General features: G+C 44.9%; 1 protein-coding gene across 1 annotated transcript; it reads left to right on the top strand.

Annotated features, from left to right (window-relative positions):
- Window positions 1-9,125: 9,125 nt before the first annotated feature.
- Window positions 9,126-62,174, top strand: CERS2 (ceramide synthase 2). The gene is made up of 11 exons (XM_088453773.1): window positions 9,126-9,256; window positions 33,873-34,046; window positions 42,182-42,299; window positions 44,137-44,255; window positions 47,099-47,156; window positions 49,681-49,731; window positions 51,543-51,635; window positions 52,568-52,696; window positions 54,988-55,094; window positions 57,225-57,378; window positions 59,347-62,174. Exons 2-11 carry the CDS (start codon window positions 33,874-33,876, stop codon window positions 59,470-59,472), a joined length of 1,128 nt encoding a protein of 375 aa, XP_088309899.1. The 5' UTR covers window positions 9,126-9,256; window position 33,873; the 3' UTR covers window positions 59,473-62,174.
- Window positions 62,175-68,625: the final 6,451 nt, after the last annotated feature.

The following is a 68,625-nucleotide window of genomic DNA, read 5'->3' as shown; positions in this document are numbered from 1 at the left end:
CTCACCCCTTTTGCGCTGCTTATTCTGTCACATGTGCTACTCTCCTCCATTTTCTATATTTAAGGTGTTGTAATTATAGACTACTAGCTGAATTACCAGGCGTTGGCCGGGTTTAAATCTTCAAGTTATATTATGTGATGTTGGCCAAATCCATACAGTGGAAGACCCAGAACAGGCTCCCTGGGTCAAAGTTTTGTCTGGCGTACACCAGTGAGGGGTCCGACTGGGATCCCAACCACTCCGTTAGGCATCCCAGACCAATTGCCACCGCTCTGTAAAGTTTTCATCTAAATCCATACAGTGGAAGGCCCAGAACAGGCTCCCTCGCAGGGGTGTATCTATAATGGGTGCAGGGTGTGTGGTGTAATCACCAGTCCTAACTATTGTGCATTAGGGAAAAAATTTACTGGAAAAGAAAAGAAAACCGAAACTTGCACATGCACAGAAATAAGGGATCAGCTGCAGCCCTGGAAGCCCCGTAAAGGCCCCCATGCATCTACGGTGGATTGGGGCAATTCCCCGATCCCCTGATTGGCCATTTCCGACCTGTCACCTTTGTGTTTGTTTGTGGATTTGGATTCGAGTCCCGGATTGGATTGTTTTCTGAGAGTACTGATTGGAGGCTGGATTGGCCTGATGTAATTCCTGCTCATGGGCTGGAGTTAAAGAGAGTGTGTACTGTAAGAGGTGCACTGTGTGATCAATATTAGTGTGGAAGGGTTGCTGGCAGATGAAGGGCGGGTTAAGGTTAGACTAGGGGAAAGGGGGGTTAGGCATCAGCAGGGGGAGGTTAGGGTTAGGCACCCCCCCCGAGAGGGTTAGGTGTAGGGTGCGGGAAGGGGGATGAATGACTAAATACAGTATATGTATATATATATATATATATATATATATAGCTCAGCCGTCATTGATAGATAATGTTGATCTACCGTTATTCTTGACATTGTACAAATCTCTGCACATTGATGAATGAAGTCACCACATTACGTGGTCTATTTACTAAGCAGTGTTAGGAGACAGAGCGAAAAATTATAATGTGCCAGCCAATCAGCTCCCAACTATCATTTTTAAACACAGCCTGTGAGATGACAGTTAGGAGCTGATTGGCTGGCACCTTATCACTTTTCACTCTGTCTCCTAACACTGCTTAGTAAATAGAAACTATTTTGGTCCACAACCAGTTGATTGTATAAATTTACTGTAGGATGCAACTAAAAGCTGGTCCAGCTGGCTGTCAGCCGTTTCATTGCTCTGAGATCGTCGGATCCACTTCCTTTAAGGTGATTAGTGTGAATATCGCTTTCTGCAGATGGACCAGCTCAAATTTGCATCCTACTGTAAATGTATAAAATTGGCTAATCATGGACTAAAATAGTTTTCGCAATTTAAGATTGTCTGGTGTGGTCTGCATGGAGTTTCATTCCTTATAATACACATTGGACTTAGAAAGTGCATGAGTAAGAATCATCTGTGCCTTGTTTACGCATGTATAACATATGACATCTGTCTGCAATTACTATTCATTTATCATGTGATGTGTACTTATTCTAATATAAATATAATTTATATTCCATAAGCTGATGCCTATGCTTAAAATAAATTTGCCTTCATACACCTAGAATACAAATAACTGAGTTTACCCAACACGATCTCCAAACACTTTTAAATACACATGATCACTCTGTTTTGCGACTTTTGGAGAATTATTGTTTACAGACTAATTATAGTAGGATGGGAATTCTCTTACATTATATCCCATAGCAGCAATGCCCCCTGCCCACTCAGTGCTCTTTCTGGATACTCTCCATGTCATCAGCCAATTCCAGGCATCCCACAAGCTGGGCACAGGTGCTGTTGGGGAAGTAGATGTCCCAAACCCCTCAGCCTTGCTCCCTGGCCTCCAGCACTAGTGCCCTAGGCTACATTTTAGCTGGTGCCCCTTAAATGACATGGGGAGGAAGCTGTGACTGCTGGGCGCCTATCTACAGCAATGCTGCCCTAAGCTTTCACCAATAGTATATGGCCTAAGCTCAGGGCCTGCTCCTCTTTGTATAAAGGACATAAATGTGTATGCTTAAACAAGGGAGGAACACTGGATTATTTTGGGGGGTAATTTTCTGGGGTTACACTAATTTTACTGTTTTCGTGGAGACCTGCTGGGTACACACTTAAATGATGAATAGGTCAGCTATACACACTTACCAATCGGCTGCTCGATGTATATAAGCTGTGCTGTAGAGCTGACCAAATGGGTGTACACACCGGCCGATGCACTCGCAGTATATCGTTCGTCGAGTGAACAAACGATATATCGACAAGTGTGTAAACAGCTTAAGAAAACTTGAAACCTGGCAACTAAAATCTATTCAGTTAGTCAAGAAAATGTATTTCTTTAATGACATCATTATCAATGGCTAACATCGGACACACAGGAAAGTAAAATGTGGACACTACAACATTGGACAGTGACAGAGAAACAAAATTTACTGTATGCTATGATTGTCTGTGCTGGAAACGTCAGTGTGTCTTGTGAATCATGATGGAAGATGATTCATTGACTTGGGGAAAGATAAAAGATGAGAACTGCGCAACAATTAGAGCGACGTGATATTTCAGTGGTTTGAAACAATTGTTCACCCATTGCTGTAGCAGGTTACCCATGTCTGTTACAATATATCTGGTTCTTATTATATAATGAACACAGGGCCTGATTCAGACCTGCTCACGAGCGGGTCGATGGTGGCCCAGTGCGCATCCGTACGACAGAGCCGTCTCTGTCGTGCGCATGCGCGAGACCCGGATAGCGACGGGCAAGCCGTCGCTTTGGTTCTCGTACCAAAGGGGGCATGCTGTCGATGTTGAGTGACAGCATGCCTTTGGTGGGCGGGCCTGGGGCGTGGCTGCCCAGACAGAGGCGTTCCCATGGGAACGCCTACCATCTGGGGCCGGCCCCACTGACATCACAAGTGAAGTCAGTGGGAGAGCTTTCGGCTCTGTTAGAGCAAGAAGTCCACTGGGGCTTGCGGCAACAAGACTCTACCACAAGGGTCTCGTCGCAAGCCCGATGGTCGCGATGGTCTTGACCATCGCGACCATCATCATGGCCGCTCGCTATAGCTGTGGGTGGTCACCCACAGCTATGCGAGCAGCCAGGAGGCCGTTCAGAAAAACCAGAGGGCCGGCCCTGATTCAGGCCCACAGAGCAGTTAGAAACCAGTCAGTGCTAGTTAGTTCAGAGGGAACTGAAGAGTGAGAATATTGAGGTTGATTAAGCAGCTGTTCCTGAGGAACTCTGTAGTTCCTCAATAGAAATAAGCAACAAATAAAATATATGAACCAGGAACTGCGCTATATGAATCACAACAATAATATAAAAATGATGTAAATATAGAAATATTTATTCAACCTGTATCTGTATAAAATAATTTTATGACATAAAATAAATAAATAAAATATTAATATAAAAAAACAGGATAGGTGTAATTCAGCCTATACAGACAATGGGCCAAATGTAATAGGTAGTCTGTTTTGGTAAATTGCGAGTTTGGTGCTAAACTCGCAATTTTTCACAACTCTCCAATGTAATAGGGTGTCTGTTCACTAAAACTCGCATTTTTCAGAGTTACTAAAACTCTCCATTCTCAAACTCGCATCCAGATGTTTTCACACTGAAAACAATCAACTCGCCCAATGTAATAGGGTGTCTGTTTCAGACTCGCAAAATAAAGATTACCAAAAGTCCCCAAATAATAGACCTGCTTCAGGCTAGCGAGTACATCCTGAGCAGGTCAGATTAACACAGAAACATGCACATATCCATGAGATATGTACATGTTTCTGTGTGTACTTATGTTAAATGTTATAAAATAAAAAAAAATGACGTGCACCCCCTCCCCAAAAGCATAACCAGCCCCGGGTTTTATAAAGCCTGTTCTGGTTCTAAAAATACAGGGGCCAAAATGCGTAGGGGGCCCCTGTATATTAAGAACCAGCACAGGGCTTTGTTGAGCTGGTCCTGGTTCTGGAAAATCAGGGGACAAAACGAGTAGGGGTCCCTTCAAAATTCCAGAACCAGCACCGAACTCTGTCTAGCGGGGGGATAATGCCACAGCCAGGGAAAACCTTTCACCGGTTCCCCCAGCCAAAGCATTATCCCTGACCGCTAGTCAGTCCAGGCCGGGGATCCCTGGGGAGTTGAGGACCCCCCCAATAAAGGGGTCCCCCTCTCCAGGGCACCCCAGGCCTACACTGATTGGCTGGCGGCCCCTTCACTGACGGGGCACACGTGTGCCCTGGTCATTTACGCGGAGCAAAGGTATGTGTACACACATACCTTTGCTCGGTCCGTATGGTTCGTTTTTTTTGCGTTTTTTTATTTTAACCCCTGGATTGCCTACTTGCAGAAGAGGACGTGATCGACGCATAGGAGAGGTGAGTATGGATTTTTTTTTTCAGGTACACCCCTATGGATTACTTCGGATACTAGGTGAGTATGTGTGAGTGTGAGTGTGAGTGTGCATGTATGTTTTATTAAAATTATACTTTCACAGTGTCAGTTTGTTTATTTACGTATTTCTTTAGTTGTGGAACTACAAGTGCCAGCGGGCCCGTAATGCCCCGCATGCTGGTATTTGTGGTTCTCCAAATAAAGACAATATGGAAAATTAAATTTTACACTTTACACTTTACACTATCAACCCGGCACCCACCGCCCTAGGGTGTCGGGGATAGCCCCGGGCTATCAGTCTAGGCATGGGGTGCCCTGGAGAGGGGGACCCCTTTATTGGGGGGGTACCCAACTCCCCAGGGATCCCCGGCCTGGACTGACTAGCAGTCAGGTATAATGCTTTGGCCGGGGGAACCGGTGAAAGGTTTTCCCTGGCTGTGGCATTATCCCCCTGCTAGAAAGAGTTTGGTGCTGGTTCTGGAATTTTCAGGGGACCCCTACTCTTTTTGTCCCCTGATTTTCCAGAACCAGGACCAGCTCAACAAAGCCCTGTGCTGGTTCTTAATATACAGGGGCCCCCTACGCATTTTGGCCCCTGTATTTTTAGAACCAGAACAGGCTTTATAAAGCCCGGGGCTGGTTATGCTTTTGGGGAGGGGGTGCACGGTTTTTTTTTTAACACACACAGAAGCCATCACGGATCTCACTGATCTGTGATGGCTTCTCTAAAACTCGCACCTTTTAATGCTACTCGCATTAAAAGGTGTCAGTTTACATAGTCCTAAACTCGCCTGCACTCGCAAATGCAGTAGCCTCGAGCTGAAAAGTTCGCAGGCTATTGAATTTGCGAGTTTCAGTACAAACTCGCACTTTTTAAAAGTGCGAGAAAGTGCGAGTTTGTACTGTTACTAGAACTGACACCCTATTACATTTGGCACAATAATTCTTATATAAAAATTGTAAGATTATTCCCAATGACATGTAGAGCGATCCAAAAATAAATAAAAATAGATAAAGAGTCCTCCATAAATTAATTAGTATCAATATTCCAAATGTGAAATCTGATGAAATTACCGGGAGTAAAGAAATGCATTAGGAGACTGCCTGTTCCTCCATCGTTTCTATTGATCACGCCAAAGGTTGCACGGACCTGCTCGGAGAAGCATGTGGTATTCAATTCCGGCTTATTTATCTTCACGGACAACACCCGGCAATTGCAGTGGTACATCAGTGGTGGGTTTGCTATTTACCAGCGTGTAATGGTGCATACACACGGTCAGATTTTTCTTCAGTTCTGAACGATACGATTTAAAAAATCGTTCAATTGTTCATATCTGAAGAAAAATCAGACATATCTGACGTATCTATCAGATATGTCAGATGAACGATTTGAACGATGCGCGTTCCCGATGGTCAGATAGCGATATCTGACATCTGATGTGTTTGCAGTCAGACTTGGACAATTCCATTCATTTTAATGCAGTCAAAAATCGTTCACTCGTTCAAATCTTTGGTAAAATCGTTGCAATCGTTCATCTGACAGATCTGACAAATCTGACCATGTGTATGCTCCATTAGCCATTTGCATACAGTTCAGCTCTTTGAGAACACTGCAGGAGCACCTATCCTGTTTTTTTATATTAATACTTTATTTATTTATTTTATGTCATAAAATTATTTTATACAGGTTGAAAAAATATTTCTATATTTACATTTTTATATTATTGTTGTGATTGATATAGCGCAGTTCCTGGTTCAAATATTTTTTTGTTTCTTATTATATAGCCTGCATGCATGGCTGCCGACCAGGGACAAATCTTTACAGGCATCATAGAGACTTGGAAACTACTGTACATAGGTGAGTGTCTGCTTTCTGTAGAGGTGTTAGCCATATGATATACATAGACAGCCAATGAGAAAGCTGATCCCTGTTTATAGCTGCCTCACCCTCACTTATTATAGATACAATAGAATTTATTCATTTTATTATGTCACATTGGGCTTGAATCGAGGTGCACGTTACAGTTATATTGATGCCACACGCAATCGGATAGTGACTTCAGCCTGCGCACGAGTCTCGGTTACCGCCGAAAGCCGCAGAACGAATTTGGATGCAGAGAGAGGGAATTTCCATGGGTGTTAATAGGGAGATGGCTAGCCATACGTGGAGGGGTGGCGGTCAGCGACTGCGGATTTTGCACTGATTTTAGTGGACATGGTCAGCCGGACATTCTGTGCCTCTACAGGTCTGGTGCACTGGCTGATACTGCGTCTTAATACGCAAAGTGGCGGATTAGCGCTGCAGCCAGTGGCTAAATTGCCAGATATTGGTCCCTGCAGCTTGCAGGCTATTATATAAGGGTCAAAGACGGAAAGAGGCATTTAGCAACTTTAAACCATGTACTAAGCCTTGGAGATAAAGTGAAAAGAGATAAAGTACCAACCAATCAGCTCCTACCTGTAATTTTTCAAACACAGCCTGTGACAGGACAGGAGCTGATTGGCTGGTACTTTATCTCCAACCACTTTATCTCGCTCCAAGGCTTAGTACATAGGGCCTGCTGCACTACGGATTGCTATTGCGATCGCAGCTGCGATTACGCACGCAGACCAGCTGCGAAAATAAATGTCTGCATTCGCAATGCCTTCGCAGCCCAACATACAGACGCCCACTTCCCCTTACTCACGTCCATAATACTTTCCAAACCGGCGAAACCATCGGTACCATCAAGTGAGATTGGAGCCTCATGCACAATTGCACAAGGTCAGACCTTACTCAGAAATTGCTAACCTCGTTGCACACAGAGAGCTTAATTTGCATATGCCATTGCAGTAGATAATTTATGCATGCCCCTGTAACGGCGTTCAAACTGATAGGCACGCCTGCGCTTCACTGACCACCCCCTCGTCACCACCCCCAAACGCTCTCTTCCTGTCAATCACTCTGCATAGTCTCTGCGATCGCAGCACGATCGCAGTGGAGCCTTCGTGTTGCGAATGATGCATACACATGCGCAGTACTCAACAATCGGCTGTCTGCGTGCGTAATCGCAATAGCGATCCGTAATTAATCAGGCCCATAGACCCCTTAAAGCTGATAGTATAGAGGTAGATTAGTAATACCCCTTTTACACCTAAATTCCGGGTCTGACCCGGAGTTGGAACAAAGTTCCTATCCGGATCAGACCCGGAATTTTGTCGGCGCTGACTCGGGATATTCCCGAGTCAGCGCCGCTCACACCGCAGTCGGGTCTGCATAGACCCAGCTTTTGCGGAGTGAAAGTGGACGCTTGGAGATGACGTCATCTCCAAGCGCCACTGAAGCCGGGCCAATCGGCCGGCTAGCAGCGCACTCCTGGTCTTCGTGACCCGGAGTGCGCTGTTCCCATAGCAGGGTTTCACGGGCTACGCCTGTGTTAAACCCTGCTAGTTACCTGGGTTGGATTGCCGGGTCACTCGACCCGGCGATCCAACCCTCTCCCCTTTTACACCAGGGAGCTGCCCGGGTTAACCCTTCAAAAACCTGGGTTTTAGCTCCGGTGTAAAAGGGGTATTACAATATTATACTTATGCATAAGGAAAATTGATGAATGTCATTCTCCCTAATGAAATTGAAATAAAGAGACTTTTGGAAAAGCTCCAGGTATGCACCGGCACATTGGAATAAGATTTGTTTTTGTTCCAGTGTTTCGGTATATACCTAGACCTTTTTCAAGGACATACTTTATCCATGTAAAAAACCTGTGTAGACTGAAACATTAGAATAACGAGACCCTTGTTCTAATGTGGAGGGAGACATACTGTACACCAGTTGATCCTGAATTCATTGAGAACCTGAAAGCAGCTGACTGTTGGAAGCAGTATGCAACAATTGTTTGTAGGTGTAGAGATATATTTATATGGGATGTAGTCGGCATCCTGGCGGTTGGGATGTCGGCGGTCAGAATTCCGGCTCCAGAATGCCGACCGCCTGGGATGGACAGACCTGGTTACAGCTGGGAAGCTGCACATCTATCGTGCGCCTCCCTCTCCCCTTACTTGGAGCCAGAGGTAAGGCGGGTGAGTGGGGTTTTATACTCTGTGCCGTGCAGGGTGTCTGGTGCCCTACACGCCAGTGTACCTTACTTAATGGTCGGGCCGGTGCCGCCGATCACTGACATCCCGGGGGGGTTAGGTTTAGGCTGCAGGAAAGGTGGGTTAGGGTACTTACCTACAGGCGTCGGGATGCCGCTGTTGGTATTCTGACCGTTGGCATCCCCTACCCAACCCATTTATATATGTACACTGTATATAGATGTTATACGCACGCATAAAAGTTGTTCCCTCTACTGCCTTAGGGCAACATTTTATTATAAGCAAGTATTTATATGGCAATTAGGAACAAACACAATCATAAAAGGAGACAATCTGTAGGACAAGCGAGTATGAGGGAAGAAAGTTACAATGTAACTATATTTCACCTTCATAGAGAGTGGTGATGTACAGACATGAAGCTGGTCTGTGACTGTGACCCTCACACACTTGGATCAGAGAGGGGCAGGGGACGTGTAAATGAAGGAGTGGATGTGTAGATTACAGCACCAGCACGGTGGCTGTGGGGTGAGTGTGAGGCCCGGGGGAGGAGGGGGAGTGACCGGCTGGGAGGAAGAGAAACAGCCGCCTCCCCGTGATAGGACTTGCAGGCAGGGGTGGGGTGAGACTGGAGCAGCGTCAGACAATCCTTGCTCCCGGGGAGAGCAGCCACCGGCCGCCAGTCCTCCTCCAGAGACCGGACCCCCGCCACAGTCTGGGACCCTGACCCGCAGAGAGGTAGGTGGTGCTGTTCCTGTCTGTGAATTAACTTATACTACTCACTCTCAGTGCTCCAATCCCCCCCAGCTAGCAGTAATGACATATTACCAAACTTATGTCAGCTACAACTCTACAGCAGTGAGTGATCTGTGACCCACTGCAGACAGGGACATCACCTGGCACGATATATTTATATATTTATATATATTTGTACAGAGCTTAATAGCCACCAGTGGATTATTACTAACCTGTTGCAATCACTCTTCAGCACCCTGGTATTTATCCTGTGGCTCAGTGCAAGGCTATACCTAGAGAGCAAGGCTGATTACAGATCACCTGCTGTGTGTGGGGTTATGGGCTCTAGCCACTAGTTATGTATAGAGAAGATGGGCTTTATGGGTGGGCTACCTCCAGTCTGTTAATGGGAGAGAAGAGAATTATAGGTGGGCTTCCACCAGTCTGTTACTGGGAGAGAAGAGAATTATGGGTGGGCTTCCACCAGTCTGTTACTGGGAGAGAAGAGAATTATAGGTGGGCTTCCACCAGTCTGTTACTGGGAGAGAAGAGAATTATGGGTGGGCTTCCACCAGTCTGTTACTGGGAGAGAAGAGAATTATAGGTGGGCTTCCACCAGTCTGTTACTGGGAGAGAAGAGAATTATAGGTGGGCTTCCACCAGTCTGTTACTGGGAGAGAAGAGAATTATAGGTGGGCTTCCACCAGTCTGTTACTGGGAGAGAAGAGAATTATGGGTGGGCTTCCACCAGTCTGTTACTGGGAGAGAAGAGAATTATGGGTGGGCTTCCACCAGTCTGTTACTGGGAGAGAAGAGAATTATAGGTGGGCTTCCACCAGTCTGTTACTGGGAGAGAAGAGAATTATAGGTGGGCTTCCACCAGTCTGTTAATGGGAGAGAAGAGAATTATGGGTGGGCTTACACCAGTCTGTTAGTGGGAGAGAAGAGAATTATGGGTGGGCTTCCTCCTTTCTCTTAATTGTGAGTGGCACAGTAATCGCTTCAGCCTGGTAGAGCTTTTTATTTTTTTTGTAAAGGGGAAGACCAGGCATGCTTGTATTTAATTGATCTTATTAATTACTTAAATGTATTCGCGTTTCCATTATCATAATATATTTGCTCTTACCTGTGACTGATTGGCTTTCTCAGGAGCATATGTCATCTGTACAGCCTATGTCAGAGCTCCTATTGCATCAATCTGGAAGTAAGTGGCAAAAGCCAGCAAATCTGCCTGAGCGCATTTATGCGTCACTTTTCTGCACAAGGGGCCTGATACAGATGTGGTCACACTGCTGATAATAACGCAGATTCTGCGATTGTTAATCATTGCGCATGCGTGTAAGTCGCACCGCCCACATGCAGCGATCTAATTTTGATTAAGCTCACAGAGGATTCGCTTGCAAAGTGAGTGACGGGTAGTGTTTTCTGGGCGTGCATAAAGTAGCCACTGCATCCTTGTTCGCAGCAGGAGAGCCCTCTGCATCTCTGGAGACGCGCTATGTCTGGCACAGCTTCAACTTACTTAGAAGGCTGATGGCCGCCTGATCTCCGTTCCATGTTTCCGGCTTTGTGCGTGAGCGGCGGATGTGTGATGCTTTCAGTGGGTGTCGCTATCCAGGGGTTGACAATAAGCGGCCTTCCAGCTGTTGCTGAACTACAAATCCCAGCATGCCTTGCAACAGTTTTAACATAGCTAAACTGTTTCCAGGCATGCTGGGATGTGTAGTTCTACAACATCTGGGGGGCCGCTTATCTCCCACACCTACTCTAAGCACTGGTTGGCGAGTGAGTCGTTCACCTATTTTCGCAGTTGCGATCTTTGAAAGATCGTAACTGCGATGGCGTTTGCGTTGATCTTTGAATAAGACCTAGGGAACGCAATACCAACCAACGTAGTTACTTAAATCATAAAGCGGTTTATTCATATTATAACTTTTGACACTTAGCGGAGAATAGTGGAGGCTGTAATGGATCTAACTGTACATGAACACTATCAGATCCAGTGTTATGTGTTTTTTAGCAGCTGTAGTGCAGGCCTGGCCAACCTGTGCCTCAACACAGCTACAGAGCCGCAGATTGGTCAGGCCTGCTGTAGTGCTAGCAGAGATCTGATGTAGCCTTCCCTATACTGCTATCAAGACCCCCACCACACAGAAAACTCCTGGGTCACAACATCATGGTGTCGCCAGGTTAGATGGAATAAAGGGACACTGAATGCGTAATGCATTATACTTTCACACTCTGCGTACAATTCCCTGACTCCAGGGACGTTTCAAGAGAGGAGGGGGCCCGTGTGCAGTCTCCGTCAAGGGCCCCCACCTCTCAGTCCGATGGCCGGTAGCACGCTGAGGGCAGTGCGACCAGTGCCGAACTGATGGACTCTTGGCACTAGAGTGTGCCCAGAGTCTATAGCTCATGCGCAGGTCATCGGGAAAATGGCCGTGGTGGGCATTTTCCCTGTGCTGTGCATGCGAAAAACAATGGGAAAATGGCCGTTGCAGCATATTCCAGGCATTTTACTATGCTGGCGCCGATGTGGGACTCCGGAGAGGTAAGTATAATATGGGTGCAAGGTGTGCGGTGCGTGCGCCCCCTGAACCCAGGGGACCATGTGCCCTGCATCCATTATAAATATGCCCCTGACTCCACCCCCCTATAAAGTACAACAATGGCAGCACAAATGTACTGTGGCCGGTCCGGAGCAGATTAAGGCCATGTACTGAGGACCTTACTGTATTCAGTCTGTAACTCCCACTCACGCTCTTTATGACCGGTACACACTAGACGATATGTCATCCGATCCGTCCAGATCCGACGCCACGTGTACACTTGCCGATTCCGTAACCCCCGCCGGTCCTGACGCATGACACGTAGGCTGGATACACATCGTTAAATGTGTACCCAGCTGAAGTTTTGAGTGGAGATGGCACAACCTGTAGCCAATAGAATCATCAGAATGGCCACAGCAGCAGGAGACCAGTAGACTGACGTTGTAGGAGGCAGTGACATGTCCACTCAATGGGGGAGATGTACTTAGCTCTGAAGCAGTGGCATAACTAGGGTATTTGGAGCCAAGGGCAAATTTGAAAAGGGAGCCCCCCCCCCACCTGATGTGCGCGCGCGGCGAAAAAATGGGCGTGGTCACTTAAAAATGGGGCGTGTCAACATGACACACCCCTTTATTTTCACACTGAACATTCCTATCCATATGCACCTTAACCCCAGTAGTACCCCTTATACAGTACCCCCAGTAGTGGTCCACCCAAATGCAGTGCCCCATGTAGTAGCAGTCCCCACAATGCAGTTTGCCCAGTAGCGGTATACCCTTATGCAGTGCCCTTTATATGGTTCCCCCAGTAGTAGCCCCCCCCCCCTATGCAGTGCCCTTTATATAGTGCCCCCAGCAGTATTCCCCCCCCCCATGCAGTTTTCCCAGTAGTGGCCCCCTTATGCAGGCACCCAGTAGTGATCCCCCCTATCCAGTGCCCCCTGTAGTGGCCCTTCCTATTATTGCCCCCAGTAGTGGTCCCCCAAGTGCAGTGCCTCTACTAGTAGGCCCCTTTTATAATGCCAGTGGTAGTTCCCCCCCCCCCCCAAGTAGTAGTCCCCAGTAGAGGTTCGCCCTCCCGATTAAGTGCCCCCAGTAGTAGCCCCCCCCCCAGTAGAGGTCCTCCCAATAATGGTGCCCCCACCCCCAGTAGAGGTCCTCCCATTAGTAGCCACCCCCCTCCCCCGTTCTGCAGATAGGTTAAAAAAAATATATATGTATATATATGTATATATGTGTATGTGTGTATATATATATATATATATATATATATATATATATATATATATATATATATATATATATACATACACACACACACACACTTACCTGCTGCTCCGGTCCGCGCTGGCGCGCTCAGCATTATGGGACAGACATCATGACGTCAGTCCCATTACCCACTGCAGGATCCGGACGGAAGTCCGGCTCTTGCAGTGGGTGCTGCTGCAGTCAATGAGAGTCTATCTGACTCTCATTGGCTGCTGTTTAACACACGCACCGCCGCCAGCGCTGGCGGCGATGTGTGTGTTATGCACAGCCTGAGCCCGCCTCCTGGCGCTATTGGGCAAGCGCTCAGTGGGAGGGAATGGGCTCAGGCATGCAGCACAGGGCCGGCTCTGGAAGCCTAGCGCTGGTCCTGTGTAAATGTTTAGCACCGACCGCAATCACTGCGGTCGGCGCTACACTTGTGGCTAACTAGGGCGGGCCGGACCATGGCCGGCGGCGCCGGTCCCACGGCGCCCAGGGCACGCACCCTGCCCGACCCCCCCCTAGTTACGCCACTCCTCTGAAGAGTGATAAACTACCAGCCACTCTGCTCCTAACTGTCATGTTTGATTGGTAGTTTATCACTCTCCAATTTATCACTTTCCAGAGCTTAGTACATCTGCCCTATTGTAAGCTCTGACGAGCAGGGACCTTTTCCCTCATGTGCTTCTCTTTACATTTTCTTCTACTCTTTAATCCCCATAAGGGCACCTAACACGTGACTGCCAACTCCCGGCTGCTTATTGGGAGTGTTTAATGGCTATTACAGCAATGTATATAAATCGTGTCCTTGTCCTGCACTATATTGTACTGTAAGTTACTTGTTTCTTGTTCACTTATTATTTCTATGTACTATATAAGGCACTGCGGAACATGTCATGTAAGTCAGGACAGGCCTACATGTGATCTGTTTCTTATGGCGGTGTCTCACGAGTACTGGGAATATTGACATTAGTACAGTACATGGCTCTCAGGTATGTACCTTCTATCAGCCTAACTGAGCTGTCTCAGGCAGCAGGTTTATTGCTTTAGGGAATAAAAAAAAAATGCTAACTTTTTGATTTAAAAAAAACACCTAAGCTCCTAATTCAGTGATGGTCGCTATTACAAAGCCGCTGTGACTTGGTACGCAGTGGCTGTGCTATCATTTGCTAATGCCGCAGGAGGCGTCTTGTGTAAATAGATGCAGCATCGGATCACCTGCTTGAACATCGGCCATGTGAGGAACCCTTCGGTTACCTAGGATGGCCGGTGTTATCATGCTGCCGGGGCCAGTGAAGATGGCTGTTGCCCACCTGTCCTCTCCTCCAAACGGCACTGCGTGTGATCGCTCAGAATGAGATCTGGACATGTGCAGTAGTGTTCATTCTAGGTCCGGCGCCGCACCCTGAAAGGGGCACTGCTGCGAGAGGCAAAGGTGCGGCCACAAGAAAAGGGGGCATGTCTTTAAGATGCGCCCTCTTTTCATCACTCTTGGGGGCGTGCCCGGCATCCCTGGCTGCCCACAAGAGCTCCTATCTCAGTGAATAGATGCCGGACGCATGCGCAAGTGATCACTACACCGATATTTTACACACCCACGGGACACTGCGGTCCGTGAGTGGGGACGGCACCCGCAGGCTCTTTTCTGCTCTTTTGGATTCGGGCAGGGTGCGGCACCCCGCTATAACAGCCTAGCGGGAACGCTATGCAGTGCGGCATCGGAGCAAGCGCAGGTCTTGGACTATCGGAGATGTTTGCACCATAGGGTTTGCGCACATCTCTCAATTCGGCCCTAAATTAGCAGGTTCCTTCTTTTTGCTATTTAATGTTTTTAGATTGTAAATATAATAGACATAGTTGCCTACAGTTCTGGAATAGTCGAGAGACTCCTCCACTCCCCCTCACACACTGAATACCCATTCATTTCTGCGCACGCCGGTAACAGCTGCTGATGGCGCCCTCACAACACATCTGTCAGTGGGACAGAGCCCTCGAATCATGACTGTTCCACCTAAATCAGGACAGTTGGGATGTATGCATGTATTAGTAGTCCTGGTGCGATAGATCTTACACCTACAGTACGCAGATTTTGGCACTGCCACGTGTAAATGGATTGAAGACCAATTTAAATGATAGTTTGGATAAATGGACATTGATAAAACGCCACAATATAACTGCAGAAATGGGACTACGGGCCTGACTCAGCTTGGATCGCGATTGCATTTGCGAATCCTGACGGAACGCAGCTGCTAATATTTGCTGATGCAGCCACAACCTTATCCGTGCATAGAGACGCCCACTGCTGCCTTCTCTTCTATGCGCGCACACGCAGACCAGCATACACATCGGGAACGTCAGCCACCATCGACTACTAGTCTGACCTGTCTCTAATTCTGCGAGTCTCTGCACACGTAGAGAGCTATTGTGCAGCAGATGTGGTCGCACTGGCTAAATTATGGACGCCCCTTAAACGGCGTCCAAATTGTAAGACACGCCTACGTTTCTAAAACCACTTCCCCCAAATGCTTGCTAGCTGTCAATCATTTCTGCTTGTTCATTACATTGCGAGTGCCATCGCAATGCGATCGCACGCATTTGCACCTGATAAAAATTGCTCAGCTGCATTGATGTTTGCAATTGCGATCCAAACTGAGTCCGGCCCTAAGCTCCATATATTTCTGTTGAGCATTACTGAAAGCTTGCTATTCCAGCATCCCTCTGTGCACCTGTCAGTTACTTGAGGAATGTTGATCACTAAATACCTGTTTGCAGGTGAAATTCTGCATTTCTGCCTCCTGGGAGAATGTCACTGGCCTGAGCTGTAATTACTAGGACGTGTGTAGCACAGTCACGTGCCCTTCCCTATTCACCCCCTAAACGGCCTTTCCTGCACCCTAATACTAACCGGGGAAGCCGTCACTCAGGGTCTCGCACCAAAGGGGGCGTGCTGTCGATGGTGATTGACAGCACGCCCCTTTGGTGGACGTGCTGGGGGCGTGGCTGCCCAGACAGAGGCGTTCCCATGGGAACGCCTACCGTCTGGGTTCGGCCCCACTGACATCACTAGTGATGTCAGTGGGAGTGATTTTGGCTCTGATAGAGCCAAAATCACTCCAGGGCTTGCGGCAACAAGACCCTACCGCAAGGGTCTCGTCGCAAGCCCGATGGTCGCGATGGTCTTGACCATTGCGACCATCATCATAGACGCTCGCATAAGCTGTGGGTGGTAACCCACAGCTATGCGAGCGTCCAAGAGGCCGCTCCAATTTTGGGGTGTTTGGGGTCCTGAGGACAGGGGCCCTGATTCAAAGCCGGACGCTCTGACAGAGCGCTCGCTCTGAATCAGGGCCGTCCCTCTGAATTTTTAGAGCGGCCTCCTGGCCGCTCGTATAGCTGTGGGTAACCACCCACAGCTATAGCGAGTGGCCAGGAAGATGGTCACGACCATCGCGACCATCGGGCTTGCGACGAGACCCTTGTGGTAGGGTCTCGTTGCCGCAAGCCCTGGAGTGCTTTTGGCTCTATCAGAGCCGAAAGCACTCCCACTGACATCACTTGTGATGTCAGTGGGGCCAGCCCCAGACAGTAGGCGTTCCCATGGGAACGCCTCCGTCTTTCCAGCCACGCCCCTGGCACGCCCACCAAAGGGGGCGTGCTGTCACTCACCATCGACCTCACGACCCCTTTGTAGTGAGACGCATAGCGACGGCTTGCCCGCCGCTATCCGGGTCTCGCGCACGACGGAGCTGGGTCCGCTTGCGAGCGGGCCTGAATTAGGCCCAGAGTTTGAGAACCTGTGGCCTAATATATATATATATATATATATATATATATATAACATTTTCATTGTATCATTTGAGTTGCAATACTCTCTCATTCAAATGTCACAATTCCTTTTTGTTGTAGGTAGTCATTTGTGATTGTTAGTATAGCCTATTTATTGGTTGGAGTGTTGTAGCAATAATGTTTCTGAGAGTATGTATCAAACCACTGTATAAATAAACATCCCTTTTGGCAGCAATGTATTCTTCGGCAAACCTTTGTGTTAGTAACAATTAGACGGGCCATTTATTTTTGGACAGACACATCTCTTTGCACTGCTCCCGGCCATGTTTAGAGCTTCCCGTGTGCCTTCCTACCACTGACCTACTTGCAACCACAGGTGACAGGCGGCAAAGCCATTAGGTTTGATCATACTAATCCCATTCTTGCAATTCCGCTTGCGAGGACCATAGGTGTGTAGTGGGTGTGGCTCCTAGTTGGATCAGTGTCTCCATCGTCCACTCAGATGTCTTTACACTTGTCAAGCTCAAGGGGGAGATGTATCAAACCTGTGAGAGAAAATGTAGTAGTTGAACATGGCAACCAATCGGCTTCGAACTGTCATTTGTTTAGCACAGTCTATAAAATGACAGAAGCTGATTGGTTGCTATGTTCAACCTCTCCTCTTTATCTCTCTCAACTGTTGGAGACATCTCCCCCCAAGTGAGCTTGAATTGCCTGTACAGGTTTGGACAGAACTGTCAAATCTCTCTGTGTCGCCTCTTGGTATTGGCGACTAGTATCAGGTAGAAGTCGTACAATGAGGTGCAAGATGTGACACCTGCACCGAAGAGGTGTAATGTTGGCTCGGTGTAATCAGTACAGGTGGTTCATAAATGGACACCCCCCTTTAATATAATGTTTTATGTGCTGTCATCTATGACAAAATATTGCAGACTGCTGTGTTTTTTTTTAGTTGGGGCTATGTTAGAATTTATTTCATGTTTTTGGTGCATGTACTGTACACCACTATTCTCTGAAGTAAAGCTTTATTATGTGTCCTGTGTAAACCTGCTCCTTTATGTACCAACCTGCCCCTTCTGATGAAGTCCTCTGACAAAACGCGTTGGGAGTGTGGCTTGGAGCAAGTTTTTCCTGTATTGTGGGGGTGTGCTGTTCCCTGAAGGGTCTGTACAGCCTGTGATGCTTTGATATACCTGATTGTAGTCTTTTCTGCTGTGTGTGCATTTTTTTCAAATCAGTAAAGAGCCCAGTACAATCTCTGCTTCACTGTAATTCTTACTAAAGCTGTAGTTCATGCTCAGACAGTAGCAAGATTTTAAGATTGCTTCCTAAACACACGAAATGTCGTTGGGAGACTGTCGAGGTCTTTTTCTGCCCATAGTCTAGATCAGGCCTGGCCAAGCTGCGGTTCTCCAGCTGTTGCGAAACTACAAGGCCCAGCAACTGTTTTACCATTCCCTAATAACAAAACTGTAGCAGGGCATGCTGTGACTTGTAGTCTCACAGCCTCTGGAGAGCCACAGTTTGGCCTGGTCTAGATGGATCAGTTGTCTATTTACTAAGTTTTGGATGGAGATAGTCCAGCTAATTGGCTACTAACTGTCACGTTACAGGCTGTGTTTGAAAAATGACAGGAACTGTTTGGCTGGTACTTTATCTCCATTCCCTTTATCTCCTAACACAGCTTAGTAAATAGACCCCTCAGAATCTTGCAGCACTTTCTAGATAACATAGTGGCCCTCATTCAGAGTCGATCGCAAGAAGCGATCGCTCACTCTGAATGAGGGCGGGCACTTGTTGTTTAGATGTGCTGCCTCCAGGTCGCAAGCGATCAGGGTGATGGTCGCGATGGTCAACACCATCGCGACCATCGGGGCTTACGACCAGACCCTAAGGTTCGGTCTGGGCTCTTGTAAGCCCCAGGGAACTTCCAATCAATGATGTCAGTGGGGCCGCCTCCAAACTGCAACTTTCCGACTGGAATGCCTCTGTTTGGCTGGGCACGCCCCCGGCCTGCACAGCAAACGGGGTGAGCTGTCACTCAACATCGACAGCTCGCCCCGTCTGCTACGAGACCCCTAGCGACGGAGCGCCCGTCGCTAGCTGGGTCTCGCGCATGCGCACGACGGAGCCGGCTCCGTCGTGCGCATGCTCTCTGGGGACCATCAACCCGGTTGCGAGCGCATCGGCGCTTGCGACCGGGTCTGAATGAGACCCTATGTCCATTAGTGAAAGCTTAGTCTGTGCAGTTATCTCTCTTCTCTGCACTGTCAGTAGACTGACCTTACTGATGGCTTCCATAGACTCTGTTGTATGATACATTGTTTAACAATATTTGGGCTACATTCATGGGTAATACATGTACAGTATGCTGCGCTCCTCTTAAAAATATTTGTGTACCACTATTTCAATAGATGGCTATGTTTTTAGGATGAAGCACTCCTGTGTTTCTATATGTATGTTTTTTTTGTTTTATATTTTCTTAACAACCTACCCCACTTATAAGAGCAGACGCCCCTCACAATAACCAAACAATTAGCTATTTCACAGATTCATGGCCCAATAACACAGGGCCTAGGATGCTATGTTCCCCACCTGTCCACATGACGCTCAGTCCCCATGGTAACCGCACAAGGGGATAAAATCACACTGGTAGGAGTACCCTTTAGGGACACATGACCAGGTCGTAATACCCCTCCCCCCAAAAAAATAACTGACCGCGTTCAGTTACTGACCTTGCAAGCGCAGAAGTCAGTCACCGAGGGCTTCCTGTCAGCTACATCACAGGCTGTGATATAAACAATTACATGTTATAAAACATACTACTTTTTTTTTTTTTTTTTAATTATTTTATACTATCTTATATTTATTTTTAGATCTGAAACGTATTTAGTACTTAATGTTTTTAGTAGAAAATTAATACTGGGGGGAGATGTACTAAGCTCTGGAGAGTGCCAAGCAATCAGCTCCTAACTGTCACTCTACAGGCTGTGTTTGAAAAATGACAGTTAGGAGCTGATTTGGTTGGTAGTTTATCACTCTCTCCAATGTATCACTTTCCAGAGCTTAGTACATCTGCCCCTTAGGGAGGAATTTTAATTAGCCGTGGTAATTTACCGAAGGCTATTTGGACCCCCGGGGCTATACAAAGTGAGGCTGCCGTAAGTGCTTATTGGGGATTTTTTTTTTGCCACTGCAGAGGCAGTGGTTAACTGGTGCCGTGAGCCTGTTAACGCAAGGATCTGTTAACTTTTTCAACGAGTGATAAAACTGGCTGCGTATGATTAATGGTGCTCCAGCCAATCAGCCTGTTAACATGTCAATTTAACAAGCGTTAACAAAGGTATCCAGTGAAAAAGGGAGCCTAATTGAATAGCTTCGGCTGATAAAGGCTGAAGCTACCTCCCTTTTTCACTCTCGATAAGTTATCGGGGCTGATTGAATAGCGCCGTCAAGTTGAGTACACACTATCGATGTATGGTGCGATGGTACTGTTGTCAGTATGCCCTGGCAGGATACAAAGCAGGATTACTCTCCGTGGGTTACAGCAGGAGTATTTCTCATACAGGAATATTGGTAACCAGGAGTTACAGCTACAGTGTTAGTGTTCTTGTATAATAGCAGTGAGACAATTTGCACTGGTCTCTTTCTCTCTTCTATCAGCTCAATGTCAGTAGAGGGGACATACAGCCGCAGAGTTAATATTCAGGCACTATAGCACTGATTCCCAAAATATTTTGTGCCATTTGTTCCAGAAACTCATTCTCAGTGCCTCAAGCCCAATTAGGATGATTGGGGGAGATTTATCAAACCTTCTGAAAAGGAAAAGAGGAGGTGTTGTCCATAGCAACCAATCAGATTATAGCTATCTCAGAATGTCGACACATGTTTTAATGTCGACATGTGAAATATAGACCTATGCAAATGTTGACAGTACATTTTAGTGTTATTTAGGGTTCGGTATAAATATATTTTTTAAATGGTATGTCGACACTTGTGTATGTCAACACCTTGGCTGTCTGATCCATCACACCACACTCTACCCATCGCCATCCAAGGGGCAGTACTGCCTGCATTGGACACCACTGCACTGAAGCTTTAAGACATGTTGTTCTCTTTACAGTTGTATTGCAAGTCACCCCTGTTACTGCTAACAGGACTTACATGATGAGTACATGACACAATGGGAATATATTGTTCTGTGTAGCGACATAGTTTGTGTGCTAACCTTGTCTGTAGCACTGGTGATTTTGCTGTTGTCACTCATTCACAGCACTCATAAACTTGTAGTCCTGTGGTAACTTCTAAATGAATACTTTTGAAAATATAGCACACTATTGTTAACCCAGCAATTAGTTCTCATTTGTACTTCCTAATGAACCTGACCATGCCATACTGCTTCTTCATTCAGTTGCGGTACCACTGGCTTTAGTTAGAACATGGTTAAACCCACAGAACACTGAAAACATTTCCACTGTAGGGATTAATGACGTCTGTTCTGCAAACATGAATAAGAGATTAATCTTAGGAAGCACAGCGTCTGTATACATATCAGTATTTACATGTTGTGCACTCGTAGGGGAGAGAGTCCAAAACAAACCTCAGTGTATCGCTTTTCTCAAGTGCGCACTGCGCTGGCGGAGGCGTTTGTGTGTGTGTAAATGTACCAGCTGGAAATTTCCACCAGCCAAGACAAATGTAGAGGTCAGACCATTGATGAATAAATAGGTATAAGGAGCAGATTTAGTTATTCACTACATATTGACCTAAAATTGTGCGCACATCGCTATAATTGAACATCTTGCTCGGGGTAAAGGTGTGTGCGGTGGACTCAGCGTGGCCTGGCGTTATCGTGCGGCAATACGACGCCTGTTCACAGCAACCGGCTCAATTTCAGCTGCTGATGTGCCCTTTTAGATGCAGGAATGTGATTTTTGTTTTGGTTCCAGCGCACTGGGGGTCTCATTCAGACTTCCTCGCAAGCGCCGATGCACTCGCAAGCGGGTCAATATAGAGGCCCTGTGCACGTGCAGCGGCCCGCACTGTGCGTGCGCAAGCCCCCGGAGCGAGAGGCAAATTCTCTCGCACCGGGGCTTACTACAAAAGGGGCGTCTGTTGATGGTGATCGACAGCTCGCACCGTTTTGTAGGTGGGGCGGGGAGGTGGCTTGCCAAACGGAGGCGTTCCCGACGGAACCACTGCTGTTTGGGGGCGGCCCCACTGACATCACTTGTGATGTCAGTGGTAAGCTTCCGGTTCTAATAGAGTCGAAAGCTCACTGGGGCTTGCGGCAGATGAGACCCTACCGCAAGGGTCTCGTCGCAAGCCCCGATGGTCGCGATGGTCTTGACCATCAACCTGGCCGCTCTTTAAAGCTGTGGGTGGTCACCCACAGCCTAGTGAGCGGCATTTTGCGAGCGCCTCTGAATGAGGTCCTGGCTGTGCATTAGAAACTGTCATATAGGAAATACTGTGCAGAATCCAATAAGTGTAATAATTCTTACCTGGGTGCAGTTTCTGGTCTGTATGATCTACTTGCATTCTGGCAATTTCAGATAAGAAGCTATGACAGGCATGTCAGTGTCTGAGGAACGGGCTGAATATTTACTACGGAGGATAAACACAGTAATGATTAATCACTGTGAGCTGCATGTGTCAAGAGAGCGATACTGGGTGCTGGTGGCACAGTAGGCCTTGGCTAGTGCATACAGGCGGTGCATATACCAGTCTCAGAAACCAGATTAGTGCATCATACTTTAACCCGCCAAACCTAGAAATAAGGTTAAGTGGCAAGGTTTTTTTTTTTGCATATAAAATGAAGTGCTTGTATGCCATAACATTCAATGCTGTATATTCCTGGCATAATAAGTAAATGTTTATTGTCTAAACATTTTAGATCATCATGATATTTTGGCTAATATGACATGCACTCTAATTCCTGCAGACTTTACGTGGTTATACAGAGGGCAAGATGAAATGTGCTTCATCCCATTACTGCCATTGTTTCCGTTTCTGCTGTAGTACATAAAAGATGAGTAGTGCGCCTGTCCAATACACAGTGTGGTGGCAGCAGCCATTTTGTCATCTGACATACTGTTCATGAGGATGCAGCATATAAATCTAATGGTCCTCTCTGAGGGATCCCAGAGGGAGAGGATCAAGGGCTGGGTGCTGAGAGTCACGGCCACGTCCCCACTCTCCGATGCTGTGATTTGATGCGAAACGCGTCAAAAAGACCCTGGTACTGGGGTGCTGGTTCACTCACCCAGGGGTGCGTCATAACTCCTCGACGTTTGGGGGTCTATTGGACTCTTGGCAGAGAAGACAATAATATAATTGTTTGTGAAGCAAGTACCTCATGAAAATTTGGACATGAACTTCCCCACGGATGTTATAGCTGCGTAATAGGCTGCATTGTGGTGACCATTAGTTTACCACAGGCATGGTGAACCATTTTTCTGCAGAGGGCCATTTTGATATATATATTATTCGCGGGTCTGGTGCAGGCTACGCCCCCTCTGAGGGACAAGGAAGGGGGGGGCAGGACCACAATTGCCATGATTACAGCAATACCCAGAGCTTCATGAGGATGCTCCGGGGAGCTGTAAGGGCAGCGGTGTGATTGTCTGATGCATCCTAAGGACGCACCAGGCATAGAAACATAGAATTTGATGGCAGATAAGAACCACTTGGCCCATCTAGTCTGCCCCATTTTTAAACCTATTATTACCTCAACCCTTATTGGCCCTTACTTCTACTGTCTTAGCCTCTACCTCCTCTGATGGGAGGCTATTCCACTTGTCCACTACCCTTTCTGTGAGGTAATTTTTCCTCAAATGTCCCGTGAACCTACCACCCTCCAGTTACAGAACATGTCCTCTTGTTCTCATACGTCTCTTTCTTTGAAGAATGTCTCCTTCCTTTACCTTGTTAAAACCCTTTATATATTTGAACGTTTCTATCATGTCCCCCCTTTCCCTTCTCTGCTCCAAACTATACATATTAAGATCTTTTAGCCTTTCCTGGTACGTTTTGTGGTGTAGACCTTGCACCATTTTAGTTGCCCTTCTTTGTACAGGCGGCACTACTGCATAGATTCTGGCTGCAGGGTGCCATTCTAGGCACCCTGCTAGCCAAATGAGGCTGGCAGAAAAAAGTTCGGAGAGCCAGATCAAATGATTCTGCGGGCCTGAGGTTCCCCATCCCTGGTTTAGCACATGGAACCATGTGTAGGCAGGTGAGGTACACTTTAAAAACTTTTGTAAGAGACATTCAGGCTACTTATGAATTTGTATATTTGACATTCAAAACTTTTAAAAGCTTTCACAGGTACACTCAAGTTTTTGCTAACTGCAAATTGCCACGATGATGTCTCTCAAACTGAGGAAGCCATTTTGTAGGAGGAACCAATATTCAGCCTATGCTATCTAGCTCGGAAGCATTTGTCTGCCATTGTTTCTTATGTAATATACAGAACTACTAATAGTACAGTTTATTGGCTGATCCAGGTCAGTGAGTTAGGATGTTGAACAGACTTGCACATTAATTTGGCAGTGTGCGGCAAACCACTTCTGCATTCTGTTTGGGCATCTGATGGGATGGAAGTCGGTTCAGTTCTCTCTCCTTCAACATATAAAAACCTCTTTTGTTCAGGTTTTCCTGCGCTCTGTTTGGTGTTGATTTTGAAAATCCTCTCCCTCTGGACTTCCCGTGTAGTTCAGTAATCCCATAGTGTACAATCCAGCAGTTACTATGCATTTCTCAAGCTAATTAAAATATATACACCTGGCTCAACACATTGAAACATGTTGTATCACTCTAATTAGATACCTCTTCAGGGAGATCACATGTGCAGTCATATCGTTCTGCATTAGAAATTAATTATTAACCTTCCGCGTGCATTATCTTCTTTAACAGGAAAGTCTTTTTTTTTTTTTTTTTATAAGTGTACCAGTCTTCCACTAACATAGGAGGCAGCCATATTTCACTGAACCAATATATACTGTATGTAGGAGTGACTGACATTTCTTTGTTGAGTAGACATCAAAAATTATCGCTTCTAGAAAACTATAGTTGACATGTCCTTACTTTTTTATATTTTAAACCGGGACAATCTCATATTTTGTCCTTACAAATGTCCCTATTTTTCAGTATTTACTCACAGTTGTCTAATCTCTGAAACGTCTTTGAGACTCCGGAGTTGGTTCAGTCCATAAAATGGCTGTGCTGTCCACCGCGTTGGTGACGTTCACTCTGCCAATGGTGCCAAAATTATAGCATATTTATACATTAGCCGGACTTATTTCATGTTTCTACGGTTTGCTTTGGTTTTTTAGACTCTTCATTACAGTTTTATGTATCACACTATAGTGACACAGATACTTTACAAAAAATATATAAGAAGGCTATTTGTAGCAGAGGGCTTGACGTAACATGAAGTATTGCTGTGCTTGGCAAAGCACTGTCTGTACGGGTTGGGTACGGGATGCCAGCATACCGACACTTGTTTGTCGGTATACTAACCTTCCCCCTCTTCCTACTCTAACCCTCCCTCCCCGGTGTCTGACCCTAACCTCCCCCGCTAGTGCCTAAATCTAACCTCCCCATTACCCTGCTACTTAACTTTGATATCCTGGCGGTTGGGATTCTAGCGCCGGAAATATAAGTGTGCCGAATGTATTCCGTCTGTACTTGCCAGGACTTTCTGGTAGACTCCTGATTTTGGGTCCAGCCAGATCTCGGGAGAGTAGTCACCCTTCCTTAATCCCACCCATTAAGTGGGTAAGGTGGGGGTTTGGTTTACTATGAATTGCATCATTGTGACCACACCTCCGCAACATAGTACCCTGAATTTCAGCATTACATTATGGGGACAGTGCCATGGCTTTACTCCTACATACTGCATTCTGAGGCCCAGTTTCATCAACGAGTGATATTCTTGTTACCACTCGTTACTAATCTTAAATGGTGCTCCGACCAATCAGCTCCTAAAGGCGGGTATCCACTAGACGATATGCTCCATAAGCGATATCGTCTAGTGTTTCCCCGGCAGTTATGTGCTCAAAGTCATTAACAACATTGAGCACCCACACTGTATGATATATCGTTCAGTGCCGGCATCCTCCCTCATCCCCGTTCTTGCAGAACCTGACCACAGGTTCTGCAAGTACGGGGATGCCCTGCAAGTACGGGCGATGGTCGTCGACGGCATATCCACTGCACGATATTGCGGACGATGAACGATAACTATATATCGTTATCGTTCAAATCGTCCAATTTATCGTGTAGTGAATTTGTGTCTTAACTGTCATCTTTCAAACACATGACAGTTGGGAGCTGATTGGTTGGAGCACCATTTAAGATTAGTAATGAGTGATAACAAGAATATCACTAGTTAATAAATCTGGGACTAAGGGGTCTATTTACTAAGCCCTGGATTGCGATAAAGTGAACGAAGAAAGTCCCAGCCAATCAGCTCCTTACTGCCAGGTCACAGGCTGTGTTTGAAAAATGACAGTTAGGAGCTGGTTGGCTGGTACTTTATCTCTGTTCACTTTATCTCCATCCAAGGCTTAGAGATGTGTTGTTAATGGTCTGATTACAGTGGAGAATAGCTGAATACCTGTTTGAGTGTTAAGCATTGATGTAATACGGATGGGCTGGCGGCAGTTAGAAGGTAACTGGAAACTCTTTTTTTTTTTTTTTTTGTCTATACAAAAAACTAAATATTTACAGAACACTTAAAACAGTGCAGCATAGCAACATTCAGGTATAGCAAATCTGCTTACACCATACGTGTTTGCTAATGTCTGGGAAACGATATAAGGTTACACAGCGGTGTCACAAGTTTGGTATGTTATTTGGTGGAGTCTCATTGTGTTGAATGGTGACGAGCAGATTATTTGCATCTGTATGCTGCTATGGCACTGAGGCCCCCCGAAGAAGCCGTCCCATTTTTTTTTTTTTTTTTTTTTTTTTCTCATTTGTAATAACATTGACTCTTAAGGAAAGTAAATCTGAAACATTGTGGGAGAGATGTACTAAGATTTGGATAGAGATTAAAGTGGATTGAGATAAATTACCGACCAATCAGCTCCTGTCACTTTACAGGCAATGGGGAATATTTATTATAACTGCACAGATCGTACCTCTATAACTTTTTCTGATACGCCTCTTTACCGAGGGGAAGCAGTACCGATGAGATGTTTAATACATCTCATCTGCTGGGGTGGGGGAGTGAAAACACTCCCCTCCGGCGATCCCCGCCAGAGCCCACAGCGCATCAGCCTAGTGCTGATGCGCTGTCTCTCCCTTCCCGGCCGGCTCCCATGGGCATGTGCGAGATTTTGCAAGCAGTGCGAGACCTCACGTGCAGCCCGGAGCCTTGGCAGCTGTTCCTGCTGTGGTGACAGGGCAACGACAGCCGCAGCTGTCAATATAGATAGCTGCAGCTGTCGGAATGGTCAGTGCCAGTGACTGTTCATACATCTGCCTGCACATCGGCGCTCCTGTCTTGAAGATGGCAGCACTGATCGTGTCAGGGATCCTGCTCGCTCCCCTGCATTACTACACGCAGGGAAGCTATAACTGCAGCACTTAACATGCACAGTTACCGTTTTGCCTCCCATCGCCCCTCCATATACCTCCCCCTGTGTTTGATAAATGACAGGAACTGATTGGTTGGTACTTTATACTTCTCCAGGGCTTAGTACATCTTCCCCTGTGTGGTTTAGCAAGTTGGATGTATGTACCTACTCTCCTAAACAAGTGGAGAAGTTACCCATAACAACCAATCGGCTTCTAGCTATCATTCCAGGGCTTGGCTGTGGCCACTAACGCCATCTTCAGTTGGCGTTAGCCATTGAGAGCTATGGGCTACGTTATGTGCCAGGAGAGGAATCATCTGGAGCAGACCATGCATGAGCAGTTGTGTTCTGGGAAACTGAAAGTGCGATCACTTTTCTTGTATAGCCGACGATATATAACTTCTTATTGCCTCGATAAGAAATTATAATTATTGGGTTTAAAACCAGATAATTGATAAATATGGCTTAATTTACACTTAGTTTGTTTGTTTGGGCAGCACAGATGGTGTAATGGTTAGCATTACTGCCTCACAGCACTGAGGTCGTGGGTTCGATTCCCACTACGGCCCTAACTGTGTGAAGTTTGTATATTCTCCTTGTGCTTGCGTGGGTTTCCTCCCACACTCCAAAAATATACTGCTAGGTTAATTGGCTTCCAACAAAATTAATGTGTGTGTGTGTGATAGGGAACATAGATTGTAAGCTCCACTGGGGCAGGGACTGATGTGAATGGCAAAATATTCTCTGTAAAGCGCTGCGGAATATGTGTGCGCTATATAAATAACTGGTAATAATAATAAGTGTTTATCTGAACATATTGCAGACATAAAGTATACGTTGTTACAGCTTGGTCTGAGGGCTCTGTCTACTATAGAAAGGGACATGCCTATGCGATTGGGTGTTGTTCCTGGATTGATCTGCTTATATCCGTTATATTTATGTTCTATATATATATATTTTTCTTATATAGTCTGTTTGTTTTGTCATGGCTTTGTATCCTTACTGTACAACAATGGAGATTTACAAAGTAATGAACAAACACAATGGGCGCATTTCAATTGTTTCGGCCCCTCTTCGCGCCTGACGGAGCTATTCAATTATTGTTCCTGTCAGACGCGAACAGGCGCCGGCATTTCGGCATGCCACCCCCGGGGGTGGGGAGCTGAAATGCATGAAAAGTTACCTGTTTGGGCGCCCAAACTGCACTTTTCGTGATTGCGCCCAGCACTTTGGTGGGGTGTAGCCATTTTGTGCTGCTAAACCCAACCTCTTTGGGTGCGATCGACGTGAAGATTGGCATCAATTGAATAGCGCCCCGCAATCTCCCGTCACTTTAGACCGGTGATCGGGTGCTCTAAAACAATTGAACTGCGCCCACAGTTTTTTTTTTCTGTATACAACTTTCAATATGATTGCTATCATTATTTTTTGACATGTTCCCATTTTTAGAGTGAACAGTAGCTGTATATGAGAAGTTAGTACACAGAAGAATAATGGCTGTATAATAAATGAGTTATGTTCTATATTTAATGGCTTCAATTAAGATTATCTTAGAATTTGGACTAGTGAGCAATTTAGGATAATATACAAAGCAATTCAATAATGTGTGTGTGTGTGTGTGTGTGTGTGTATGTGTGTGTATATTTATTTATTTATTTTTCGTTGTGTTTTGGTTTGTTTTTACCAATCAAAGATGGCATGGATGTGAATTTTTATATCAAAATATATTTTATTACTATTAGCATTTATAGCTACTATTTACTATTGTACTGTTGTGTATTCTAGTACTGTATGGGTTTTTTTTTTTTTTTTACTTTACAGCATTAATTATGTTTTTATATGGTGGTCAGGAAAACATGAACTATCCGATCAGCCAAACCAACTTGGGGCAGCTGCACGCCCCTTGTGCTCCCAGGTCATAGAGAACTAGGAGCACTGGACACTGCAAGGACGATGCCCTAACTATGGCCACACTAAGCGCATGAGTGCTCTTGACCAACCTTTGCGCCACCTGTGACCACTGACTGACATGCTTTCCTGCCACTGTCCCCTGTCTGTGAAGTAACGTGTTAGCAAAAACAAATTGCAAACATTAACCAAATATATAAAACACATTATGGTGGTGAATGAATGGGTCAGAATCACCTGAAGCCAAGAGGCTAATACTTTACATTCCTCCTCCTATTATAAACTGCCATTCTCCTGACACCACCCTACCTTCATCCCATTGGTCCTGGTAGTTGAAGACTATTGCAAGTAACAACTATTAACGGTTTCCCCACCCTAATGCTGACATGCATAGTGACACAAACCTTTGGTGTTTAAACTACTTTGGGTTCCTACAGCCCTACAGAATCCTAATCTGTGCTTGTGTACTTTACGGACTCATTGCAGAGAGAACCCAAGTGTCCTACACTCATTATTATCATCAATCATGGTAATGTCTAAATCCCCTTCACGGAGAGGACCCTGGACGTCATCAGCCAGTGTCCAGCGTCATTCCCTGCCATCTAAGTGGGCACAGAGGGGGAATATAACCTTGTGGCGAGCCACAGAGCCCGAAGCGTGCGGAGCCTGCGAGGGGACAACTTTCTTCTTTAGGTGGGGACAGCTTTTGGTACTTGTGAACTTTACATACACAAGTACCATTTAAAACATTCATTGGGTTCTCTCTGCAATGAGTCCGTAAAGTACACAAGTGCCTCCTGATCTGCCATCTTCTGCTCTTCCATGCCGTTGATGGGCTGGGGTGTGGCAGTTGGCTCAGGTGTAACTGCCCAGTGCCACACAAACCAGTCTGATTTGAAGTAGATGGGCAGAGTGTCTTGAACGGATGCTATACAGGTAACAGAAATCCAAGGTTACTTCTAATATCTGTGTCAGTAAGGGGTGCATTATTAATTATAACACACAAACTTTCCTAACCAATCTGAACTTGCTAATTGAACCTTTGTTACCTGTGGTTCTAGGTGGACCTAATAGCGCCTATTAAATACATAGCAGAATTGCTTCTTATAAGTGGAATTCTACTGTGCAGCTGAAAAATATCAACTACTGACAGCACTTTAAATCCTGAAACTTTCACTGAAAATGAGCAATTAAGCAGCAAATTCAGTGACAGTGGAACTTTAAAGATCCTCTCGTACATGATGTAATAATGCCTTTATATATTGCTACTCGCCAATAATAAGGAAATTCCTTCCATGATTGTAACTCTTTTCATTTAAAGGCGAGTTGTTGTTGCTGTTATGCTTTTCATGTAAAGTACAAAAACAATAGTTATTTCTTTCCTAGAATTTACATCCATGTGCTGTTTTACCTGCTCCGCCACTTCACGCAGGTGACAGCCATGCCCAAATTACATACTTTAATGTTTCCTCTCGGCAAGATTAGGCTTGCCTGTCCTGACACTACTGCAGTCGATCATGAAGTAATATTAACACCTTTTTAACACTGGTCTATCGCTGTGAGCTTTTTATGTTCATTCTGATAGCCTCGGCGAAATGGACATTTATGGGAAATGCCAGGTAGGGATTTTTGGTTCAGAATTGGTGAAATAGCGCGAACGGGCACATGAGAAATAAAGATCAGTATTCCATTCTGCTGCCAAGCACCACTTGACCAGCATAGATGGCATATCATGGCATCACCTGACTAGTATTACATGGTATTTTATGCTGGGTCCAACTGGTGGCTTTTATACCAATCTGAGCCCTGTTTATTAGTATGAATACCACTAATATAGAGGTCGGGGTAGCTGCCAATAACTGTAAAAGCTACACATGTACTGTACAACACACACATAATGCACCCCCCCATGCACTGCTATGGAATGCAATTAAGTCACCATATAGCTTCATATAGGGATCTATGTACTAAGCCTTGGCGAGTGATAAAGTACCAAATACGCTCCGAACTGTCATTTTTCAAACACAGCCTGTAAAGTGATAGTTAGGAGCTGATTGGTTGGTACTTTAACTCTGTCCACTTTATCTCTATCCAAGGCTTAGTAACAGTAACTGACCAGGTTGCTTACAATTAGTTTCATAGAGTAGTAAATTGCACTTTTTACTGTACTCTTAATGACATCCTGTGTTAATTACAAACTCTGTAAACTAAATGCCACACTAAAGTCAGATTTCCTTAATGGCACGTATGATATAATAAGTGAAAAGAACAATAGAAAGTTAATAAAGACGTGGATTAAGGGACTCTGAATGATCCAGGCATTTAGGCACTGAGACTGGGTACACACTATGCGATTCTCGGCCCGACATGATAAGATCTATCAGATATGGCCGATAATTATATAGTGTGTAAGCAGCACTAGGGGCCCGATCGGCTCCCGATAAAGTGTGTGTGGTACACGCACGCTATGTCAGTCCCGTCATTTTGGTATCGTTCAAAAAGTGCAGTGTGTACAGACCTCGGACGATGTCTTCTAATTAATTAGCATTCCCCTATGGAGACGAGACATAGGAGCTCATTCAGAGTCAGTCGTGAGCGCTGAGCGCTCACAACCGACTCGATGTTGCCCAACAGCGCATGCACACGACTTAGCCGGCTCCGTTGTGCGCATGCGCGATACCCGGCTGACGGGTGCTCCGCCGTTAGGGGTCTCGTAGTAGACGGGGCGAGCTGTCGATGTTGAGTGACAGCTTGCCCCGTTTGCTGGGCGGGCCGGGGGCATGCCCGGCCAAACGGAGGCGCTCCAGACAGAACGCTTGCCGTTTGGGGGCGGCCCCACTGACATCATTGCTGATGTCAGTGGGGAACTTCCTGCTCAAACAGAGCAGGAAGCTCCCTGGGGCTTACGAATGCCCAGACCCTACCCAGCTTAAGACGAATGCCCAAACCCTACCCACAGCTTAACGATTGACAAGGAGGCGGCCATTCAGGATGCAAGCGGCCACCCTGATTCAGAGCAACCGCTTGCATCTAACGATCGCCTCTGAATGAGGCCCATAGTGTGTACGTAGATCGGATGCTTTCTGGATTGTTCTGGTCGGTCTGAATCGGTCTAGTCGTTAGCATCATTTGGCAAAATCTTAGTGTGTATGTAGCTTTAGTTGTAACCTGAATAATCAAGCCTTGGAAGTTTGAAATGTTTCAACCTGAGCAAAAAGGATTGAGGGGACCACGAAGTATAAAATGCTTTATTTTGAAACCGAAAACCAATTCACGTGTGTTTCATCAAGGTACTTACTGGAGATGGAGGCATAATGCGCTTGTACCTTGGACATGGGTCTGTATTGTGATTATAATATAGTTTGTGTGTGTATGTGTAATATATACACAAACACACTAATATGGAAAGGTATAGGAATCTGCAGTATACAGTATAATAGAGCTGTCTGATTACTAGCTCATGTTGGGTACGGTATATACTTATCCTCCTTTTTGTGGCTGCTTGAAACCTTTGTCGTCACAGCGCTGTTTGTGCACCATGTTGCCTTTTATATTATGGTTGCGGCTAGATCCCCTTCAGCTTCAGGACCCTGACGTCATCCGTTACTATCTACGTGGACATCTATTGGGAATAGTAACCATGCCCGAAGTGTGACGAGCGTAGTGAGCCTGCGTGGGTACAAGTTTCTACTATTGGTGGCCAGTTGAGACAAAATAACAGCGTTGTCAGGGCATGGAACCGCACTTCTGCCCTGGCGGGGGGGATATGTGCTAAGCCTTGGAGAGAGATAAAGTACCCACCAACCAGCTCACTTTACAGGCTGTGGGGTAGATGTACTAAACTCTGGAAAGTGATAAATTGGAAAGTGATAAACTATCAACCAATCAGCTCCTAACTGTCATGTTTACAGGCTGCGTTTTGAAAAATGACAGGAGCTGATTGTTTGGAACTTTGAGGTCTATTTATTAAGGCTTCGATGGAGATGACGTGAATGGATATAAAGTACCAACCAACCAGCTCTATACTGTCAATTTTCAAACTCAGCCTGTGACATGGCAGTTGGGAGCTGATTGGCTGGTACTTTCATATCTGTTCACTTTATCTGCATCCAAGGCTTAGTAAATAGACCCCGTTGTGCATGCCATGGCTCTATAATTTGCAAACCAAACCTCCCCAGCAATCTGTGAGTTAAAGGGCCTCTATAGAACTGGCTAATATTCAACTGAAACACAGAATAGCTTCACAGGATATTAGCGTAATCTCATTTTAATATGCAAATCTAGAGTAAGGTAGCACACAGCCCAGCTCTCGTTTCTGCATTTTCAAGGGGTCACGCACTACGGAGACTCCAGCTGAAAATTGCAAGCAGCTCTTTGTGAAATAATAACTTTCACTAATCTGCATGTCAAAGTTCTGTGCCCTTCACGGACGTATTCTGTTGTATATCGGATTGGTCACAGGAGGGTGTGTTGAGTACAGTTTGGCAAGCTGTGTGTACATTATGTCTCATCTCCCTTTGTGCATGTTCCCTCTTTCCCGCAGGATGCTGCAAACCATTTATGATTACTTCTGGTGGCATAAGCTGTGGCTTCCAGACAGTCTGACCTGGGATGACCTTCAGGATCAGGAAGGTCGTACGTACGCCAAAGCCTCTGACCTGTACATCACTATCCCATTTGCATTCATCTTCCTCATAGTACGGTACTTCTTTGAAATGTGAGTATTTTAGTAGCATGGTTTCAAACTAGAACTGCTAGTATATACTAGGCTGATTTATAAGTCCTTCAAGAAAAAAAACAAAAATCCCTCAGTTTCCCTCACCCACTCTGTACTTTGTCCCTTAAGCATACATTACCTCTAAGAAGTGCATATGTTTAACTGCTTGCTGGTAACTATTTCAAGTGGAACAGTTTTAGTATTTTGGACCCATCATCTGTTGAGTAGTTGGCTATTGTTCCCAGTGTTGCAGGGTTTTGTTCTTTCACGTTCTCGCCCTCCTCCTCTTCCTCGCATCTCTCGCTCTCCTCTTCCTCGCACCTCTTGCGCTCTCCTCCTCCTCTTCCTCGCACCTCTTGCGCTCTCCTCCTCCTCTTCCTCGCACCTCTTGCGCTCTCCTCCTCTTCCACGCACCTCTTGCGCTCTCCTCCTCCTCTTCCACGCACCTCTTGCGCTCTCCTCCTCCTCTTCCACGCACCTCTTGCGCTCTCCTCCTCCTCTTCCATGCACCTCTTGCGCTCTCCTCCTCCTCTTCCACGCACCTCTTGCGCTCTCCTCCTCCTCTTCCACGCACCTCTTGCGCTCTCCTCCTCCTCTTCCACGCACCTCTTGCGCTCTCCTCCTCCTCTTCCACGCACCTCTTGCGCTCTCCTCCTCCTCTTCCACGCACCTCTTGCGCTCTCCTCCTCCTCTTCCACGCACCTCTTGCGCTCTCCTCCTCCTCTTCCACGCACCTCTTGCGCTCTCCTCCTCCTCTTCCACGCACCTCTCGCGCTCTCCTCCTCCTCTTCCACGCACCTCTCGCGCTCTCCTCCTCCTCTTCCACGCACCTCTCGCGCTCTCCTCCTCCTCTTCCACGCACCTCTCGCGCTCTCCTCCTCCTCTTCCTCCTCTTCCCCCGCACCTCTCGCGCTCTCCTCCTCCTCTTCCACGCACCTCTCGCGCTCTCCTCCTCCTCTTCCACGCACCTCTTGTGCTGTCCCCTCCTCTTCCTCGCACCTCTCGCGCTCTCCTCCTCCTCTTCCTCGCACCTCTCGCGCTCTCCTCCTCCTCTTCCTCGCACCTCTCGCGCTCTCCTCCTCCTCTTCCTCCTCTTCCTCGCACCTCTCGCGCTCGCCTCCTCCTCTTCCTCGCACCTCTCGCGCTCGCCTCCTCCTCTTCCTCGCACCTCTCGCGCTCGCCTTCTCCTCTTCCATGCACCTCTTGCGCTCTCGTCGTCCTCCTTTTCCACGCACCTCTTGCGCTCGCCTCCTTTTCCACGCACCTCTCGCGCTGTCCCCTCCTCTTCCTCGCACCTCTCGCGCTCTCCTCCTCCTCTTCCTCGCACCTCTCGCGCTCGCCTCCTCCTCTTCCTCGCACCTCTCGCGCTCGCCTCCTCCTCTTCCTCGCACCTCTCGCGCTCGCCTCCTCCTCTTCCTCGCACCTCTCGCGCTCGCCTCCTCCTCTTCCTCGCACCTCTCGCGCTCGCCTCCTCCTCTTCCTCGCACCTCTCGCGCTCGCCTCCTCCTCTTCCTCGCACCTCTCGCGCTCGCCTCCTCCTCTTCCTCGCACCTCTCGCGCTCGCCTCCTCCTCTTCCTCGCACCTCTCGCGCTCGCCTCCTCCTCTTCCTCGCACCTCTCGCGCTCGCCGCCTCCTCTTCCTCGCACCTCTCGCGCTCGCCTCCTCCTCTTCCTCGCACCTCTCGCGCTCGCCGCCTCCTCTTCCTCGCACCTCTCGCGCTCGCCTCCTCCTCTTCCTCGCACCTCCCGCGCTCGCCTCCTCCTCTTCCTCGCACCTCTCGCGCTCGCCTCCTCCTCTTCCACGCACCTCTCGCGCTCGCCTCCTCCTCTTCCACGCACCTCTTGCGCTCGCCTCCTCCTCTTCCACGCACCTCTTGCGCTCTCGTCCTCCTCCTTTTCCACGCACCTCTTGCTCTCTCCTCCTTTTCCACGCACCTCTTGTGCTGTCCCCTCCTCTTCCTCGCACCTCTCGCGCTCTCCTCCTCCTCTTCCTCGCACCTCTCTCGCTCTCCTCCTCCTCTTCCTCGCACCTCTCGCGCTCGCCTCCTCCTCTTCCTCGCACCTCTCGCGCTATGTAAATATGTTACCTGCATCAAACCTTCAGTAAAGTAATCAAGCCCAAAAAATAACTATGGATGTTATATTTGTTTTAGTTTTATATAACTTTTTTAAACCAGGGCAAAACCTGTTGATTTTACAGTCTCTGATGGGCCTTCCCTTTTCTCCACAAACACTTAAATCTAATGTACACAGGGCCTGATTCAGACTTGGGAATAGAGAGAGATATCTCAACTGATCATCTTGGTGAAACCATACTGAACTGCAGGTGGGGCAGATTTAAAATGTGCAGAGATATTTAGATTTGGGAGGAGTGTGTCCAAACTGACATCTAAATTGTAGAGTAATAATAAAGCTGTGCAGTATTTGTGGGCTACATGCAAAAGCAGCCAGTATTTACACTACATGCAAAAAAAATGTATGAATTTACACCCCTTGCATTGCAATATGGTTTGTTCAGGTTCACAGTTGAGAGCGATATCTCTCTCTATTCCCTACTCTGAATCAGGCCCACAGTGTACATTGAATCTGAATTACATAACTGACAGGTCCAAATGACTAATGTCACCAAATGTCCTCCTGACTAAAGCAGAAGTGCAATCTTCCCAATCGGTAGACCTAGGTCAGTCTGGATGATGTGTGTATTGATCATATGTCCAAGGTTTGGAGGGCCACATGCTGGTCAGATGTGGTAATGCATACACTGCTCTGGGTTTATAACTTGTGGTGTTTGATGTATTTAGTAGTTGGTCAGTCTAAGGGGCATATTCAATTAGGTGCGAAAAGTCAATTGCTGCTGGAAAGTATCACCGGTGACGTCATATCGCTAGGCGAAAACTTATCCCCGTATTCGATTCCAAAGACTTTTCACCGGCGCGGAAAGTCAATGCATTGGAATAGGCGAAAAAGATTCGCCTGTGAAAGCTGTCGAAAAAAAGGGCAGAATTGGGGTTTGGGGTGCAAACTTGAGGGAACCGCCCTGCACCCTTCAGACAGTCCCCCCAAAGGTAAACTGGGTCAAAAAAAGTAAAAAAAAATACTTAAGAACACCTCAAAAAAATGACTTTGAAAAAGGGGGCGAAAAAGTCCAAAGTTGGGGGACAAACTTGAAAACTAGTGAAATAGACACCAGGGGGTCCCCATGTATGCCCCAGGTGCTTGCGGCAGGTGGATTTTTAATTTTTTTTTCAAACTTCACTTTAGCAACTTTAAAATATGCTTGCACCCATTTTCGTGTACCCCAAATTTGCTGGCACTCCTTATTTTCTGCAAAAACAACTGCTAAATGTTATTCTTTACCACTTTTTCAAAGATGCTAATTAGCAGCTATTGAGATCATTTAAGTACCCCAAATACCTTCCGCAGGGCTATTCGGGGGTATCTATAGTGATCCCCAATGTCTATGCATCTTTTGGGGTCTGTCGGGCTGATTACCCCAAATCAATGTGTGTGTGTGTGTGTAAAAGACAATTGGTTGCAGCTATGCATGTAAGATCTCTCCATGGCCGTGTCGTCTTGTGTGCATGGTCCCATATTCTCCATTCACCCATCTCAAAAGACACAATTTATGCAGTTTGGCACATCAATAGTTCCGATATCTACCACTGTGTGGTCCCCTCTTGTTTGTCAGTATGTCCCGGACAATTAGTCCTGTTTATGTTTTTATATTAAATGAGCTGGTTGAATAGATGATTAGGGGTATACAGACATTATGTTGACAATATGTCGACACCACATTGTCGATGTTGACAAGTAACATGTCGACATTTGCATAAAGTTAACCTATTCACAGTGACAACATCTGAAAAGTCGAGATATGAAATGCCGTCATTCTCAGAATGGCGACAGCTAGGAAGGGGAGGGATTGGCACTAGGGGGGAGGGTTATAGGTTATCGATTACCGCTGGAACGACAGCAGGATCAGCCAGAAGGATTATAGGTTACAGACAATGCGGTGGATCCAGCGGTATTAGTCGCCGTCAGCTGATCGCCAGACTCCGAAGAGACCACTGGAGCCGCAGAACCAAGTAAGTCACAACTGGACCACCAGGAATCTCTTGTCAACATTTTATTTGTGTCGACATTTCATCAGTGCCGACCTGATGAATGTCTATGTGGTCAATGTCGATATTACGACCATGGGCCGTATTCCATTTGGAACGAAAAGTCTGTTTCGGCGAAACTTTTTCGCCGATGACGTCATTTTCGATGATTCCATTTATGCAAAAAGTTTGCGCACTGTAACCAGCGGAAAAGTTTCGCCTATGAATACCTGGTGGAGAAAGTGCAGAATCGTGGTTTTGGGATGCAAAATTGCGGCAAACCCCCTAAACCCTTTTTACACCCCCTTGACACTAATTGTATCAAAAAACGCTAAAAAAAACCCCTAAAGACACCCCAAAAAAGCACTTTGAAAAAATGTGGGTACAAACTAAGAAACTAGCGAAATAGCCTTTGGGGGGGTCTGGAAGTATGGGGGAGGTGTATTTTTGTTTGCATTTGCTTGCTGAAGGTGCGTTAGGTGCTATTTAATGCTTTATTTTAGCAACTTTAAAATATGCTTGCACCCATTTTCATGTACCCCAAATTTGATGTGAATACTTATTTCCCCCCCAAAAATGGCAAAATACTATTCTTCACCACTGTCGCCAAAGATGCTAAATAGCATCTATTGAGACCATGAGATCATTCAAAGACCCCAAATACCTTCAGCGGGGCTAATCAGGGGTACTGATAGTGAACTCCCATGTCAGAGCATCTTTTTGGGGGTGTCGGGCTGATTTTCCCCAAAAAACAACACAACTTTTCGCCTGTTTGCATTTCGCCGGGTCCTGTTTTCTCCGATTTGGAATTAAATACCCAGTGACGCACGCGATACTTTTTTGCTGGCAAAACCTGCGATGACGGCGAAAAGTCCGGCCCCTGACTTTTCGCTTCAATTTGAATACGGGCCCATGTCGACAAAATATACCAAACCCATAGTTCGGCATAATGATGCCTAAGTATTGATGGTCAACTCCACCCAGACTCCCCAAATGATTTCCCCAGTTGCCCTGACAGTTAGACGGAAGTCCGGCTCTTGCAGTGGGTGCTGCTGCAGTCAATGAGAGTCTATCTGACTCTCATTGGCTGCTGTTTAACACACGCATCGCCGCCAGCGCTGGCGGCGATGCGTGTGTTATGCACAGTCTGAGCCCGCCTCCTGGCGCTATTGGGCAAGCGCTCAGGGGGAGGGAACGGGCTCAGGTGTGCAGCACGGGACCGGCGCAGGGAAGCCTAGTGCCGGTCCTGTGTAAATGTGTAGCGTCGACCGCAATCACTGCGGTCGGCGCTACACTTGTGGCTAACTAGGGCAGGCCGGACCGTGGCCGCCGGTCCCACGGCGCCCAGGGCACGCACCCTGCCCGACCACCCCTAGTTACGCCACTGCCCCCCCTTCTATAAACCCACAGAAAAATTTACCCTATATCAAAGTGTCACTAAGGTTTTTAGCTGCTACTTTTTTGTAATTTAATTTTTTTTTAAAGTTTGGGTTTCATGCTCTTAAGCAGTTCAAGCTTTAAATAGGTTTTGCCTGACCTCTTGAATACATATCCAGGTAGGGAGCCAAACAATATGTGTGCACAATTTTTAACCACTGAATCTGTTTCCTGAAATATAATAGGGCAATTCATTTAAATAAAATATTTATCTTTCTGGCGTTTCTGAGGATGTAGATAAGGCACTTTATTTTGTTCTGTTTACTGAGGCGGTGACCTGTATAAAGGTTCCTTCTCTCCCAGATTTGCTGCGTGTAGCTGTTTGTTAGCAGAACCTATGACGTAACTTGACGTCCTGCTGTCTTTTTCGCTGCGGGCTGTACAGTTTATATCCTGCAGAACATCTAGCCGTGGTGTTCCACCTGCGCAGGAGCCCAGCCACTGGTCCTTTATGCAATGGCCGGGAATCGCAACGTGTTGCTCCTATCCATTAGCTGGTTCCTGCACGGCAATTGATACATGAACATGAAGCAGTGACCCCCTCCCTTGATGACAAGAACCTTTAATCTCTACAGCTATTGTTCAAATAATCTCTTGGAGTGTACAAAACAAAAAACACACCATTTATGTGTTAACTGTATCATTACTGGGTCTAGTGAGTATGTCGACAGTCAGTGTCGACACCAGAATGTCGACATGGATGTTTGTCGACATGGCAAGGGAGGCTCGCTGAAAATTGGATGTCGCTCCCAGCCATCCGCAAGAGTGGGCAAGTCTACCTGACTGGCAGCCACAGCTCAACCTGAGAACTGACATTTTCTGTGGTTGCTGTGACCAAACGTGCCATGTCGGATGGAACACTTGCAAAATGAGAAACCGTGATTTAGTTCAAATACCTGTTTGTAGTTTACCATGTTAGAATACAGCACAAGTTCAATAAGGGCACGGTTACATTCCATGTATGACCATAAAACTGTGGCTGATATGGTCATCTTAAATGAAATGGGCTTTTTTTCTCTCACATTATTGTTGAGTTAAGGCTTGTAGTAGAACAAAGGCAAAAATACATTGTGGGGGAGATGTTCTAAGCTCTGGAGAGTGATAAACCACCAGCCAATCAGCTCCCAACTGCCATCTCACAGGCTGTGTTTGAAAAATGACAGTTGGGAGCTGATTGGCTGGTGGTTTATCACTCTCCAGTTTATCCCTTTTCAGAGCTTAGTACATCTGGCCCTCTCCCTGTTATAGAGATTAGGGATTCTCTTACAAGAGCAACATTTGTTTTGTGTGCTGGAAATTTTATGAGCAATATTTTCTATGAAATGCTGCCACATGGATGAATGATTGCACACATTCCTGCAATAACCACAGCGTTAACCCTCAAGTTTCAGTGTACTACTGTGTATCCGAGGTTACAGAGGCAACAAAGTAGTCCTCTTCTCACGTCCTTTATTGTATAAATCTGAATATAGCTGTTAAAAATATTTTGGCCCTAAACATCCATGTGCAGCATAACCATGGAACAGCTTATTTGCCATTTCCTAGAATGTTCAGGAGACTCCTGAATTGGGCGGGAATCCGCCACCGAGAGAGCCAGCAATTCTACCAGAGAGCGTTTAGTCGCTACATGGTTGCTGGTCACATGACACAAACTTATCACGCCCTCCCAATCTGTTTACTGCACTATGTGCTGTTTGATTATGCGATCACCCTGAGCCCTCAATGCAATCGCATCATAAATCCTGAGATAAGATTAGATTATTTTTCTTGCCTATACTTTATTATAGGAGTTCCAGTCAGAATGACACTATGGATGTTATGTTGACACCCACTAATAACGACATAGTCAAAATGTCTACTTTACACTTTTTGGGTTAGGCTAAGATGAGGATAAACTAGGTTGACATTCTGGTGTCGACATGTTTAATTTTGACATCACGTTGACATTCTGAATGTCGTTTTTTTTTTTTTTTTTTTTAACCACACCCATATGTTAGAGAGCCGTGGGTGACATTTTGGTAAACTGGCACCTTTTGGTGTCTCCAGGCCCTGATTTACTGCACCATGATTCATACTAAACCGTGTAAGCTGGGGGAGAGGTTATTCCATGCGCCTAAAATAGAAAAAAAAAAAAAGAAATGTTATTGTCCGAACTGAAAAATTGGCAAATTGTTGGTGACCATGCATTATGTAATCCTGGCACTGATGTGGCATGATGGGTTAGTCATGGAGAACAGAAGTACTGCCAGCCTACAGTATGTGCTTGTTATTTTATTTTCCTTTTTGGTATATTTTATGCCTCATTACATATTTTAATCATGTGTAAATGGACCAAACACAACGAGGTCTGGAATGTAAATCAAGCCAGTTATTGGTTTAGGAATGTTGACTAAAGGACTACCTGAATTACACCAGCCTTTATATTTGGCCCAAGACATCTTTTTATATATAGCGCAAAACACGAGACTGAGGCTCTGATTTCAGTTTGTTTTTATATTTTTGTGCGTACTGGTGGCCCTGTAACATGCTCTGTAGGGTTGTACGTTCTGTGTTTCCGTTACTGTACCATCCTATATATCTAATGACTCTTCTATGCAGTTACGCAGCTACCCCACTTTCCCAGATCTTGGGCGTGAAGGACAAGGTGAAACTGCGGCCGGCTCATAATCCAGTTCTGGAGGCGTTCTATGCAAGCGTCTCTAAGCACCCCAAGCAGGTAAGAACTCAATGTATTAATACCATTTAGGGGATATTTATCAAACCTTCTGGAGAGGACACGTGGAAGTGTTACCCATTGCGACCAGTCAGCTTCGAGCTATCATTTATTTAATTCAGTATAAAATGTAAAAATGGCAGCTGTAACCTGATTGGTTTCTCTGGGCAGCACCTCCATATCCCCCTTTTGGTGAATGGGTATCGCTTCATTACCAGTGACTTTTATAATACATGACCTGTCTTCCTACCGTAAACGAATCTATACGTACTTGTCATTTAAAGACCGATGTACTGTTTTTGTTTTTCTCTGATCTAACCAGGCCAACATTATCCACCTGTCCGTCTTGGCAGGTAGCTAGGTGTGTTAGAACTAGAGATGAGCGGTTCAGTTTTACTTTGTTCTTTCTGCCAAATTAGCGTAAATTTGTTTTTTCTTCTTATTGGCTATCCAAAACATACGATAGCCAATAAGATTCGGTCCTCAGAAAACAAAACCAGATCCAGAGTTGAAAACACAAGAAGTTTGGTCATTACCTGAAGTGTCTACTGTCCCGTATAGGCAACTTTGACCTACTTTAGAAGTCTGTTGGTCACTGTCCAAAAACTGGTTAAATAATAGAGTTTTTACACTAATATACACTTTAGAAGAGTTTACCACCATTTGTCTGTTTTCATATTCACCGGAACTCTGGTGATACTTGAATAGAAAATATTCTCGAAATATTAATTTGTGTCAAGTACCGCTTAGTCAAGGACTGCTTACAGTTGTGGCAAAGTTACAGTTCAATCTCCATTAACCGATTCTGGAGAGAACTTCAGATTCTTCTGTAGAATTACTTATAGCCTTATACTATTATGTGGACCAAACTAGTGCAACCAGTTACCATACTGTACCTCTCTTACATCTCATGAACTTGGTACCTCCTCTTTGGCAGTAAATTATCCCATTACTTTGCTTATAGTTTTACCTGAACTGTTACAATATAACACTTTCCTGTTTTAGTGCCTGATTCATTACGGTTCGAAACTGCAACAGCGCAAGCCGATCGGCTGATGGTGCGTACTGCTCATGCATATGTATTGCAGCGTGAGTTGACATTGCGATCGCACTGTGATCACCTACGCAGATACAAAGCCATCGCAGATCAAGGGGTGGGACGTCAGCGTTTGGGGGGTGTTGACGGGGTGAGCGGTAGGAGAAACGCAGGCATGCCTGTCCGTTTGGACGCTGTTGCATGGTAATAATAACACAGCTTATTATTGCCGAGTGCTTTCCCCCTCTTTGGGACCAATCCACTATAGGCTTCATTAAATTGTGGTTAGCATATATCTCACTGGTGTAGATCTTCAATTAGCCTTCATTGTAAAATTTAGAAATGTAAACATCAGTCCTGGTTGACTTTTTTTAATACTCTGGAAAACTTTCTCTAATGTAATTGAAATATGATGCAAATATTCAAATACCCTTTGGGTGCTTTGGAGGAACCACTAAAAGCCACCACAATACTTTCACTCTCTCAAACTCTGGCTCAGGTCAAACTAATAATTTTGGGGTCAAACAAGAATATGAAAATACCCTATCGGTGCTACAGTCTCAGTATTTACTAAGCTTTTTCTCACCTTTATCTCCTTAGCTATAGAATTTCACCTGAAACTGTGGTATGGACAGGGTTTTGAGGAAGGACTGATCTCGTATTACTTTATAACTTTGTATTTGAAGATCTGATTTCATGATGCTAATAACAATGGTGTCATTGCTTTGTATTTGTACATTACTAAAGCCATGTAACCCTCTTTTGGAATGGAATTAAGATTAATCTTATTCTATTCTCTGGCAGAGTGACCTAGAGAACCTGTCGAAGGCAAGTAAATTTACTGTGCGCCAGGTAGAAAGATGGTTCCGACGGAGGAGAAACCAGGACAGGCCCAGTCTACAAAAGAAGTTCCGGGAAGCGAGGTATGAGAACTGCTATTAGGTCTGTTACTTTGAGTCATTCGAGGTCATGCTAAAAAAAAAAAAAAAAAATTGTTAATAATAAAGTAATTAAAAGTAATCAAAATATACTGCCATGTAATAAAGGTTAATCAAACCTAAAATAATCAGTAAGATTGTGACATGAACTCTAATGAACATATGAAGTAAATAATGGTTTAATCACCGCTGTGAGTTTTTACTTTTTATTTTTAATTACCATGTTTACAATTGGTTCCTACATAGTTGTTTTTTTTAGTATTGTAGATTTTCCAGAAGCATATATATTTTTCTGTACACAAACTACTGGAACAAATGATTTGTCTATTATAGATCACTAATCATCTAGGGGTCTATTTACTAAGCCTTGGATGGCGATAAAGTACCAGTCAATCAGCTCTTAACTGCCATGTCACAGGCTCGGTTTGAAAAATTTTAGGAGCTGGTTGGCTGGTACATTATCTCTGGCGACTTTATCCACTTTATCTCCAACCAGGGCTTAGTAAATAGACTCCATAATTCCTGTCAGGCAAAAGCAATTGTTCCTTGTAATGTTATCCCCATGGAAACCAGATGGTCTTTTTCCTTTTAAGCTTTTATTTGCCTCAGGTGTGCGGAATTGTTATACTATACCGTGTTTTAGCTGTTGTTGCTGAATTGTTTTGATGGCCTTATTTGTTTCTATTTAATGCACCTAATCTTGTTTGGCTTAGTACACTTGTTGATGTGTCGTCTCTCAGCAACCGCAAATAGCGTCTGGTAGAAATAACAATGAGGGGGGAATGTAATAGCCTGCAAGATACAGGCATCGGCGTGATCCTGGTGAGTGGTTTTGCCTTTGTAAATGATTGGCACTTTAAGAAAAACGAAATAGGCAGACTCGCAGGAATTGCGCCGATGCCTGCGTCTTGCAGGTTGCTACATTTCCCCCTGAAAGTCTTTCAGTTTGTGAGGGTCAGAGTTGATAGACCCCATAGTTTGCAAGTGATGCACACTATGTACTGAGCCTTAGTGCCGGATTCAATTAGACGCGAAAAGCCTTAATCCACAAAAAAGTTTCGCCTGTTGCCGCTTTTTGCATGTTTGAGTTTTATCTCCAAATTCAATTTTAGGACATTTTCGCGTACGTGGATACTCAATGTATTGTAACAGGCTGAAAAGTATCTCCAATGAGTGGCAGGTGGAAAATAGTGCAAAATCTCTAATTGGGGTGCAAATCACTGTCTATTGGCCCCAAAGTTTTTTTCTTCTTCTAACAACATTTAAAGTAATTGACGTTCTGTAGGTGGGGCTGCAGCGCAATCCAAAAATCAAATAGGGGAACCACACCAACTGCCATCCTAACTGGCAGTTGGTGTGGCTCCTCTATTTGAATTTTGGACTGCGCTGCTGACTAGGGTGGTGAACAGCTGGCCTTTACTTCGCACATGCATGATGGGAAACACTTTCAGCACTTGCTGTGGCTTCCTCATGTTTCTCAAGGTACGGTATGTCTGTGTCACATTTCACTAACTTACGTCAATTGCTTTAAAAGTTATAAGAAAAAAATTGGGGTCAATGGCAAGTGAAACACCATGTACTTAACATCTATAAGCTGACAATCAGTCTATGGGTACAGTAGTTACTGCATCTCATCATGTGACAGTGAGAGATTTAGTGGTCTATTTACTAAGCAGTGTTAGGAGACAGAGTGATAAGGTGCCAGCCAATCAGCTCCCAACTGTCATCTCACAGGCTGTGTTTTATCACTTTCTTATCACTTTTCACTCTGTCTCCTAACACTGCTTAGTAAATAGACCCCTTAATCACATGAGACAAATTTTGTGATCTGTAATTGCTAGAGGCGGGGTGTATGCATCTATTTTTGCTATTAAACTGCCAAAGGACAGCTCTTCCAAAAAGAGCTGTCCTTTGCATTGTCAGTAGCCATCACATCGCAATCACACAATGGTATACCCATCGATAGCTATGCTGTGAGCATGCACAGAAGTGGTCAGAGCTTGGCGCGAACGCACACTTACATTGAGCTGCGGACATTACTACCTGGGGTCCGCAGCTGAAAAAGAACAGCAAGGCATCGGAAAGCTGCATCTGATGGCTGGCATCCAATACATTACCCTATTGTACAGATACAGATGTCCTCATAAACTACAAGGAATGTAGTATTCATGTGGCCTCACAGGACTCCTTGACTCCTTCCTGTGTTTGACTGATTAAAGTTTTATTCGACTAGACCAGTGGTTCTGATTCCCAAACTCGGCCCTCAAAGCACCATCCATGCTTGAGCACAGGTGGCTTAATTAAGAAGTCAATTTGATTTAACCATCTGTGCTCAAGCATGGATATCCCTAAAACCTTGACTGTTAGGGTGCCTTGAGGACTGCGTTTGAGAACCACTGGACTAGACTATATATAATATAGTAAATACCACCTTTTAGTTCAACTACTATTAAAAACAACCTTACTATTTAGCATTTTTCACTTCTCTTTTAACATGCATTTAAATCTGCTTTAAGTAGTTAAAAAGAAACATTTGCCGTGAAAACCTATTTTCCAAAATGTTATTTTAAAAATTTATTCTTGCCTTTACCACAAAGTTTTTGGAAAAAAGATCTCCGGGAAATTTTAGGTGCCACTGTATAAAATGTGTTTTCCCAATATAATGTCCCTTTCACATACATTCATCAGTTCGGTTTTAGCAGCACAATGGAATAAATGCTCAATGTTCATTCCTGCTAAGCATACTAGCCAGGTTAGGTTGGCCGCTGTTCCGTCCCGCACTACTGCGCATTAATATGGTCACTCGGATGTCTGCCTTATTTTCACAGCTGGAGATTCACATTTTATCTTATTGCTTTCATTGCTGGCATGGCCGTCCTTGTAGATGTAAGTAGTGCTTTTCGTATCCTTCCACTCTCTGCTAATGCTGCCTTGACACAACTTTTAAGTCTAATGCCTCTGTTATCGTTCTCGGGGGTGTATAATATTCTAAAGGGTGGGTTTTTAGAAGTGGAGAACCAATCGGATTCTAGCTATTATCTTCTAGAAGGTGCTGGATGAATGTTAAGTAGAATCTGATTGGTTGCTATGGACAACATCTCCAATTATAAAAACCTGCACTTTAGTAAATATACTCCTTGGTATCTCATCAGTGTTTTATCACCAATCTTGTTTTATTTCATTTTTTTAGACTGTACTTTATTAGTTTGGTCAAATTAATGATAGGACTATTTTATGTGGTGAATCAAAAGTACACAGCACCTTACTATATATATATATATATATATGTGTGTATGTGTATATATATATATATATATATATATATATATATATATATATATATATACATACATACATACATTTGAGGTATAGTGAGTTTATACACTCTGATACAGAGAAAAGTTCTTGCCCCAAAGAGCTTACCGGCTTGTACCAGTGATCGTTTTGCAACAAAAGACGTCTGTGTTCTACCAGCAAGCTGGTTAGACTGACGCTACGCAGTTGTGAGTAGAGACCTAAATCATACAGCACCTGCTTTATAAGCGCTGCTTGTGTGATAGGGAAACCACATTTCTCATCAAAATGGAGCTGCAGAATATCCTCTCCTCCTTAGGAAAAACTTAAGATAAGTTTCATAGAATTTATATTTGCATGCAGTTTATTTTCAGTAACAAGGGGAAAGTATTATACTACTCAGACTTGTCAATATTGGGTGTAAGGTGTGTGGTGCACACATGCCACTGTGTCTGGGGAGGGGGCTCACCACACACAGTGTAGCCATGTTTAATACTCCCCTCTCTGGAGTCCCTCGACAGTACTGCATGAATCACTGGGAAAATGGAGCGGGCGCCATGTTCCCAGGGGGTAGCAGTCGGGAAGCCGACGGAGGTAATCCCGACCGCCGGCTTCCCGACTGTCTAATCACGGCAAGTGTCTGACAGGCGTCGAAATCCCGACGCCTGTCATTAGACCTACGCCGGGAGCCCGACTCCCGGCTTACCGATCGGAGGAAAGCCGGGCGCCTGGGAAGGAGGGTTAGGGTTAGGGCTCCCGGGGGGACTTAGGGTTAGGCACCCCCCCGGGAGGTTAGGGTTAGGCTAGGGGAAGGGGGGGCTATGGTTAGGCACCCCCCCAGGAGGGTCAGGTTTAGGCAGCGGGGAAGGGGGGTTTAGGTTTAGGCACTTGGGGGGAGGTTAGGGTTTGGCACCCCTAAGGGAGGGTTAGGGGGTAGAATAGGGTTAGCAAATACTTATCTTGGACGATCAGGATGTGCCAGTCTTCTCACCTGCATCGGTCACTAGAGAGGAGGGGGTCCACATGTAGACTGCATATGGGCCCCCTCTTCTCGAAGTATCCCCCTGGTCCAGCTGTCTGAATCGACCCACAGTAGTTCCCGGCTCTTCAGCCGTAAGGGTTCTTATTACTGTACGGCACGCTATGCTATGTCTTGACCTCAGTGACGTGAGGTGAGGTAAATGGCTGGGGAGGCACTGGCTAGTATTCAAGCCAGATTTACAGATACATATATGAACCCGAGGGCATTATACAAAGGTGCAGCAGTATATAGTGTTGGAAATTTGGTGTGTTTTGATCAAGGATGTGCGGAAAAGGTAGACAGGGGAGGCAGTGCCTCACCTGCCATACACTTTTTTACTCCAGAGTTTTGACTACAAAACTGATAAGAAAATAATTAAAGAAAATATTATAAATATCTTCTTTGTATTATTCTAATTATTTTTATAGTCAAAACTTAGGTATACTCCAAAGTATGACCAGAAAGGCTCTGCTAACCTGCCTCACCTGACCGCACATCACTGCTCCACCCTCTATTATGTACTGCGCCTACATTTATTGGGATATATCGCTATGGATACAGAAACATAGGATTTGTAACAATACCATTTTTCCAGATGATCTTTAAATAGGATATATACTAAAATAAAATGAACACTTGGCTAATTGGTGCCGATATATAGATTGGAAGCTGATTGTGTAGCTTTCATGCACATAACATAAGCACTGGAGACCCGGAAAGCCTGCAAACTGCATCTGCTGTGTAATATAATGAAATGACTATACTTTTTTCTTTTTCTTTTACCTACTGCTACTACTGTACAACCCTTTATTTTAATCTGCAGTACTAACACCACGTACCTTCTATAGCACGTTGTAAAATAAACCACACTAGGTACATGGTTTTCTAACATTGCATATAGGTGTAAGATTTAGATAACACTAATTTGCTACAGTTACCAGTATGCTACTGTATGCATGCATTGCCTCATTCCCATATATTAGAGGGAGGACTGAACCCTCCTCCCATAATGTTAGTAGTTATTCCTTTATACAATATTTTACAGGATATAGTCACTGATGAATGTCTCACTGGTTTCTCTCTTGCTGTTTGCAGAAGCCCTGGTTCTGGGATCTCAGTGAAGTGTATAAAGGTTTCCCCAAACAGGTAATTCCCGTAGAAACCCGGAATCAGATGACAAACCAGTCTCTTATCTGTGGCCAGGTCTGAAGTCGTTAGGCGCTGGGGCACGATGGCACTGATAATGTAGCCAGTCTGGCACTGGTGGAAACATGACAGAACAGCCAGTGGGAGGTGGTGGTTAGTAATATAGGGGTCTATTTACTAAGCTGTGTTAGGAGATAAAGTGAACGGAGATAAGTTACCAGCCAGTCAGCTCCTAACTGTCATTTTTTCAAACACCGCGTGTGAGATAGCAGTTAGGAGCTGATTGGCTGGTACCTTACCTCCGTCATATAATTGCATACTGTTATGCCAAATGATGATAGCACATATATTAATATAACTAAGTTGAGAGCCAGCTTACCTGGAGGTACCCCAGAGTCCTCCGATAGCACTACAGGAACCAGCACACCAAGTGGTGGTTAGCGCTGCCGTTTGCTTGTACAGTGAGTTAGAATAAAGCTGATGGGTCTATCTAATATATTACATTTATTTCATGCTAACTAAAGGTTTCTAAAAGGCTTGAGGCCTCATTTATCAACGAGTGATAAAACCTGTTGCATATGATAATGGCCAATCCGCTCCCAACTATCTGTTTGAAAAATGACACGAGCTGATTGGCTGGAGCACCGTTTCTCATACGCAACAAGTTTTTCACTCGTTGTGAATGATAAACCTCATTGATAAATAAGGTCCAAAGCAATAAACACATAGTTAACAGAGAAAATAACTGCACAAGGTGATCCACTCTGCCTGTTAGCATGGGTACAGAATCGGTATGAAAAGCCGGCTGTCTGGATGCCTCCTGTCAAAATACAGACAGTGGCACCCCGATGGTTGGTATCCCGACAGGTGACGGGTAAGTATACTTACCCTAACCGTCCATTCTTGTAGCCTAACCCTCCACCCTTAGTGCCTAAACCTAACCCTCCACCCTTAGTGAATCCCCCCCCCCCTGCTAACCCTGCTGTCCTATCACTAAGGGTGCCCCGGACTTACCTCGTTCAGGCAGCCGTCCAGCTTGGGATTAAGATGGGCGTCTGTATTTCTACGCCTATCTTAAGTCCTGTGCTGCACTTTCAGCGTCTGGATTGAGACCGGCGGCATTGTGGCCGCCGGTCTCATAACTAAATCTCCATGGGTACATACATATAGGTCCATTTTATATTCATTTTATTGTTCAGAGGGGACGATTCAATTGTTTTCGCCAGTGGTTGGTAGTGCCGGGCGTCCAACGAAGCAATTCAATTGTTGCTCTGTTAGGGCGAATGCCGATGGCATTTCTGCTTGCCCACTCCTAAGGAGGTGAGCAGAAATATGTGACCGGTTTAGTCGTTTTACGCGGCTAAACCCAGTCTACTTATCTGCCAAGAGCGCGATGATTATTGCGCACCCAAAACAATTGCTGAATTGGGAAATGAAGATATTTTGTGTCTTTCAGAGACTATTTTCACACAGAAGTAAAGATGAATTAGTAGACGTAATTTATAATGTACAGTCAGGTCCAAAAAGATTTCTCACATGGGTTCGTCATTCAGGATATCAGACTGGTCCTCAGCGCTGCCCGCCTGCCCGCGCTCAGTTTTTCTGTTTGCCTCCGCTGTTAGTACGGTGTTAGTGGAAAACACTTTGCATGTGGGGAAAAGACAAAGCTGACAGGATTGAGGAGTGACTGTCATGTCTATATATTTGGATTCCATCTCCGTATAGTAGAATCTAGTAGTGTGACTAGCTGCCATAGTTTGTGCAGTGTTTGAGTTTACATTGTTCTAAGGTCTCCTCTTTCCCTCCACCAGAGTATGCTGCCATCCCAGTACTGGTATTACATGATCGAGTTGGGCTTCTACTGGTCTCTCCTCTTCAGAATCGCATTTGATGTTAAACGGAAGGTGATTACGCTACATTAAGGTTTTCTATTTACAACTACAAGAGGGACTTGGCAAAGGAAATTTGAACACACTGTGGGGCAGATGTACTAAGTTCTGGAAAGTGATGCATTTGAAAGTGATAAACTACCAGCCAATTAGCTACTAACTGTCATCTTACAGGCTGTGTTTGAAAAATGACAGTTAGGAGCTGATTGGTTGGTAGTTTATCACTCTCCAATTTATCACTTTCTAGAGCTTAGTACATCTGAGTGAGATGCCTTTAAGCCTTGGAGAGTGATAAACTACCAACCAATCAGCTCTGAACTGTCAGTTTACAGGCTGTGTTTGAAAAATGACGAGCTCATTGGTTGGTACTTTATATCTCTCTCCACTTTATTACACTACAAGGCTTAGTACATCTCCCCCGTTGACCCAGCATATGTTTATAGCTGCTAGACTACCAGACTTTGAGGAGAAATGAACACACGTTTCCTTATCCTCTCTAAAATAAGTCATACAGTACATATGTTTACATTTTTTATATTAAAGGACACATGCCACTTCATAAACCTCCTTTAAAACTGGTCTTTGACAGCTGTAGTGTTGCAGAACGTGTCCTGGGCTATTGCCTCTGTAGACCTCCCATGGTCAAATCATTAATTTCCTCATAGGGAATATTGGGGGGAAATATGTAAGCAGTAGTGCTAGCTGACAAGTAAAATGGCAAGTAAAGCCAGTAGCATGGCATGTGTGTAGCTTCTATTGGGTTGCTGAAGCGCATGATGACCATTCGTGGTGACCAGTCCACTCTTATGGTTGACGTTTTCACGTGACCATCCTCCCTCTGATTAGGAAGGGTGTAGCAGCTGGTGTTCATAAACCATTAGATAATATTTCTCTGTGTGATATTTTTATTGCATGTAAAGTATATTTACTCGGTCTTTCTTATCCAGGACTTTAAAGAGCAGGTCATCCACCATGTGGCCACTATTCTACTGATCAGCTTCTCATGGTGCGCAAACTACATACGTGTGGGTACATTGGTCATGGCCATTCATGACTCCTCTGACTTTTTCCTAGAGGTGAGACGTTCATCCCTTACTGGTTTTCCAGTTAAAGGGTAAATCTACTCAGAATTATTTTGCCTACTTTAAATCCTTTGGTCAGGTTCTACAACGTCCAGTAATAACTCTTCACACCTGAAAGAGAATTTCTGCCTGAAATCGTCAGATGAAACATCTGAAGCAATGTTGCTGTCATTTGACAGGCATGTTGTGAATAACTGATTTTCCTTTGCAACACCTATAACCATGGAAACGATTGATGCCCTTCACTGCTGGTTTCTTTGGTTACAAGTGGTGCTAATGTACAGCTGTGTTTCTGTCAAATTGTAGTAACTGTTTGTTTCTGTGATTTCACCAGGCGATTTCAGACTAAAGGCCCCTACACACTACACGATATTGCTAACGATTTATCCGATTCCGATGCATCGGAACAACAAATCCGTTCATATCGTGTAGTGCGCACTCCTGTAGGGTCATTAGCCACATCGCCCGATCTTTTGTACATGCAGTAAAATCAGATGAGACGGCTGACTATCCCATACAGAGTTATGTGGCGGGGGCCGGCATATCAGGAGGTTGGGCACTGGATTGTCCAGTGTGTACGGACCGCCCGATATGTTGGCTCTGGGGTCATGGGTCGCATCGCTGGGTAAACAGTCGATTAGTGTGTACCCAGCTTAAGTTTGCATTTGACTAGAAGGATATAGGTTGGTGCACTTGTTAACCAATTGATATAACTTAATCAAACAGGCTGCGCACACGGCAGATACAGAAAAGTGAGCATTAGTTTGAACAAGTGACCACAACTATATTAAAATTTATTTATTCAATATAAAATAAATATACATAAAAAATCGGTGGAGTAATCAGCATGGGCAAATAATAACGGTCTATTAATCAAAGACAGCAGCCTTAATGGAGGTGCAAGTTCATATGAAAGTAGATAAGGACACAATGGGATTGAATGCGGAACTCCTATGTAGTCCCTCTTCTAGAAGTGTCCACAATATAAAATAATCATATGACGTTCGTTGTATTGTGCACTCCCTGTGTATACACAAAAAGGTTACTCACTGTCCAATTGGCACAATCGTAGATTCACTGGGATGCAGGAAATAATGTAAGAAACATTCATCTGGGATAATTGGCGTGGTAAGCAGGCGGGGATGGATTACCAGGGGGGGGGGGCGACAGGGGCGATCGACCCTGGGCCCCCACACGTTAAGGGCTCCACACCTATTGGGGTTAAAGTGGACCGGAGGAGACGGAACCAGTTCCGCTTCCTCCGGCCAACCTAACCCTGGCGCCGAAGAGAGGCTTCATTTGCCAGACGCCCGCTGGTTACATTTGGGCACATGCAGGGGGCATTACTATTTGGGGCACAACTACAGGGATATTACTACTGGGAGCATTTATACAGGAGGCACTACTAATGGGAGCATTGCATAGGGGGCACTGCATAAGGGGTACTACCACTGTGGGCACTGACACTACTGGGGGCTCTGCATAAGGTCCGCATTGCTCATACCCCCAGTTTGTCACATTTAATAGGGGCCCCCACATGTTTGTTCCCCAGGGGCCCCCACAGACCTTAATCCGGCCCTGTAAGCTGGAATACTGTAGATAGCCTGATGGTAGCAGAGTAGCATGGAGTCCGTCCGCAGTTGCCGGTAATCATCGTATTAAGCCGTGACCAGCAATTAGTATTGCTGTATAAAAGTAGAGTTTCCAGCAGCAGAACTAAACTGTCCAGGTGCAACAATCAAGGACCTCGTCAAAAGTATTTGTGAAGTTGCAACTCCGTTTCTAGGCAGCGTTCTGTATAAAGCTGCACTAGTACTTAGCGCTCCATCTCCTGCTGGCTGTCTGTTAAGAGGTGCATCCAGTAGGCCAAATAAAATAGAGCGTATCTGTGTCCATGCAGTTTCCTTTCTATTCTTGACTCGTTTCTCCAGGTTAGAATGCTCCTGGTTTTCACCTTCTGATGAAACCAGGAGTGTTCTAACCCGGAGAAACGCGTCAATGAAAAGATGAACAGCGTTTCCTTGGCCCAATGAAAACATTCTTATGCTTCTGGAATTTTTATCCAGCCAAAACTTGTATCTAATACATTTTATATAATTTATTATTATTATAATTTATTAGCTACTTTTTTTGGAAAAAAGAAATGTGATTTTTACCAACACATTAGTCTCCCGTTTTATTTAAATAATCTCTTCATCTATAGAATGATTTATTTTTTTCTGCCTATGATAAATGCAAAAAGTGGCTGCATTCAGAAACCAATTGCCAACCTCTCTTCTTTACAGTCTGCAAAGATGTTCAACTACGCTGGCTGGAAGCAAACCTGCAACAACATATTTGTAGTTTTTGCCGTGGTCTTCATCATTAGCAGAATTATTATTTTTCCCTTCTGGTAAGTAGAGGTTTTGTAGGTTTCCATGTTGTTGCATAACAGATTGATGTGTGCGGATGTAAATTCTTTCCCATTGTTTTTTCATGTTGTTGCTTTTCCATGTGTTCGAGCCATTGATCATGTTTCTTTAAATACTCGCAGCCTTCAAAGAAACTATAGATAAACTGAAAAATAGTTCTCAACGGTCAGTAACTTTGGAATGACATGAAAGTTTAGTAAAAAAAAAATGATACTCAAGAAAACTTATTAAGAAATATCTCCCCACCTATTGTATGGAGGAAGGCTAGCGTCACTTAGGAGCGATTGAACCCAGCTTTCTGAACCAACTCCCTATCACCGTAACACATTCTAGTCAAAGACCTGCTCTTACTACACATTGTTTCGCGTGAAGATTTTGCATGAACTTACTCCTGGGGGTAAATTTACTAAAGTGAGAGTTTTTAGACGTGAGTTTAAAAAGTGATGTTGCCCATAGCAACCAATCAGATTTTACTTAACATTTAGCTAGCACCTTCTGGAAGATAATGGCTAGAATCGGATTGGTTGCTATGGGCAACATCACTTTTTAAACTCACTTCTAAAATCTCTCTTTAGTAAATGTACCCCTTGGAGTCATTCACAGTTATAGAACAATCCCATGTAGCACCACCACAAGTGGCCTCAGAAATCAGAGCTTTGTATTAACACTTGGGGGCTTAACCACTGCGGGAACTCCTGCGAGCTGGTATTGCCTCTTAAATGATTGCCACTTTAAAAACTGGACTGTGGTTAGAGAAGTCATTGGTAACCTTTTCTTACTCATGGCATGTACCGATTTTATTTTTGCTTCTTGGCATTAGACAAGCACTTGCCTGCAATCGTGTACATTGGGGTATACAGTCAGGATATCGACATTCAGGATGTTTACAGGTTCTGAATGTCGACAGAATGCCTACATGGACATAAGTTCGATAAAGAAAATGTAGACATTCACCAATGTTGACATGGTTAAAATGATAATTTCGACACCGATTGTCAACAGTACATTTTTGTGTTTGGTTTAGGCTAAAATATGCAAAAAACACTGCTTGCTTGTTGTTTTTAATGTCCATGTCGACATTCTGGATATCAACTTTTCATGCCACACCCATACGTGGTAGTATAGATTATTATTAACAACTTTGCTTATGAAAGCAAAAAAAAATAAATAGAACTTTGGGTGACACCGAAATCTCGAAAAACCATTCCCTGCCCTGTCCTTATAACATCCATGGCTTACATTTATCTGTTATGCATTGTTCCCCATTCCTTAGTGGCTTGGAACAAGTTCCTAGCAAATTGATAGGATAACGAAATGGTTGTGTTTAGGAGGCTGACTGATTTAATTTTGTTTATGGGCAGCAGTACTCTAAATCACCCTAAGGTGGTGCTGCTTGCTATCATCTTTACAAAACTTGTATTGTCACTGGTGCTGTAAAGCATACAGCTCCCCCTAGTGGCTACGTGGCGGTACTTCACCCTAAAAGGCACAGGATGGAGTTTTTTTGTTCGTTTTTTATTTGCACTTTATTAATCATAGCAAACTATTTTTGATTCCTCTTAAACTTTTTTTTTACCTTTTTGCTACTGTATTAACTTTATTTTAATAAATACACATGCCAACTTTTGTTAGTGGCTACTTTATATTGCATCTAAACAGTAGAATAATACCCATTGTAATGGATTGTACCATTTAGGAAATAGGGAATGCTATTCTTCTGAAAAGACTTACCATATTTATATATGTTACATCTATGTATGCTTTTATGTATTATTTAGCTTATCCTCATTTGCATTACCTATATGTTGTCCCAATTTGTGGCTAGCATCATACACTTTATAGATGGCTCCTCTCCTATCCTTCTATTCCACTCAACATTCCAATATCTGTACTGACTGAGTGTCCATCAGATGTACTTAACGTGTGTATCCAGCCCTGGTGTTGGATAAAGGGCCAGCACAAAGACTAATGATGGAATTTAAAGTAAAAAACACAAAGTAACCTATACACGTAAGGATTCACCTTTTATTTCCATTTAAAGTCACTTTCTACCTAGATATGTAAACACTAATTAACTTGAAACCAAAACTTCATTATCTTCTCATCTGCAGGATCCTGCACTGTAACTGGGTTTACCCAGTGCAAATCTATACAGCTTTCTTCGGTTACTATTTTTTCAACGTCCTGCTGTGGATACTGCAATGTCTGCACATGTTCTGGGCCTATCTCATACTTGGCATGGCCCACAAGTTCCTTACGGGCAAGGTAGGACAAATGAGTTGGGGTAGGGGGATATATTACTTGATTGTCTATTGCATTATACCGCTTTCAGACCAAAATACTGTGGATCCGCCCTTGGTTTTTTAACACTGTTTCAAGCCATGTTAAAGATGCTTACACCCCTTACACACCGCACCTTGGACCTGGGTTGTTGCCGGGTCGACCCCTTACACACAGGGCTCACCCGGGTTCAGTGTGAGAGTTACTAGAAGTGGACGTTGTGTTACAGGCTCACGAAGATGAGACCTGAACAGTGGGTGTCTCAGCGCTCCTGAACCCACAATGAGCTAACTTTACTATAACCTGGGTCGCGTTTTTTGCACCTCAGCCGAGCAGGATCGGAACTGGGATAGCCGAGATCCCTTGACCCTTAAGACAAAGTCAGGACCAGGGTTGACCCGCCAATATCTTGGTTTCGAGGCATGGTCTGAAAAGGGTATAATTGTCTTATTTACTAATCAAATTATTACAAATGCAATCTCTACATAGTAGGCTGACCACAGCATGCTCCGTAATACTGTTTAACTCAGGTAGCAAGAGTTGGATGAGTGTACAGACTCACTTATGACCTCACTGGGCCTTAATAAGGTGGAGGCAGAGTTATCGGTTTTAAAGCCATATCATTTTTGGGTTCCGCAGACTTTAGACCCTCATGATGTTGGTAGTTCAATGATAGACCAAAGCATAAATCTGAGATGTCGTCATAGTTGGCTAACATTCTTGGTGTAGTAGGGTAGGATAGTACCAAGCACTCAGCTGTGGGGATGCAGAGATAAGAGGCTTTTTTTAGGGTGCCTCTTACCGACTCATCAGTCACTGCAGGAGGTCCCAGAGCCAGTGGGACCTGCAATCCTTACTGGTAAGTCACATCCATGCGGGATGCTGCTACTGCACCTACACAGACCCACCACCATCTGTTATACCCTGGTACCACACTGCCTGAGTGAGGGAGACATATATGATTCGTGGATCATACGGAAAGAGGTCCCCCTGCATTAGGGCTCACTTGCATCCCCAGAGTTGTCACGATAATAATGTTTCAAGGGAGATGTAGATACATGTAAGTACGGAAAGAGGCACTCTAAAGGAGCTCACTTACTTTCCTGACAACTACATTATTAAGGGGTATAGCATAAGTGTGAGGATGGAGTACTTATGGTATTAACAATAGTTGTCACACTACAAGTCTTAAGGGATACGTAATTGAGGCACCCTAAAGGAGTATCCTACCTCCCAGACAGCCACACATCACATCAGGGACAGACTGGGGCCCTGGCAGTCCACCCTGTGCGCGCGTCTTAGGCGTGGGCACTTGCACAGGGGGCATGGTTAAGTTTCAAGGGGGCGTGCTCCAAGTCACGGGAGCCTGGCCTCGCGGTACGCCCCTGTCTCTTCCCAGTCAAGTAGAGCGCACCAGCCCATTACTGCCGCCACACCTTCCCTCCACCTGAGGTCACATCATGTATCCGGCGGCGTGGGGTGGAGGGCGGGGGAGCACTTCCGACCTCCTCGAGCCAGCCCTGAGGCCATCGGCCCTTTTGGCATTTGCTAGAAGTTCCAGGTGGCCAATCCAGCCCTGCCTCGCATCACTGTTTCCACCAAGTTTTATTTTTTTTGTAGACTCCTGTCATCATTTCACACACATCTGACATACCCACAACATTTGTAATTGTCCCTGATTTGGTCTGGTGGAAACAGACAACTGATATCTGCATCCCCACAGAGCTTGGTACTATCCTACCCTATTATACCAAGCTTTCACAAGATGGAACATCTTGAATACCCAACTACCCAGGCAGGTAAAACGGAGCGCTGATCACACTACCCACACATCTATCGTTCTTGATGATTAGAAAAAGTCTTGCTTGATTTTAATTTTTTTTTCTATTGTGTGTGTTTGTGTATGTGTTTGTTTTTTTTTTTTAATCTTTCACTATGTTCTAACTCCTCCAGCTGGAACAAGATGATAGAAGTGACCAAGATGAAACTGATCTTACAGATGAAGAGGAAACCACAAAGAATGGTTCGGTTTCCAATGGTCATTCACTACAGAACAATAACCACCACAAAGCAGAATGACCTCGGGTTAGAAACCTTACCGATTCACCCTGGGATTCTCTTCTGAGGAACTAACAATAACGAATGTCCTTCTCCCTGATTCACACTAATACGCCTTTCCATCATCTCAAGAAAATACACTAAATGACCTCTCAAAGACCAGTTCAGTTTACATTCCTCAAAGAGCCTTCAAAGGTGGATCAATGAAGCTTCTCCACGGGGACAATTTTAAACCTGTTGATTCATGTATGTTTAGGTTCTTTTTTTTCTTTTCTCTCTTGACCGTGAAAAAAAAACTCAATGTAGACCCCCACCCCAGCTAATGATCATTCCCTAAAGATGTCTGAAGCCCTCCTTTTTATTTCAGTTGACCCATAAGTCAACATTGTCTGCTGCTTGTAGGTTTGTTGGAGTGAAGGTCAATTGGACACCAAAGACCCTTTTCTGTGAAAAAACTGTCCAGGTTTACATTTTGAATACCAGCAATGTACATTCCAGAGATGACTTCTACTCACATTTTATTGTCTGTATCTAGACTGGAGAACTAGAGTCGTATGACCTGGATAGAGCTGTGAGGGTATATCATTGTGCCATTTTATTGCAAAGTTGCCCTGAGTTTTGATGCCCACCTCAGTTAAGAGATGGGTTGAACGACGGATCCTGGATATGTTTTTAAGAAAGCAGTATGTGTTAACGTTGCCTTTCCGCTCAAGCACCTACTGTAGAACTGGCAAGTAGGCATGCTGGACACGACCATAATGACATGATAATCAAAGTGTGCACTACACATTAAGCTTGTTAGTCCATCACCTGATGTTCGTTACTTGCTATTACTTTCTTTGATATCTCAATGATGATTTATTTACTAGTCATGTCCAAGTAGATCATTTAATAGCAAAAAAACGTATTTATTATGTAGCTATTGATTGATTTTTTTTTTTTGTTGTTGATTATCTATCATATCAAACCAGGCCAAACATTGCTCAAGTGAATTATGTCTAAATACAGCCTAACACTAAAATGGACCTGTTAAAAAGATGTTTTTATATATATATAGGGGTATAGAGTTCTGTTTTGTGTGTTTGTCCCCTCACAAAATCCATTTCCGAATTAGTTTTTTTTTTTTTTTAATTTTCCACCTATTGTCTGCACCTAGACGGCCATCTTGTGGACTTGTGGCCAATATTCATGAATGCTAATCATCTCTTTATAATAAACCAGTGCCATTCCTGGAGCCACTTTATTATGCCTCAAACCTCATAGAAGTCTTAGTCCTTAGTATATTGATTGGGTGTATTTCCATGAATATTGTTCTTCTGTTCATCCCAACACTAAACCATAGATCTGTGTCTTACCACTGCACAGCTCATTCTAATGGTTGAAAGATACTCAGTGTCCAGTCTAGTAACATTGGTACAAGTAGGCCAAACAAAAAAGCAAATATGACGACTGCATGCTACAAATTTGGATACTTAAAAGACCACTTAATATAAAATAGTTTGATTTATATAAAAGATTTGTTAATAACATTCATAACCATATAGCTCAGAGGTTCCCAAACTCTGTCCTCAAGGCACATTAATAGTCCAGGTTTTAAGGATATTCATGCTTGAGCACACGTGACTTAATTAGTACTTCAGTCAATGTGATTTAACATCTGTGCTCAACCATGAATATCCTTAAAACCTTGACCGATATCTTCAGGACAGAGTTTAAGTACAGTACCACTGATATAGCTTATCCAACCTGAAGAGATTTAATATGCAGTTACGATTGCAGAGGCAGAATTTCTGTTCAGTTATCACATTGAAGGATACTGTGTTTGGCCTCTGTACCACTCACGTAAAAATAAATGATGGGGGGTCTATGTACTAAGCCGTGGAGAGAGAAAGTACCAACCAATCAGCTCCTATTTTTCACTTCACAGGCTTTGAAAAGATGACAGGAGCTGATTGGTTGGTCATTTATCGCCGTCTCCAAGGCTTAGTACATAGACTTCTGAATCTGTCGTTCTCTCAAAATTTTACATATGGATCTGTGACTACTGTTAAAGTAGCTCTCTGTTGTGTAAGGTAAATTGTACTTTCCATTTAGTTGGCCCTTTAATAGCTAACTTATTCAGTGCCCCACATGAAATAAAGATTTGTTGAGCCTGTACACTGTTTATTTGATGATTGGTAATAGGTTTTGTTTTGTGCTTTGTGGTGCAGGAAGAGAGGCATTAGAGGAAAGGACACTTTGGGGAAATATGTTCTGATTTGGCAAACAATGCTGATTTTTACTGCGATTTTACCTTTTAATAAATTGCTGCTTTGGATCCTGCTGTAGAATCTGCACTTTTGCCAAATTGGAAATAATTCCATTTGCCCCTTTTGCCTTACTGGTAGTGTACACCATTCTGCCAAACTCCGATTTTTACGGTTTCTAAATCACAGGAATATATTAAATAACTTCTTGGCTATGTAGAATTCTGACTGAATGTTTGTTACAAATTCTAAATGTTAGCCCATGCAACAAAGTGACACTTGTATGTATAGAGTATTGACCATTCATTAGATCAATGTCAATCTGAGTTTATATAGATATATATTTGTAAACTAAATAAATAAAATTATGCTTTTCAAATGCCCGCTGCAAAATGCAGCCTTTGCCAATATTGCACTTTTCTATACTATTTTAAAGGTAAAGTATCAAATGTTGAAAATAAAATGTAATTAAATGTGTCTGTTTTATCTCCTTTTGACAGTCAAACCTACAGCTGTATTAGGTAGCTGCACTCACTCACTGCAGAGAGTTCACAAACCAAATGTCAGCTTTGTGAGACTCCAGTACTAAGGTGCAGGTGGTCATTTTGGCAAACGTGGTTTAGATCAGAAGTTTAGTAAATAGGAGAATGGTAAATTTGTTTATTTTTTTTTTTTTCTTTAATAATTTAGATCATAAATGCTTAACCTACTGCTTGTATGAGGCCTACAAAGTTGCAGATGACCCAGGACATAAATGTATCTTTGTATAACCAGCTCCTGGTTAGCATTGTCTGCCGGGATACATGTTGTGCTATGTATGCAGTGAACACTGCTGTGCTAGATGGGAGTTTTTCATATGAAACCTCCAGAGTCTGCATTTAGCTTGCAACACTGTGGTCTATTGACAGCCGCCCGGGGAAACCTAGGCTAGATATAGTGGCATATCTATAATGGGTGCAATGATGCAGGCACATAGGTCAAGGTGGTCATGCACCACTGACCCTGTGCCATTCAGCAGGCAACCCCCATACCTGCTGGCGGAAGCACCAACTCTCTGGTGGTATCTCAGGAAAGATGGCGCCTGTACAGGGGATAGCGAAGACTCTTGCATTGTGCTAGTCTTTGCTATATTCTGGACTTGCCCCCTTTTTCTGAAGACATTGCCTGAAAGATGGTGTCACTGGCAGGGGGGGAGGGAGGAGCAGAGGGGGGTTGTGCTAACTGCACACAGGTCCCCCCATCCCTTAATAAGCCCTTTGGCTTTCCATGCATCTCTTATGTCTCTCTTCTCACAGGCTAGTGAGCCCACATGCTATCTGTGGGGTGGGGGATAGATCTAGTCCCCACAATGGCTCCTCCAGCTGCGTGCTTACAGCTGCAGTAGATGCCCACCACCAGGGAGTGTTCTCTTTTCCTGCCCATTGCTGATGTGATGCGGGCAGGTGGTCTCCCTGTAGGAGCAGATTTTGGGCCTTCTGGCCTGCTCCTTTTAGATATGACTGTTGACTGGAGCATGTCCATGGGCTCCAAGGGATCCTCGGAACAGTCTTCAGCAAGAATACCCGGCCATGTTTGCCTCCTGTGGGGCATAGTACCTGGATCTGTTGGAATAAGCGGTCAGCAGGGCGGTGTGTGCATGCCCTCTGTTCCACTTCCCATGAGCTAGACTAGATGGTTATATATTAGATTATACTATAACATTCTGCACAAGAGCTCCCATCTTTGGGACTCTGCTATAATAGTACCCTGCAGTTACATTGCCAAAGAAGGTTCAAACAGAGGGAAGCAGGCTCGCACAGTCTACTGATTTGATGCACATTCTGGCATAATGTGCATTATACTTCAATGTCCCTGACATCAACCTCATAGTGGCGCAGGACAACTGGCAATGTTGGGTTGCTGTAATACAGTACTGTGTTCATTAGCACATAGTGACCCAACATCATGCATAATTGAATTGCACCCTATAAATTACACAGTTACTGTTTTTTTAAACTTTTGACGCTGGCTCCTAACTTTCAGATTATTCCATACCTATCACTATGATAAACGTATTAAAATAAAAATTATGTTAAGTTAACATATTCTAGGGAACCTACATTTCTTTAGCTGTGAGAAGCTTCAAAGCTCCTCAAACAGAAGCACAGAGGTGCATTGGGACATGCAAAAAGTATGAGGTAAGCAGAACGGCTCCAGGGGTCGGAGCAGCCTGCGCCGGCCCCCTCCAGTGCGACTGAAAATGGGGGTGTTACCTAATTACCATAGGCCATGCCCCCTATGTGACGTTAGGAGGCATGTCCGCCTCCAAATAACGTCAGGCTGGAGGGCGCCTCACTAGCTGGGCTTTCCCCAGCCCTCTCCAGTCACTGAATGGATGCTGCGTGCATGTGCAGCATCCATTCAGAGTGTCCGGGGTCCGGCACTGCCACACAGCTGCGGCAGTGGGGGGGTCCCCAACCTCCCGATTTAACCACCTGCGGGATGTTGGGGAGGGGTGCGCTGCTCAGGTCGAACACCCCTAGAGCTGGCCCTGGAGGTAAGTGCGGTTGCATCTATACACTTTATGGCAAAAACAACTTCTGGGAGATCCTAGAGGGCAGGAAAAGTGGGAGATGCGAGGGGGCATGGTATCACATATCACCTCATCTCGGCTCCACCACCTTCAGTGCAAAGCAGCAATTTTCAGCAGCATATGGGGAGGGGTTGGCTATGATGACTAAATTTGCATCAAGTTGCATTATCGAGCCCCTAGACCGCCTACTTTACTGGGATAGTGGCCGGAGTCTGGCCTACTCTCCCAGGTGTGTGGGAGAGGCTTCCCTAACTTCAGGAGTCTCCTGGTCATTCCAGGAGAGTAGGTACAAACGTGGTCTGGTCCATCCAGATACCGGCAGCAACCCAGTGATTTAGTGTGGGGTAGGGAATAATTTAAGAATGCAGTGAAGTACAGTACATGCTTGAAATGTGCTTATTACCAGACATTACACTAAATTACTTATAACACTCTTTAAAACATTTATAATATATCATGTCAGCGCCACTACTATGGAGGGGTGATTGAAAAGTTTGTGGCCTAAGGTACAAGCATTTATTTGTAGGCAATTTAACTGCGTTATAGTTCAACATAATCCCCTTGTAGATGTACAGATTTAGACCAGTAGTCGTGGAGCATACATATCCCTGTCTTGTAGAAGTCAGCATCTTGTACCCTCATAAGATGATTAACGGCTTCAATGATGTCATCGGCAGTGGCAAAATGGTGACCACCGAGCTCTTTCTTCAGTTTGGGGCAGAGGTAGTGGTCAGAAGGTGTTAAAGCAGTTGGAATCCACAATTCTGGATGGCAGTCATGGCCACCATTGACTTGTGAGATGGAGCATTGGCTTGTTGGAAGAGCACTCCCTCTTGTCAACTTCCGACGTCGAATCTTCTTCTTTTGATTGTTCTTTAGTCTCAGGTTTGAAGTCTCACTCATGGTTATGAATTGCTGAAGAAACCTTTCAGGACCTGAATCAAACAGAGCCCGATTGGTCTTTGCCATGGTGAGACACTTGTGATGAACACTAAGAAGTTTTGGGACCCAGCGAGCTGAGACCTTTTGTCATTCGGAGTTCATTGAGAGTAATGGCATGAACACGTTCCTGGGACATACACAGATGTTTTGGCAATGTAACGCTCTGTTATGCTTCCATCTTCCAATATCATATTATGGATTTTGTCAATAGTTTCTTGTGTGGTAATGGTGACGGGCCTCATGGGACGGGGATCATCTTCAAAGCTCTCCCTTCCTTGTTTGAATTCTACTGCACATTTCTTAACCATGCTTTTAGAGGAAGCAGCCTCCCCTAGTGTCATAACCATGTCCTCATGGATCTCTGTAGGCGTTAAACCCTTTATGACAAGGTACTGGATGACTGTGCCATGAGCAATTGCGTCCATTTTTTTAAAATCTATCATCCTGTCCATTTCAAATGTCTGTAAAACAAAAACTACAGTTATTCACTTCAAACTTGTTATGTAATCCTAGAAGTTCAGTGAAAATAATAACTGCTTAGCACATTTCATTGTACCTTAGGCCACAAACTTTTCAATCACCCCTCGTATTTAAATTATGATGCTTTGAAAATGGAGAGCCTGACGGAAATACCGATTGGCCAGACGGAAATGCCGACCATCGATGTTCTCCAATCCGTAGGCACATGAGGTACCGCTACACGCCTGCGTGCACTTCTGAATCTTGCAACTAGAGAAGACAGCTAACTTGTAGTGAACACCGCTATGTGACCGCAATTAGGACCAAAATCCACAAAACAACATAGAGATATCTGAAAGCAATAAAATGTGACGGCCACGACCGAGGGCCTGTTTCAGAGATGGACGCTAATGTAGCCGCACCTGCAAATTTGTACACTGTGGCTGTGCGAAAAAATATGCAAATGTCACAGCAGCCGTATGGAGACGCCCAACGGCGGCTTTGCAAATCCAAGCGACTGCCTACGAAAACTCAGCATCGGTCACAGATCAGTCGATTATCGGGCTTCTGAGTAACTCTAAAGTAGCGCAGAATGGCAGCCGAAGCCATTTGACTGCGTATGGGATTGCAGTCATAGGCAGAGATACACCTCAAAATCGGTCAATGGCATGCCTGCGTTTGAGCTGCCACTCCGTTACCTCCCCGAAACACTCCATGACAAACGCTCTGTGGGTAAATACTTGTTGCTGCTTCTGACGATAATAAAAGCTGAAACATCGCCATTGCGTTCAGCTATGAATCAGGCCCTGAGAAAGGCACAGGACCCCTCAGTGCGGCCGGTAAATGAGAGATGGTAGAACTTCAGCACATCATATACTCTATAGCTGCAATATGGTAAGTCTACCTTGTAGAGGAGTAACAGCAGAGGAGTAGAAGTCTGCAATACAAGCCAATAAATCTAATTAGGGTGGTTGGCCATCGCTGATCAAGGCCCCATGGCAAGTGTTTTTGGCATTGATGGCATGAGTCAGCCATTGAAACTTTAATATCGACTTGAAGACTGACAATAATGCAAGCATTTGATGCCTCCTTTCTGATGGCCATCCTAGTCAGCCAAAAGTCACCTAAAAAAAAGTTAGTGCCAGAAGTTGCTGCCTGCCCTGAGCCTGGAGGGTTCCTGACGATTCTTCTGTCTCTGCCCTTGAATTTAGATAAGTTTCTGTTAACTTATAAGTCCTATTTATATTTATTTCAATGTGTATTTCAGTGGTTACCATCTCTTGACAGTGGTGGGGTTTACCTACTATAGTGTCACGATCATTATTCTGTGTGTGTGTTAGTGCTGCAGAACCTCATTTCAGATATGTTTACGTTTATTCTTATTCACTATATTATATTGAGCCTTGCCATTGGTTCTCTGGGCTTGTTACAGTATTAACCCTGATTTGTGTGTCCCATGTACCCGTTGGTAATCACACTAAGCATTGATAAACCATATAACCCATGCAGAAGTCTTATCGGCATCCGAGTACCGGTAAGCATATCTCACTAAGGGAAAGGCATCGGTTGTTAGTGAAGCAAATGGTTGTGTTTATATTATATTCAGTAACTTCCATCCATTGTCTACACTCTACCGTAGGAGACCCTTGTTGCAGTTTAGTAAACTCTGGGCCTGATTCAGAGCCGGACGCTATTTGCGGACGGTCGTTCAGAAAAATGGGCTGGCTATTTAAATTGAGCGCTCGCTCTTTGCGGTCTGTTGACGCCTCTATGCCTGAGCGTGCGAACGAAAAATGCGCTCGCTATTTTGTAAAGACGCCCCCTGGCCGCTCGCATCCTACGTCATCTCCGCTATTTATTAGATTAATCGAGTACATCGAAAGGCGTCTGAACTGCTCGCAGTGCTTGTGGTAGGTTTTACTTCCCGCAATCACTGCGAGCAGTTCAGGCTAAAAGACAACCAAGTGACTTGGTCGATGACGCTGCTTTGTTAATTATGCACACCCATTAAACGCACGTTTTGACCGTTTGGCACGCCTGCGTTCGGATCTCCACTTCCTGTTTTCAAGCACCTTCCCGTTCCCACCCACAAACGCCTCATCCTGTCACTCAAATTAGCAGGCACTCGCTGTTTTGCAAGCGCACGATTTCCGACCGCAATGACTGGTTGGCGCATGTGCATTACGACCCATACGCATGCGCAGATGTGCGAACATCGCTCGGAGCGAGCGAGCGGCCGCTTACGAGCGGCTCTGAATCAGGTCCTCTGTTTGCACTGTAGTTGCAGAATGAGGGTATTTAAAGGCTTTCCTAAAGCCGAGCATACGTTATGCAAATATCAGCCGCATCCGCTGATTATCGGTGGATTGGGAAGATAATTGCATAGTGTATGGCCATGACTGATCAGCAATGATTGGACAGTTGGGCATGAAAAAGCTTTCACCATGCCTGACTGATCCGATCATAGGTCGGCCGCATCTGGTGTATGTACTGTCAGTCTGTATGACATTTCCCCTGTTCCTTCACAAAGGCGGAACGCGGTAGTGATTCCTCCTAAGGTGGAGTAACGCAGATATAGTGGCCTTACTGTGAAATATCTTGCAGTGTATGGCCACAATATCTGATGGGGTCAGCATGTCCCATAAAATGTCTGTAGGCCAGACAGACATTTTATCAGACAGTGTATACCCAGCATGAAGCTTGTAATAACAGCATAATTCTGCCTTCTAGGTAAGGTGTTGCCCAGGCTAAGGCATCCCCTTTCAGCAATGCAAGAATATTTTCAACCTTCATTTAGTCATTAGTATAAGTTCTGGAATGCATTTAAAATATTAGTTGATACTGATGGGCCTGATACAGAGGATACAGTCAGGATACCGGCGGGCACTAACCTGCCCGCCAATATCCCCACCCCAGACTAAAGATAGGCATCTGGATTTCGACGCCTATCATTAG

This window comes from Taudactylus pleione, unplaced genomic scaffold (assembly GCF_031769625.1).
Source record: "Taudactylus pleione unplaced genomic scaffold, aTauple2 ptg000587l, whole genome shotgun sequence".
Lineage (NCBI taxonomy): Eukaryota > Metazoa > Chordata > Amphibia > Anura > Myobatrachidae > Taudactylus > Taudactylus pleione.
This window is presented reverse-complemented; position numbering and strand designations above follow the sequence as displayed.

What these genes read in the sequence shown, in the direction of transcription:
- CERS2 (XM_088453773.1), top strand. Translation starts at nt 33,874, where the DNA reads ATGCTGCAAACCATTTATGATTACTTCTGGTGGCATAAGCTGTGGCTT. An exon ending in GTACGGTACTTCTTTGAAAT is followed by an intron (nt 34,047 to 42,181) that starts GTGAGTATTTTA and finishes TCTTCTATGCAG; the next exon opens with TTACGCAGCTACCCCACTTT. An exon ending in CATTTGATGTTAAACGGAAG is followed by an intron (nt 51,636 to 52,567) that starts GTGATTACGCTA and finishes TTTCTTATCCAG; the next exon opens with GACTTTAAAGAGCAGGTCAT.